The following is a 72089-nucleotide window of genomic DNA, read 5'->3' as shown; positions in this document are numbered from 1 at the left end:
TTATATATTCACAGTGAAATGTAAACGTCTACGTCCAGTGTTAATATTCACACTTGTAAACACTCTTGACGAAGGATAATACCATGCGCAAATATACGGCCGTAAATGAATGGGTAAGTGAAATTTGCCGTGTTCCTTTATTAAATTCACAGATGCTTCGTTTTGGCGCGAGCAAATTGAAATACGACATCAACTACTGAAACCCGTCGCCTGTTCTACTATATAAAGCTCCTGACGGCATTTACAAAATCAAACAGCAATCACAAAAGGTTCCACTAGATGCGTTTCACGCTCCACTTGGAACGCTCGTGAAGAAGGGCAACGTGTTTCTATAAACGTCGGAGTAGGATGCCTCGATACACGTCCGTCTCCGGGGTACGGAAGCGCTCGCTTCGAGGCACTCGACATGGAGCAGTAAAATGGGTTAAATTTAAATTGACTTGAGCTAACCTCTAGCTTGTTATCTTGGAGGAACAAGACGTGGGACGAAGAACATAAGAGGTGACTGGGAAAGAGAAGGGAGGCTTAGGGCGCCAGTTGACTATTGTCTTTATCGACATTTGCAACAAAAGTAGCAGATACGCCGCCATTTTTATTTTTGTGTTCAATTTTACTGTATGTAAAAACTCCCCTCTCCAATGGCTTATGCGCCTGAGGGTACATAAATAAAAAAATACGCCATATAAAAAAGTGATAAAAAGACAGAGACAAAAAGACACCTACCGAAACATTTTAAAAAAACTGCGACCTAATTTGTTTGCGGGTTGTCAGAATAATGTCAATTTCTAAAAGGCCCCTAACCTCAAGTGAAATATGCGTTGTCTTTTTTTACGTTTACGAACGAAGGTAATGTGTGCATGTTCAAGATGTGTCCCTTGGGGCTGTTCCTCTTGGCAGGGGCTTTGTATTCTTCACTTCTAAATACTAAGTCCCCGCAATTTTTGTAGACTGCGATGCAAGCAGCCAAAACATAGTCGTCAGAAGTCCTGAGAGTTACTGGACATTACGGGCTTTCTTGTCTTGGTAGCCGTTCGGGTTCTCTTTGAATATTCCGGCATCGACGAAGGCATCGAGGGTGCCACGGCTACAAATGGAGGTGCATCTGGGTTCCGAGAAGCTGCGGGTCATACCATGTCTGTATCCTGAGGGCCCTTAAGTGTACTTGAGGCTGGCGCAATGTAAATAGAAGGTGCGGCATCCATTCTCACAGTGTTCGTGACTGCAGAACCACTGCAGTCTCTGCATAGATGCGGAGCGTGGTTAAGCTGCAGAGAGGAACCAATTAGGGGCATGGGTAGGACAAAGCTCGTCTCGCAGACCTCCTGTCGCGGACGATACCACATGTCGCCCGCCCTTTCCTGGCTTCTCGCTAGAGACGTATTTGTTACTTTTTGGCTTATGCTGGGTTTTTCAATTTTGAATCTATGCTTCTGAGTTCCAGCTGTTTTGGTTAATTGGTTAAGGTGCCTAAATGTGTAGGACCGTATGCGTTTTTCAAGTTGTAACCTATCACAGGCACGAGAATAGACTAGAAGGGGCCTCCAAAATTGAGGTGCATTGTTTTAGTGACTCTTTGAAGTGCTATGGGGGTCATTGGCAGAACACTTGTAAATGTCAGTTTCCATTAAATATTGTAGTACCGTGCCCACACCGCTAACACGTGAGCCACTGTCACAAATCAGAGACGTACGATGGGACTTCACAACAGATAAAGGCGGCATTTGGAGTTGCATAATATTCCAAAAATAGAAAGTCAGCATGAGGTGCTGTTCTTTTCTTTGATGGTTGCCTGCGCGGATGGTGATTCGTGTATTTGCTGTAGGTCTTTTGCTTTTAGGCCCTTGAGCCATTCAAATTGAGTTTCATTGTTGAGGCCACCAAACTCAAATACGATGCTTTCAAGAGGCTTCAGAATTGTACAAAGTGTTACTTTGGTTCTAAAATAACTGAGTATGCTCTATTTAAAAAGCATCATTGATTGTGTGTGGTCAAGGACTTCACGAAGACAATGGCGCAGATTGTTTTTTTAGTTATTACTATCATTGTTTGTTTATTAGTGCAAAGCAAGAAACAAAGAGCACCAAAACAATGCTATTTATTAACAGTAGTGGGATGAATCGAACAGTCATTCAAATCAGCAGTAAAAGGGAAATCGACAGTTGAAGTGGAATAAACGAAAGTTAGATGGCTAGTGTACAGGGCCGACTAAGAAAATGGACCGTAGAGGACCAGTTGTAGAAACTTTGTCTCTGACAGATACATTAAAACCCGTTTGACCAAAATCTTAAGATCGTCCGGTCAAAAAAAAATAAAACATAGAGTGAAATTTGTCGTCTGTAGATTTCTGGGAAGTGTCTGTGCTGTGTCTTGTCGAGTGCCCTACATATATTAGTATGTGAGTAACAGACAGGCCCTCTCCGCACCTGCTAAAAGGCGTCTTGACAACGCAGTGAGTAGATGTGAGAGCGTCACATACGTGTGGCCTATCCGCAGCCTAGCTAAGACTACTTCATCGTGTCTGTCTTGTCTGTCGGTTACGTAGTTGCCTAAAGGTGGTTTTACAGTGTGCATAGTTTGTTTCCTGTTTGCGTAGCCCATGTTTTTTGCCAAAATTTACGCAGGCCCCTTTGTAAAAATGGTTTCAGGTCGAGGTAGGGAACATAGAGTACATCCAGGGTGCTGCAGAGAGCGGCCACAGCCGCATTATGGTCAGCGATTTTGTTTCCCAGAATGCCGCTCTGGCCCGGATCTACCAAACAGTTACTTTTAGTTGTAGTTATAGATGGACAATATATACCTAATTACGCAATTCAGAACAGAGTTTCTTGTTGTTTTTCAGGACTGGGAGGCTCTAACTACAACTTAGAAATCTGTAACGATTATGGAGTTTTGTGTTGTGGTTTGTATGAAGTGCTCTACTGCAATGAAAATGTCATACGCTTCTACTGTGAATGTAATACTGTGTATGTTTTATGTCCTTGGAATGAAAAATGGGACAATGTGCAGCACATAAAAAAGCAGAAGGCTTGGATGCATCACTTTAAAAGGCGGTGGGCGGGTATTTGTCTTAGAAGTTTAAAAATGTTGCGTCAATATCTCTCTGGTCACGTTTCGCTTGTAAATTGACTTAAATGACCTGTCACAAGAGATTGCTGACCTGTCCAACGGCAGGACTATGTCAGCAATAGCGGACTTCATGCTCTCCGCAAATGAAATTCGTAGTTCCTCCCGACGGGCTCTCATTGTCATGGAGAATGTGGCAGGTGACGTCGGACCTGCTGCGTACAAATTAGCATATGAAATGTCGTTAAGAATAAAATTACAACGTGGATTTTTATGGAGGTCACCTTATTGGCATAGAGCAGCCATATGAAAGTGCGCTGTTGTTTACGGCTCCAGTTAATGCACTATGCATATAGACCTTCGATAGGGCTCGCCGGGAAAGCTCCGGATGAGAGCTGTGGCCCGAAATGCAACACTGGGTTCTACATTTTTAATGCGTTTTACCGATGGATCCATAGATGACATTCCCGGTTTCCAACCGTGAACCAACAAGACGTGCAAACACGGGGGAGAATTTGTTTATCTGCCCCGTTGGTGCAATGCGAGAGTACCTTCCGGATATTCGCTGTTTAAAGACATTTGTGCTTGAGTTGCTTGTTGTGATAGATGAATGTGTCTGTTGTCAAACATAGCCCCTTAAAACGTGGTCTCCTTGCTCGCAGCTATCTGAATGCCATTAATTGTAATGTCTGGGTCCGGATGGATCCCGCGCTTCCTTGAGAACACCGCGCAAGACATCTTTCCTGGGTTAAGTTTAAAACCAACCTGATCGGCCCAGCCTGCAAGTTTCTTAACCTCAAGCTAGACTTGACGTTCGCAGATGGTCGTATTGCGTGATGTAAAAGTTGTCTGGACGTCATCTACACACATGGAATAAGATATTGAAGGCGGCAACGCCTTCCCAAGGGAGTTCATCTTGACTACGAAAAGAGAGGAGCTTAACACTCCACCTACTGGCACGCCGTTCCCTTGCACGCGAACCTGTGAGAGGGCACTACCGACTCTAACGCGAAATGTCCTCTTCGACAAGTAACTATACAGGGTGTTTAGCATGTTCCGCGAGACAAGAAATTACTTCAGGTCTCTGAGGATCCCGTAACCCCAAGTGGTGCCGCGCGCTTTCTCGACGTCGAAAACACCATAAAAAACTGTTTATGAATGGAAGCATCCTTTATGTAAGACTCAAGGACGACGAGTGTGTCTTTTGTGGATTGCCCCTCCCCGAAGCCAGCCTGCCAGCTCTCGAGAAGACCGTTGTACTCAAGAAAGTTTAGGAGTCTCCTAGTTATCATCTTCTCGAGAAGCTTGTGCAGCAGCTCGTCAGGGCAATGGGACAGTAACTTGACGGTGACGACGGTTTCTTCCCTCCTTCAAGGGACCGAATACAATGTCGTCCCGCTATGACCTTGGAATGTGTCCAGAAAGCTATATCTCGTTGTATAGGTGGAAGAGTCTTAAAAGAGGTTCTGCATGTATTTGTATCATTGCATATGTGATGTTGACAGGGGCTGGAGCTGAGGGCTTACATGTGCTCAGAGCAGCCCTCAGCCCATGTACTCACAACAGGGAGTTAAAAAGTCTGTGATTTGTTGTTGTCGCTTAGGGCCTCCATTTCAGAAGAGGTTTCATGTTTCAGGGGTGTCTTTGTGTAATATGCAGGTGTCATGTGCAGAACTGGATACATGTTGGAAGTGTCGTGAAAATGTGTTAGCCTGGTTCTTCAGCGCACCCCCTGTTGTGATAACCTGCGCACGCGGTGTGCCTGTTGTCATTTTCGTTTACGTATTCTTGTCCATACCTTACGCGTGTCTGTGTATGATTTATTGGATGTAAGCAAACCACGCCAACGCTCCTTTTTTGCCTCTCGATGCACACGCTTTCGAAAAGCTTTTCCAAGTTTAAACGAGATAAGGTTTTTTGACGAGGGGTACCCACGAGGAATACCCCACGCCTTGTTCTGGGCCTGTCGCGCCCGCTTACAGCTCTCATTCCAACAGGGCCTCCTCGGGTTGCCCCGGGAGGCGGCGCACTGTTGAATGGACCTTTTGGCGTCTTTGAGAATGTGCGCCGTGAGGCTTTGGGCGGCTTCTTTAACGTGTAGGTGTGTTATGGATGTGCGGTGCATTTTGGATGTTTCTGTAAATGTACTCCAGTTCACTCTAGCTTCGCTAAACCTTTCATTGGAAGGTGAACTGTTTTGGCCTTTACCTATGTATGTCAGTGTAGTTGGGAAGTGGCCACCCCCATTTGGGTTAGTGATAACATGCCACTCACATGATGGAAAGAGTACTGCAGAACAAATGTCCAAGTTGAGGAGTGAATAAGTGTTGTGTCCTCTAATATTGTATACAGGCTTGGTTTTATTGAATAGCCATGCTCCCGAAGATGTTAGATATCTTTCGATAAGGCGACCCCCGGTATCCATGCAAAAAGAGGCCTGGAGTAAATTATGTGCACTGAGGCCATCTGAAAGAATGAATGGTATGGGTAACTGATCTATAAGACCCTCGAAATCTGAGCTCGAGAGATAGAAGTGAGGGAGGATGTACCGAGAACATGGTGTTGTTGGACTAGTGAATATTACGGTATGATTGGCAACAGCCTCAAGGACGCTATGTACGTAAAGGGATAGTGTGACATGCCAAGGACTTTCCAGCAATGAAGGCCACACCACCAGAAGATGTACGATGACCATCCCTGTCCTCCCTGAATGCAATGTAACTATTCTAGAAATTTGAATGTTTGATATTTAAATGCGTTTCTTATGAATGCATGACGCTTGCCTGCTTGACGTGCCGTACATCGTACAGTTTAGGAGGCATCTACAGTTACATAGGGTTTAGTTTTCTCTTTCCAGTATTTAGTGTGAGAGCTTCTTGACAGTGCATGTTTATGTATTGTCTTTTGTGGCTGTGACTATTGTTTTTTGACTTCTCGGGAGGCTTTGGCGTCGCCACGCGTTGTTTTTGCTGTGCCGCAGACAAGAACGGTGAGTCTTCCGTTTCGTCATGGAGTGTCCTTGGACTGCCTGACTGAGAAGTCTCCTTGGACCGAACAAATTCATGGGTGTTTTTTGCCAGGCTCGCAAACGCCCAGGCCGTCATGAGCGTCTCGGATGGCAGAGGTGGAGTAATGGGGGTGGGCGCTGCCACTATTTCCTCAGTCTCCATCTTCTTTCTGACCTCACGACCGATTTGGGACAGTAGAGGAGAATTGGTGGACGCAGCATCACTATCATCAGACATGGTTATCTCCACTACCACTGCTGGCTCAGCACGCTGGGTGGGGATAGCACGGGCTGCCAGAGGCAGCTCATTGGGAGGGGGTGCGATAGCGGGGCAAAGTCTGACTCGCAGTACTGTGTCGCTGCCATTGCCAGACGCCACACCGCCTTCCGGCGAGCTGCGTTGGCATATTTCCGCGCCTCTGGGAGGGTGATATTCTCCGTGACCTTAACACTGTTTAATTTTTTTCTAGTTTAAATCTTTCGGACTTTCGAGAGTATGCAGCATGTTGCAACTGGTAGTTTGCACATGTGAAGTTTTCGAAAGACAGTTGTCTGAGGAATGATCGTGTTTTCTGCATTTCACCTATGTTAGCCGACAATGGAGAGTTATTGCCATGCCCTAACCACTGGCATTTAAAACAGCGCCGCGGGTCGGGGATGTATGGTCTGACGGGACACTGAATGAAGTTTGCATTTACTAATTCAAGAATTGTCGAATGGTGGGAAGGGAATATTACATGTTTTCTTGGAATTTTCTTATCATGTCGACGAAACATGCTCTGCCTCACTGCTGTGACTACTTGGTCTCTAAGGAATTCCACCAGATCGGTTGCTGTTCCATACATAGGATCTGGCTCAGACATCCCGCCCTGGGAGCTGTTAAGGCAGCGGTGGGGTGTGGCCCGGAAGTCCAGGCCTGCGATGCGAGTTTGAGGCAACAGATTTTTAGCATGTTTCTTGTTGTTTTGGCTTTGTAGGAGTGACCTATATAGCCCCCAAGATATTTACAGGTGAGAAAGACAGACTTCATGGCAAGGGGGTTAGACGTGTCGACAGATTTTATTATGAAATCACTAGGATAGTTTTCCAGCTTTCGGGAACTGGTCGTTGGCAGTGGAGGAAAGGGTACTTCGGTGCGGCCCCTTTTAGGGGCCCGATCTTTGTATTTATGAAATTTACATTTCTTATGGCATGTAAATGAACCAGGGGAAGGGGGTACTTTTTTCTCAAACCTTACCCTGTTGGCATGAGTGGTCCCGGAGTTTCCTTCCTGCTAAACAGGCAGGGAGCCCATCCGAAGGAGCTTGACCAGGACTCCGACGACCACCGTTCATGCTTTCTCACCCTCCACCTATACATACACATCGCCGCGGTTGACTACAGCTTATGTTTGGGGGCTCGGAGCCCACGGTGTCGCCGATATCATCACCAAGATTACTGAAGGTGTCTTATGCGGGGAATGGTTTTTTGTGTCTCGTTTTTCCAAACCTAACCCAAGATAAAATTAGCAACAAGAAAACATACATTGTGGTAACTGGTATGGACGTGTTCAGTGATGAGATGCCGGAGAACGTTATAAGCTTCGAAAATTCTAGCTAAGGTACTGGCTGAAAGTTCACTTTCTTGCGGCACCGGTCATGGGGCCGATGATTGGATTGTAATTTTTTAAAATTTCAAGCCATGCCACATGGAAAGTGCGCTGAACATAGATGCTTTGTTCAATAATTTTACCCTGATTGTGAGGTGCGGGAACTCCCTGCCTAACTGACAGATGAGAAGCCCATTGGTCCTTGAGTACGGTTCTCACTGGCATCGCTCGACACTTCTACCTTGCGCATGAAAACTGTGCCTGAAAATCTGAAAGCATTTTCGCTTCTGAAGAACCAACACGCCGATACCTTTTCCCTTCCCACCTGAAATCTGCTTGCGTCGGTTGGTCACAACGTCTGTGGAGTTTTCCGTGTCCATGGAGCTTCCAGTGCCGTCATTCTGAATACAATAGGTACCCCGTAACTTTCTAAATAACAGAGTGTGCTTGTTTATAATATTGCAGAAATATTTATCCTACGTGGGGACTCCAGCGAAGTGGTCCTAACAACTGTACACGGGATGTACATTACTATGAACAGTGTCAGATACTCTTCACACTGGGTAACTTTGTATATTGTCACTTCATTTACACTTCACACGTGAATTCGGAACAAATTAACTAGTTTTAATTACGTCGCTCTCGCCCTCCACATAGACACGTGAATTCGGAACAAATTAACTAGTTTTAATTACGTCGCTCTCGCCCTCCACATAGACGAATCATCAGGTTTTTAGGGGCTCCAGTCAAACATGTTCTGAGGCTACTATTGAACATAATGGCGATTCCCGCCTTAGCCAAGAAACCACTGTACTGGGACTGGACTTTTCTTAACACATTTTTTCGCTCCTCAAAAATATTATTGATTAGCGGCAAAAGACCCGGGACATTTTCGAAACACACCTGAAACCCTCCTTTTCATCAATGAAAGCTCAAATCGGATTGGACAATGCAGTAATTTATAAAGATGCTACACTGACAAAATATTTTGCGGTTACTTTTCGGCCTTCTATCTAAACGGCTTTTCTGCAAAATAAGAAATTGCATTTAAAATTGTGAATAAGACATGCTGCTAATGTATAGATGAACGTATTTTATCTCAGAATAGGTCTATATACGTACCTTTCCTTGAGGTGGCCATGAGGAACCCAATGGCCAGAAGAATGATCAAAGCAGCTACAACACAGGCAGCTATAGCATACTTTAGGGCGTCGGCTCCTTCGTCTTCCCTGCAAGGTGTAACAAAAACACTTCGCTCAAGCTCTAGTGCCATTACCTTGTTTTGCGCACCAGAAAGTGTGCGACTTCTTTTGAAACCGCCGTGGTGGCTCAGTGGCTAAGGCGTTGCGCTGCTGAGTACGATGTCGCGGGTTCGATTCCCGGCTGCGGCGGCCGCTTTTCTGATGGAGGCGAATAGCAAAAACGCCCGTGTGTACGAGATTTCGGCGCACGATAAAGATCCCCAGGTGGCCAAATTAATCCGGAGCCCTCCGCTACGGCACGCCTCATCGCCTGCGTTGCGTCGGCGCGTTAAACCGCACAATCAATCAATCAATCGACTTCTTTTGACATTTTTAAACAAATGCCCCGTATTATAACACCTCAAAAACGAAGGTATTACAAAAACGCGCTATCAAAGCTTAGGTGAATGTCAGGCGTGTGTTTTAAAAGCTGATTGGACTACTTTTATTTTGTATCTGTGTAACCCTCCAAACTCCACTGTGACAGTTGAATCTCTAAAACTTTGGTTGATCCCAATGGGAACAGAATTAGAAAGAAAAATATTGTTTTTCTTTTATTACACCTCTAACTCTCTAATGACACCCATGTACACTTGTGCTTGTGTCGGAAGTCTTGTCAATTTGTCTACGCGTTTTTATAACTCCAAATTCACAATTCACCTTAGCCTGAGCTCGCGAAGTTTCTAGGTCGCATCGTGGTTTCAAGTTGCACCAAGTATCCACTTTTATTGCGAGGAGTAGCCAAACGCGATATGTTCATATTTTTGGCAGGCTCAGTAACATCCTTTTTAAAGTAACCATGAAGAGAAAACACAAGTTTGGTTCATTAAAAAGATTGCCTCGTTAGAATCACACTGACACAACTTTTAAGGTAAAATTGGGTCAAATAAGCTGTGTAATTAGGGAAAAAAGGCATGGTCATGCGACCCACCAGCTCATTTCCCGCAACCGAACACATGATGCCATTCGAGCCAGCTCTGTGATTGGCGGAGGCCGGCGAAAGCAAACGAAAATATGGGAGAGCTTATAATCATAGCGAACCAGCTATTTGTGCTTAAATGTAGGGCATAATATTTTTAAATCAGCTAAAATCATAGGACAGTCCAAGAAGACACTAAATCACAGGTAAACATAGAAGTACCGATTGCTACTGCTGTTGATACTGCGAGCACTATGCTTGGATTAGCTGCACAGGACTGCCGGGCTTTGGGTTTGTCTCAGAATACACGGGCCGATTGACGAAAGCAAGGGTGTCTTACGTGACCGTATTTATCGAGCGGGCACTATGTTTCACGAAGCGAGTATTTTCTCCCTGAACAAAAACAAACCAAAGACAGAAAACGGCGTCTTATGGTATGATGGCGACATCAGGTTGACAAACAGAAAACGAGGGGCCGCGCTGGAGGAGGAGAGTCGAATCTGGCTGTGCCGCAATCAGCTGCAGAGCGGTCGGTTCCTGTGTAATCATTGCAGACCAGAAAAATTCACGATTAAGTGGGAAAAATCAAAATTTTACCTTAAACTGAAATATTTCTCAGTGAATAAAGCATCGTTTGCATCCGGGCAAAAGTTGGGAGCGCTATAAAACACAAAATCTTTCGAATAAAAAAAAATTGTATTTTGTATTTATGGCTCCTTTAATATTTTCTCGTAGATTGTTCTGTCCAGTGTAAGTTGCGTGCATGAGTGACCATCATCGCCTACTGCTCTTGTGGGACACTGAGCATGTCGCAATCGCTATTTTGTCATATCTTCTGTATTTCATTCGGTTGTTTTATACACCTCACCTGCCAAGTTCGCACTTATGCCATTACTCTTTTTGGTGACCTCCACATAGCATTAAATTTTAAGCTTTTGGTGTAAAAGAGAACAAATGTAATAGCTGCATGTGCCATTCTCTCTTCGGTTTCTTGCAACGGAAAACATTGTCCCAAACGTTTTTTCACCCATTTAACTGGTTTTATCGCATGTACGTGCGAGGTGATGTAGTAAGTACTCAGCACAGTGAAACGGCACACTCTTCTCAGTTAAAAAGGCAAATAAAGGCCAAAATGCGCCTAACGACTAGAGTTGACAAGAGCAATTGTCTTGCCCTCTTTGCTCGCTGTTATGAGGAACTTTTCAAGCACGGGTGTTGGTAGATATATCCCTTGCGTAGCTTGAACACCAGCACAATTATGTTATTATATATTATTATTCTTACGCCGTGACAGGACGACATGCACGAACCATGGCAGACGACGCGAAGATTTAATGAGGGGTCATGATGGCACGGGCGAAAGCAGGCTATGCTACATTCAGTACGACGTCGCCTTCCCTCAGGCTTCCGTTGCACTGTGCGGCACTGCATACTTCGTCGTTGTATTGTAACATATCCCGCCGGTCAAAGGCGACCTTCCCGGTCGAGGCCACAGACCCTGGACGTGAGTACAACGATGGGAGAGAACCGGATAATATTAGTCAGAAAGTACTTGCCGCCGCGGATGGCGACGAACACCTGGTGGAATACCGGCTTCAAAACAGCTGTGCCTGCCATGGTCAAGAATCGTTGACGCTTGGAGCCGCACAAAACGAAAGGGGGGGACTCATGCTAAACTGGAGTTCTCGTCGTCGTCTCGGACGGCCTTGTCTTGTCTCAAGGCCCGCACGGGCTGGGTACATTTTGCGGGGGATATCGTCAATCTGGTGGTGCTTGTGGTGGAGCGGGGGTGACCTGGCATGGCTCAGGTAGCCACCTAGGTCAGTTCAAGGCCAACAGGGTCAGCGCTGAACTCCAGGATGGTGATGAAGACATCGCAGCCTCCACGAAAATGTTACGGGGCGGCAGGCCGACATGACCAAAACGTGGTAGATAAGGCAAGGATTCATTAGGCAACAATGAAGGCACCAGCGAACCAAGGGTCTTCTACGTGCACTATGTCGTAGTTTTCACTCAGGCTCATATTGCGCCGTGCACTAGTGCCTACGTGGTTTGTTGTATTGTAACATCTCCCGCCTGTCGACGGCGACCGTCCCGGTTGAGGCCACAGACCATGGACGTAAGCACAACGATGGGAGACGAGACGATACTAATGAGTCAAAAAGTTCTCGCCTCCGCGGATGACGACGAAGGGTTGGGTGGATACTGGCCTCAGAGCAGCGATGCCTGCCGTGTTCAAGAAGAACCATTGAAGCACTTGGACCGGCACGAGACGAAAGGGTGGGGGGCTAATGGTAAACTGGTCTCGGCTGCTGCCGTCGTCATCTCGGCTGGCCTTCAATTGTCTCCTCGAGCTCCGGGAAATCTCTGAATATTAAAGTAAGGTAACAGGAGAAAGAACCCCCGTTATCTGCTTTTTGAATAACGCATGGTATTGTCTAAATCTCTCCCCTCCAATGATCGGCCTCCCGTAAGGTGCCACACCAAAATATTTGCTAAAGAGAAGGCAGAACATTTCCATAAATATCTTGTAGGTCATTCCACAGAGAACACCCGGTTGGAAAGACGTCAGTCATTGTTTTGGCCAAATGAATTGCCTGTTTTGTCGGTTCAGACTATGATGCTAAAAAGCTTTCATCCGGTGGCCTAATTCAGGAATAAAAAGACCAAAGTGAGAACCTCCTCAGACGGATTGCGTTCGTTGACCTGTCTGGTACTGTGACTCCACACAAATACCTCAACTCCTCTCAAGGCTTAATCTCAGAAAAACGCTTAGTCTGAGGCAGACGTAGAACTTCTTTTGCCACTTCAATCTGGAGGTTTAACTTTTCTGCAATTAATTATATTCGAAAGGGCAAATGAAAAAAATTCAGACAAAGCTTCTGGTCTGAACATTTGATTTCACAACCCCACCCGAAAAGGCCAGAATGGGCTTCATAAGCAGTAATGTGCGGTCATATGTCCCTAATCTCATGCGATGCTTCAAGCGCTAAAGATATGGCCATGGAACTTTATCGTGGTGAGCAAAGCTGACTTGTCCCAAATGTACAGAGACTGATCATTCATCAGATGAATGGTGGACGACACCGTCGAATGGCGCTGCTTATTCAAGTACCTGCCTGAAATGTAAAGCCGAACGAGAAATACTACAAATGAAATAGACAGAAAACTAACCTTTTTTAAGTCGCGCCAAAGAGCCGGCTGCTTTCCGCCACATCTTATGCAAACGCTGCTCGTCGGTGGTTGGAGCGCCGTTTTGTCAGCACAGCGACAAAGTGCTGCCTCCTGGTTCGCGTGTAGCTGTCTCCAGCCCCATATGAGCGGCCACCGCATGCTTGTTTGACAGCTTTTGAAGCTGAGGTGGTCCCCCGCAGCGGCGTTTGGTAGTCCGGAAACGTGGCTCTCTACTTATTGTGGAAACTTGAGCGAATTTGGTGACAAATGGCTCTGTCAGGAGTGGTCTCGCGCGTTTCAGTCCGCCTTAACTGCCCCTAATTATCTATGAAAATAGTGAAGACATGGCCACAGGCAGCCCTAGAACCACACACACCTTCACCCCACCAAGGACTCCACTCCGGAAGGCCCTGACCACTTCAGGTAGACTTCGAGGTGGGCATAACATAGACGCGACTTCCTGCAATCCTGAAGCTCGTGATTAGGACATGGACGCTGCACCCTTTCTGCGTGCTTTGAAAACAGCGAGAGAGTGGCTCAGAAACCGTCAATGCCCAAAAAACGCCCTTGACGAGTAACTGGCTGACCGCGGATGGACCGAGACGAATCAAAACACATACTTTTTATCCTTACGCTTTCATAAACACACACACATACACACTGCAGTCGCTAATAGCACTAAATATTGGGAAAAGAAAATACAATACAGTGGAACTGTGCTGGCCATATTAAAAACCTGCACGATTACTCCAGTCGCTAATAAAACGATATAATGGCAAAAGAAAGTATAATACAGTTGAACTGTTGTGGCATTATTAAAAACCTAGACGGTGTGTATGAGGTTCTGCATTCCGCTACCAAGTGTAATGTTCTTACACAAACTCTATTGCAGCAGCAAACATACAAATTTCCTAAACAAATACTTGGTATCCCGAAGACAGGGACGGTTGCGTGTAGTCTCCTGGTGGTGTGGCTATCGTTGCACGGAAATCGCTGACGTGTGACACCATTCCCTTAAAGAGCATCCTGGAGACTGTTCCTTCAAGAACCTTACTTTTTAATAGATAAATGACAATATCCTCTCCGCACATCACACCGGCAAACACACTACATGAGCAGAGCATGAAGCTCTGATAAACGTGATACCTCAGCCTTTCCTCCTGGTAAGTGACCTTAATGCCCATAATTCAGTTTGGGAATCTTCCCGAACTCATGCGCGAGGTCTCCTCATCGAGAGGTTTTAACCTCATCAGGAGCGTGTCCATTTATAGAAAACAGCCCATATGCCATAATATAGCACACGAACACCTATTCACGCCTCGATATAGCGATCGGGTCTCCAGTTCTCTACCGATCTCTTAGTGAGATGTGGACACCAATCCCTACGGTAGTGACCACTTCCCTACCACACTAACATACACAGGTAATGCTCCAAATACTTCACCTTCCCACAACATTTCAACGGAGCAAGAGTGAACTGGTTTAAATTTACACACACACACAAACACACACACTCAACGAAGCAAGAGTGAACTGGTTTAAATTCACACACACACACACACATTTCAAATATACTACATACTCATAACACACTTCGATTTAGAAGAGGCAACCCAACTCCTCCAACGCATATCTTCGAAGCAACTGAAAAACCCATTCCGCAACCAAAGAGGCCCTGGTGGAAGGAGGACTGTCGGGGAGCACGGGAGGGCGAGAAGAAGGGGTGGGGTATCCTTAGCCGGTACACGACTTCACAGAATCTCTTAACTTTTAAACGCTCCCACACGGGGCACTTTGAGTAATACTGGTGACGGTGTTGGTGACACCGCGGACCCCGAGCCCCCATACGCACGCTGTAGCCGACCGTGGCAATGCGTTTTAAGGTGAAAAGTAGAAACCTCAAACGGTGGCCGTCGTAGTCATGGTCAAACTCCGGTGGATGCGCTCCCTGTCTGTTTACCAGGCAGGGAGCTCCGGAATCTCTTTGACCATCAGGTTAAAGTCAAAAAAGAAAGTACCCCCGTCCCCTGCTTTATACTCTGGCGCATGGTATTAACTAAACCCCTTCTTCCAAATAATCGGACTCCGAAAAGCGCCCGCACCGAAGCAATCTTTAAACCCCTACCGAACCTCGTCTTCATTAACCATGACAACTTCCCTCGCTTCCTGTTCATGCAGACCGTTGACAAAGTTACCCCAATAACTTCAAAATTTGTGTTCCTCACCGCCACGTTCATTGAAAGTATAGTTGGGAAAAATAGTTGGGAAAAACTATGACGCAAAGAAACTTGCATCTGCTGACATGCTTATTGAGGTCAGAACTAAAGAACAATCTGCTAACCTTCTAAAACAAACAAACATAGGTGACTTACAGATCACTGTAACACCTCACCGAACCCTTAACCGCTGCCAAGGTGTGTTCAATGCAGAAATTTGGGCCAGTTGGTGACACGACTTCGACATGGTAAAAAGCGCACTAGACGGGGACACAAGAAAACGAAAGTGACACGGGACGAGCGCTAAACATCAACTGAGGCTTTATTGACAAGAAAGGCTATATACATGCACACAAATCCGCAGAAACACTAAAAAGATACATACAATAGGTCCCATTACAGTTTAAAACTCTGGGACCCCTTTCTGTATATGTATTTTTCCTCACTGTATCTTAAATATTAGAATAAACTGAAAGTGAAACTGAAACTGAAGGCGCAGCTTTCACAGAACATGCAATTGACGTTGTAGACAGGCTTTTTCTTTTGTGGACAAAGCCAGCGACGGAGTGCTCACGCATTCGTTTTCCTTGATAATGCAGAACGCCTTGAAGACTTCTCGTGGTAGTTGCGTCCTAAAGCTGCACAGGACGCGTGTTTTCTGAAAGTCAGGTGTGCAATTGCACTGCCGGCAATGATCTGCCAAATGTCCTCCCCCCGCCAATGAGTTTACGGCTGCTCGGTGCTCTCTGTCTTTCATTAATGCAGCGTCCAGTCTGTCCGATGTTGCATTTTTCACAATCTAGTGGAATCCTGTACACCACACTTACTTTACATTGCACGAAGCGTGTGGTGTGCTTAGTTGTGCAGCCAGCCTTCCCAGCTTCGTTGTCCATGGCTTTGCACATACGTGCAAGCCTGCATGGCGCCGAAAATGCAACCTGGGTGTCGCACCTTCCCGCCACTTTTTTGATCCGGTGGGACAGGTTGTGCACGTAAGGCACTACAGGTCGCGCCTTCTGGCGTTCCGGTTGTTTCACTCTAGCCTGGTTTCCTGAATTTGCTTGTTTGATCAAGCTTCCAGCTATGGAAGCCAGCAATTCTGCAGGAAAACCGGCATTGCGCAGGCGTCAACTTTGGTGCTGAAGGCTGTATGCCACTTGGTGGCAACAGGACTTTTTGAGCGCAGCGCGCATGCAGTTCTTGGCGGTACCCCTTTTTACAATATTGGAATGGGGCGAATCGTTGTAAAGGACTGGTTTTTTGGGCCGTGGATGGTATCTCCAGCACACCTGACCGTCATGAAAATGGATGCTTAAATCGAGGAACCGAAGGCATCCTTCTTCAGGTAAATCAAAAGTGAATTTAAGCCCGTTGCCACATGAAATCTATCCCGCTAGGGGACACGAGGGTGTTTGTTAGAGACGGCGTATTGTTTGCTTGCGTATCAAGTGAAGAAGTACTATAAAGTACCAAACAATGATCTATCCTACGGCCCACAAATATCTCCCCAAGGGCCAAGAGCAGTGCGTCCAGGTCGTCCAAACGAATACGTCTCACCAGACGAAACTCCACATACTTCATCCAACGCAGTACTTCACGTGTGAAAATATTGCGCTTGCGCGGGCACCCTGTACCACGTGGCATGGGAGTGTTCCGCAAACCATTAGATACAAAAAAACGCGCACCCTTTCCGTGAGCAGTGGAAGAATGAGATCTCCCGCTCCGGTGTCGATTCCCAAATTAGGCTGATGGAAAGAGCCATGGCAGCAGGGAGCTCCTTGGAGTCCTGGACTGAAGTCCCCACATTACATAACGATGCTCGCGATAAAGTTCATTCTACCTCTGTGTCAGGAAGTAGCGGTAAATGCGTTTTTGAAGACCACTTCGTCAAAGAAGACGTCCAATCTCTATGGTGGGGCTATGTCCCACGAGGAGGAAGAAGAGGAGTGCCGGAGAATTCGGGTGAACATGACGGTGAGTTCCTGATTGCCCGGCGTTGGTCGTGAGCTAGAGGGCAGCCTGCGGACCAGACGCCGCTGTTCTACTACCAGGTGCGCGACCATGGTTTCTCTGCGACGGCCTAGAAGGCAACGGCCATTGAACAACAGCACGTATCAGCGCCCCACGACCTGCCCACGTTCCAGGAAGTTCCGCCCGCGCGCCGACGAAGCTCCAGCCAACCTGCACCCTCCCTAGCAGCTCATCCAACCCGTGAGACTGTTGAAGTTGCTAACTTGACTTCTGTTAGAACGGACTTGTGTTTTTTTTAGTTGGCAGCTCTAGTTAGTTTTTTCCCAACGCCTTTTCGCTCCGCGTGTTTCTTCCATATCACAACCCCATAAAGTGTGCCGTTTCCAGTTCTTCCCCATGTTCAGGTGCCCTGTCTCATTATTCTCCCGTCCTTAACGCTGGGGATTGTTAGGAGCCTGTATTTCATCACATCTGGCGTCCGTGACAGGACTCTTCATAACGTAACCCGAAGAGCAAACGTCACCAGCAGGAGGACTGCAGAGTGAGAGGCGTGACATGGATCTGGAAAAACTAGTCAAGCTTGGTACCCAACTGGGCCTGAGGGACTGTGAGCTCCGGGAGTGGGTGAGGTCAGAGCGAGATCGCATGAGAGCAGAGAGGGTAGCAGAACGCGAGGCTAACATGGCAGCTGCAGTGTAGGAGCATGCGAACCTTCAGTTAGAGTTACGACTGCAAGAAAGTACCAGGAAAAATCCGCAGAGTGAAGAAGCGAGCGCATCAACGCTAGCACCAGCGCCCATCTCTATGAGCCCACACAATTGTATTCCCCGTTTGACAACCGTCGGGATAATCTAGACGCTTACCTCATGATGTTAGAGAGGAGCGCTCGCGCAACAGTGGTCGGAAGATAAATGGGCAGTTGGCCTTACCATGTAATTGACTAAAGACGCTCACACAGTCATCGGGACAATGACGCCGGAGAACTCTCTGAGTTACCATAAGTTCAAGTTGGCTCTTCTCCAGCAATTTCGATTCACTGCTCAGGGCTACAATGACAAGTTCTGCCATGCCAAGGCCGTAGTCGGAGAAATCGAAGTACAGTTCGCGTCCCGCCTGTCAGAATGTTTTGATTGGTGGATCGAGACGTCGGGCGCACAAAAGACATTTGAGAGCATATGCGACAAAATTATGGCCGAGCAGCTCCTGAAGTGCTGCAGTCAAAAACTTGTCTTCATTAAAGAAAGAGACTGCCACACCATTAACCAAATATCCGATTCTTCAGATCGTTTCCTGGAAGCGCAGTCTCTAAAGAACTTGGGGAAGTTCAACGCAGGCACTCAGATACACGCAGGCTGGAGTCTACTGATGGGGCAGCAAAGAAAGGACCAACTTGATTTATTTGTGGCAGAGCTGGACATCGCGCTCCTGATTGCCGTATGACGGGACAGGCTCTAATCTACTAGAAGTGTCACAAACCAGGCCACAAGAGCGAGAACTGTAGATCCAGAGAACCTTATCCCAAGCAAGTTTATGCGTGTACAGTAGCAAAATTCCGAAACAAGAGACGAGCGACTCATCCGTACACGCATATTTCTGTCCCAAAACCGCGAAAGAAGTTTATGGGAGGTGCAACTCAACCAGGAGGCTCTGTTGACAACTTACATGTCGTTACTGGTCAGATGTACGGGAAATCCGTAACTGTGCTACAGGATTGCGGAAGTAACACAGTAATTGTACGCAGAGAGCTCGTGCCGGATACGTGCTTGACAGGCCAAGCGAACGCCGTGTTGTTCCATGACAAGACAATACAGCACCTTCAAGAGGCGTACATAAAGGTTCATACTCTCTACTTTTCGGGCGACGTCCTGGCAAAGTGCCCTTGAAAAAAACACCTAATATTGGCACCCCTTTCCAGAGAGTTGTGGTGGATCTTAATGACCCTAAAAACCACCCTAAAAAACGGGAACAAATTTATTTTGACCATGATTGACGTCCCTACTCGTTACCCTGACGCTGTGGGCTTACCTGGCATGGACAGCGTTCATGTTGCTGAATGTCTGCTTGAAATGTTTTCTAGAGTCGGTATTCCTCATGACATCCTCACAGACAAGGGAACGGGCTTCACGTCTTCGCTAATGCAAGAGGTGAATCCGATTCTGTGTATGAAGTCATTGAAAACCACCCCATATCAGGCTATGAGAAACCGATTGGTGGAAAAGTATAACAGCACAATGAAAACGATACTCAAGAGAGTGCGCCAAGAAAAGCCGAGGTTGTGGGACCGATACTTGGCGCGATTACTTTTTGCCTAACGAGAGGTTCCACAGGCACGTTTGGGATTTTCGCATTCGAGTTAATTAATAGCAGACATGCCCGCGGACCCATGGCAGTCCTACGAGAGCTTTGGACCGAGGACAAGCTTGAAGAGAAAGTACGAACCACATACACGCACTTATTCGAGCTTCGAAATCGTCTGGAGATAATGTGCAAGACTGCTCCCGAAGAACTGCGGAAGACGAACATTAAGCAAAAGGCATACTACGACCGCAAAGCAGTTGCGCGACAGCTTAAGCCTGGACATTTTGCGCTAGTATTGCTACCAAGCAACCCTAACAAGTTGATCATGCAATGAAAAGGGCCATTTGTTGTACTCCAAAAGAGGAACGACGTCGACTATGAAGTTCATGCGAACACCAAGACCAAGATCTTCCACATCAACATGCTTAAGAAGTACAAAGAGCGCGAGACAGCCATGGCTGAAGAAGAAGATGATGCCGAAGAAGAACAGCTACCCCTCTTACCCCTGAAAGAAGAGCAGAACTTTCAAGACATCTCCATATCACCTAGCCTGTCTAAGGCACAGAGTCAGGCGGGTCGCCTACTCTGCGAAGATTACCAAGACTTATGATTTGACGGGCAAGACGAATCTGGTGGAATGTCAAACTGACCAGCCACACTCCTTTCCAGGTGCGCCAGTACCCTATTCCTTTTGCCCTCCAGCAATCAATCGAAGAAGAGGTGAAAAACATGCTTACGTTGAATGTTATCGAGCGATCAACATCCCCATACAATGCTTCACTGGCTCCGGTCCGTAAGCCAGATAACACTATCCGGCTATGGGTTGATAACAGGGAGTAAAACAAACTTCTTGTTGCTGACAGTGAACCGATTCCTCGGATCGACGTCATTCTGGCACAAGTCGGACCTAAGAAGTACTACTCAAAGTTTGATTTCACCAAAGGGTACTGGCAGATACTTATGGCCCCAGATTGCCGAGCAAAGACAACATTTTCATGCCAGTCTTGGTTATGCCAATTCAAGTTGATGTCCTTTGGGATAAAAACCGCTCTGATGTCTATGCTAGACCTATTCGGAAGGTCTTCGAAGGCATACAAATGTGTATCACTATTTTGACGATGCCCTCATTGCCACTGAATCCTGCAGTGAGTATTTGGACACCTTACGAGAGGTTTACCGACGAATTCGAGAAGGGAAGCTCACCATGAAACGGAAAATATTTCAAATCAGTCAACCGAGTGTCTTCTTTTAGGGCCACAATGTAGGTGATGGTCCAGTGCAGCCCATGGACAAGACGCTGGAAAAGATCATGGGTTCCAAACGACCTCAGACAAAGAAGCAAATCAGGTCATTCCTGGGACTCACAGGGTACTACCGTCAGTTTATTCCCCATTACGCTGAACTAGCCAAGCCCCTTAAATCTAATTCCTAAGAGCGCAGGAAACCAGATTCCATGCAATGAAAACTATGAGCAAGCTTTCTCCGTCCTGAAGGAAAAACTTTCGTCCGCTCCTATCCTGCGAACACCCAATATCCAAGGAAGCTTCGTCTTGCGGTCCTCCGCATCCGACCAGAGTCTGGTCGCCGTACTTCTACAAAAGGGGGAAGGGACGCTTCATCCGGTATTGTATGCTAGCCGAGCTCTCTCCCCTCGAGAAAGCAAGTATTCAACTATAGAACGCGAATGCTTAGCGCTGATCTGGGCTGTGAGGAAGTACCACTTGTACATATGTGGCAAGGACATTGTATTGCAAACCGATCACCAACCTTTAGAGTATTTGCAAAGCGCAAAACATTTGAACGACCGTGTCCTTCGCTAGAGCTTATTCCTCCGAGAATACTCCTTCATTGTGCAGTACATTAAGGGCAGTGACAATGTTGCTGCCGATTTCCTAAGTAGAGTGTGAACATCCGCGGGTGTTATTCCCTCCCTCCTCTCCCCACCAATGCGTTTTTCTTCTTGGTGGAGTAGTGAGGATGTGAAAGTGTGTGTCTTCGCAAACAACTTTCTAAAGTGGGCAGACTTGTTAGAAAGTAGCGGTAACTTTGCGTTTTTGATGACCACTTCGTCAAAGAAGACGGCCAATCTCTATGGTGAGGCTATGTGGCACAAAGAGAAAGTAGAGGAGCGCTGGAGGATTATGGCGAAGAGGGCGGTGTGTTCCGGATTGCCCGGCGGTGGTCGTGAGCAAGAGGGCAGCCTGTGGACCAGACGCCGCTGTTCTACTACCGGATGCGAGACCATGGTTTACCTGCGACAGCCTAGAAGGCAACGGCCAGGGAACAACAGCACGTATCAGCGCCCCACGACCTGCCCACGTTCCAGGAAGTTCCGCCGGCGCGCCGACAAACCTCCATCCAGCCTGCACTTTCCTGACCTCATCCAATCCGTGACACTTTTGAAGTTTCCAACTTGACTTGCGTTAGAACGGACTCGTGTTTTTTTTTAATTACAGCCCTACTTAGTTTCTTGTTCCCGTCGCCTTTCCGCTCCGCGTGTTTCTGCAACATCCCAACCCTATAAAGTGTGCCATTTCCAGTTCTTCCCCCTGTTCCGCTGCCCTGTCTCGTTATTCTCCCGTCCCTAACGCTGGGGTTTTTTAGGAGTCGGTTCTCCATCACACTCTGTCTGATAACTTTCACAACTCACTAATTCTATACTATGAATGACGTTTATGTCTTTTTATAATACCTTTCACAATTAAGTAGTTGTACACTATTGAAGTGATAAGGCGCATTAATTTTTAGCCAGGTATCCCGTTTGCATGGGGCGACACGGATAGAAGCAACAAGGACGTTGGGGTTCATTGCAACACGCCGTATCTGTCATGCCTGCAAAAGGAAGGTACCGTCAGTTCTCACGAAAGAATAGTTTGTTGAAGACCGCAACTTTTTGTCAGTGCTTACTCCTAATGCCATTACTGCTTTAAAGGGCATAGCTAATTTGGTACGAATGATAGCACTTGGTTTTAAACATATAACACTTTGGTTTTACTTTTTAAAATAGCCATCATTTTGCAGCACAAGGTGCAACAAATGGAGATATGTTCAGGGAAAGTGGAAGTTTGCACCAATCACTTGTTAGTTTGTGCGTTTATGCGAAAACCTTCCAAGTTTTGACAACATTGTATTTGGTAGTGCTTCCCCCGCTATGCTCCTTCTGTTCACACAGGCTGGCATTCAATACTACCACCAGCTGTTAACCATTGGCATACCTAGTGGCTGCTTCATAAACATTGGACAATGACTACTAACATTCGTAAACTCGCCTTTCAAACATTCATCCTGACACAATTAGAATTTGCCTTGCCAATTTGGTCACCTCACCAGAATTAGGTAATTATTAAGATAGAAATGATACAGAATAGAGCAGCCCGGTTCATATCACGTAACTACACTATCAATTCCAGCGTAACACAAATAAAACTAGACCTGCAACTTCCACCATTAGACAGCCGCCGTAATATTGCTGCTTTGTGCCTTTTCCACAAATGTATTTTCCCCCATACAAGAACCCGGCTATCACTTCAAATACCTCATTGTTTTTCACGCAGATTGCATAATCAGTCCATTTTCATGCGCATATACGTCAAAACCAATGCATTTAATTCATCCGCACTGCCTCGTGTCATCCGCCTTTGGAATGATCTGCCTGATAACATTGCCACCATATCTAACCCCGAAACATTTCGCCATCAGCTACTCCTGCATTACCAAATTTAATGCTGTTAAAATATTTTTGTTTAACGCCCATTACCAGGATTTTCGTGTATGTTGTGTGTGTGTGTATTTTTTCTCTCGCAAATTGTAGGCCACAAGTGTTCATGTATGGAGAAAAAGTAATCGCCTTGTTTATTCAAGATATGTATAATGCATTTACATTTTGTTGTTACGATGTTTCTGTCTTCAATTTATGCTTTGTATGGTTATTACGTTTTCACACGCCCCCCTTACTCTATGCTCTCCAATAGGGCTGTAAGGTTCCTATGAATCAATAAATAAATAACCAGTGCTTTTTCTGTGATTAGGTATATTTAAATATGTACTCCGTTTGAACAAGCATAATAAAGTGGAGAACAGTCGAAGTGACTGTTTTATCAGCAGCAGCTTCTTGGCGTCTCAGTTGTGACGACCCCGCAAAGTAATATCTTAGGCCTATCTATCTATCTTAGTAAAAAGGAACCAAGCACGTAGTGGGTGCCACTGAGGAAATCTGGAGTAAAAGTATAAAACAGTATGTTGCAAGGCGTTCTGGAAATAACTTATAAAGGTTTTGATACTGATTTTAACGACGTTTTCACACGTCAACAAGAAGTTGCCTATAAGTCACTCAATGTGTTGAGTAGTAACCTTGCAAATAGTTATGCAATTTATCCCTGAATTCTAGCAAAAATAATTTTTTCTGGGCATTCCGTAATAGTTGAACTCTTTCACCTTATAAAACAAAATAAGATTGTTGGGCAAGAAATAAAAATATAAAAAGTACATGTAATCATGTAGTTAAAATTTTTATTGCACGTGATAAAATTTTGTTTTCATAAATTCTGGAAAGCACCAAGCCCACATTCAAAAATTGTAGTTGGTAATACAACCATTTTAGATATACAGCTATGTCATCAAACTAGGACTTCGGTCCTTGGGCCGTCTCCGGCGTCAGCCATGTCTTCGGGCTACACCTTTTCATTGTTACCTAAAGCTGTGTCAGCAAACAAATAATAGTGACTGTTACGGGGAGCATAAGTGGACACTGGACACATTGCTCCATGGGACCCACGCCGAATACGATGAAGCACAGGGTGGCACGGACTCAGCCTGAGTTAAAATTTTTACTCCACCCGCATGCAACAACTTTGGTGGATGGTGCGGTATTTATCCTCACACGGCTTCCCCAGGTTCACCACCTCTCGGCTCCTCAAGAGATCGCCTCGAAGACCTTGGTTCGCGTCGGCCGCCCCAGCCCTAGTTAGCCAATGCCCAAGCCCAGTGTCCCCAGCCAGTGAACCGCCGAGACAAGATGAGTCGTGGTCACCCACGACCTGATAAGCTGAGTTTGCCCTTCCCTTACCTCGTTTTCTGGCGTGTATACTCCTATCTCATCTCAACATCGTTGCACCTGTTCACCTACTGTGACCTCAATCAGGACTGTCCCCTTAGACGAGAGGGAAATGTTATTGTGCGCATAAGTGGACACTGCCACATACTTCTACAGGACCCACGCCGAAGACAATGAACCACTTGGTGGCTTAGACTCAGCTCGAGCTGTCATAGCCACCTTGGCAATTTATTCTGTGTTTTTGTAAATAGATATCTTCACCACTCGCCTGTGCTCATCTGTTTATTCCTGCCACCACGGAAAAACATCAAAGTAAACATTCATTTGCGACGAAATATCTCCCCTAAAGCCAGTTGTTTTTATTTCGTTCTAAAATCACTGCAAGAATTTTGCCTAACGTCCTAAATATATGAACTCAGGGCTGAAAGCGTTCATTAGATGGCTATAAGAGTAGCGTTAGCACACCTACAAGACAGATACAGGACGGTTTGCATAAATAACTTCTCGGCTGAGGCGCTTATGGGAAGTTTCACCCGCTATGTGTAGACCACTTTCAAATTTCCCATAGGCCTTTTTGCGTTTCATGTGTAAGGCCGTAACGAACCCGAACAGGCCGTTTCAGGTACGTATACGCCCGTATAGTCGTTTATGACATTTTGCATTTCGCTTAATGTAGTCGCAGTTAGCCTGTGTATTTTTGGGGGGAATCAAGGTTTAATGTTTAGGAAACATACTGAACAAACAACAATGTGGAACTCGTTCTTTCCTTTTATTTATCAAGCGCACAATCCTTAAACATCGGGACGGATGCTTCTTTTAGAGGAAAACAATGTGGCTACCTCACCAATGTCACCTTCAGCAAAGGTGGTTCCAAAACAGCACGCTACATTGCCGTCTCTTAAGGAGCTCGGCTCTACACCCGGCTACCCCTATAAAGAATGTCGAGTTGACCCGTGTAGACACGTATAAAAACGAGGTCTTCGAACAACGTTTGAGAGCTTGGGCTACTGACAGATGCCGTGCAGAGGGCAGCCGTTATTTTGCTTTCACTACCGACCAACTTGCACCCAAACGAACCACTTTTGTTTACGCGTATTCTTTTCGTCCACGTAACAAAATTCTGAAAATACGTCACAACAATTTGATAATCTCAGCAAGTAATAAAAAGTTTTTTTTTCTATAGCACATATATAAAAAGTTTGCAAGAAGACACATGGCTTGCGGAAAGGTTTGTTCTGAGGTAGCCAAATAGTTTTTGAAAAATAATTTGCATACCTAATGCTCTGGTTGCAAAACCCATCTTTCGTTGATGATTAGGTATATCTACGTAATGTTCTCGCTTACGAGTTCATATTGATGTTTTTGCAAGTGTTATTTTTTACTTTTTTACTATGCCGCTCTCTGGCTTCGGTTATTATTTTCTGTCTTCCAGATTCCTTCTTTTCATGTGCGATGTATTGTTACTCTGCTTCTCAATGGCCTTCTTAAAACGTAGTCGATGTTTCTTAACTCCTCAAATATCTGATAATATAAGATATGGCGAATGGGATGCCGCTAATTTTTTTTACTTTCCTCTCAAGGCTTTTCCGTAAAGCTTCGTAATTGCCTCTGAAAAATATTCTCTTTTTATTGGAATATTGCAGTGGGTAAAATAAACCACTCAATAGGTTCGCTTTTTTTTGGTTACCTTATCAGAAGCTTGCTAATGCACATTCTTTTTCTTCCTTCTTCTTTTCGCTTTACATTGTCATTGGCTATCACGTTCTTAGCTTTTTTATCTGTTGCTAGCTATACTCGCGTTCAGAAATTATGGTCATGCCGTTGCCGAAACTATGTTTCTCAATACCATCCTGTTGTTCTTCTCAGTTACCTTGTATTTGGTCGCGTCTGATACTGTGGTCGAACTGTTTTGCGTTAGGCTTTTATAAATCATAAAACGCAGCTTACGCTTTTCGGTTCCGGCTTTCATAGATATCACCCATTATTTGCCTATTCTAAAATCTATCCCGGTGAATATCTTTCTCACATCGGGTATTATTCCATTGAACAGTAAATGCTACAAAATCTACTGGTAGTACAGCTCAGTTGCCCTTTCTTGACAGGCGTAACATTACCTTCAATTTTAAACTTCAGCGGCGGCCTGTCTTCCCCCAGACATTCTTAGCACCCCATCTGCTGTAATGCTGTCGTTGAGATCACGACGTCTACAAGGCGGCGGCTTGCCAACGAGGTATGATTGTGTACAAAAATGAGTCCCAAAAAAAGAAAATCAGACGCTAATGAAAAGAAACACCATCAATAGTTTGCTGATTCGAGGGACAGACCTACGAAAGTTGAAGCAAACCATGTTTCTCCTTAAAATTACGGAGAAAAGCCCATCGCATATATGATTCTCCCTGCCAAAGGTGTATAAGCAAAAAAGCATGTTTTCTCCTTATGTTGAAGCTAATTACATTTGACAAGATATATCCGCAAACGATAAATTATGCTAAAGAAACGGCGGTTTTATACTTACTCCTTCGTCGACTCTGCGAACATACAGACAATTACTGTTGTAGGACTGCTTTTCAGTATAACTATGCCTTTGCAAAAAACTCATTTGCCTGCTGTTTTCACAAATACACTCAAAATCATGTTTAATAGTCAACCTGACTCAACAGCACCAATCCCACTGACCATGACTGCCTGTCGCATTTTACGTCAACCAATATGTTCTTCCCCAGGGACACTCTGACAATGCAGCAAAAATACGGTCGTCCTTCAGAGTATGTGTTTTACAGACAGGCTTATGTGTCCTCAAGCGAAGACAATTGAGCCATATGTTGATTAGCTTGACAAGTAGTTTCGCCTCAATTGCCCGCACTCACTACAAATTTTCAAGTTTGTACTAGGTTAGCCTAACATAAATGCTGTTTTCATGTCAAACCAGAACCCGTAACAGTGACTCCCTGCCACAGTATGCCTAAACATGGAAGCAAGAAAAGTAGGAGTCCCATGGGAGCTCTAAGCTTTGTGGCAGTTTCAATAAAAATACCAAGAGAACAAGAAAAATGTCCGTTTTATATTGTCATGTGTGCGTAGTTCAGCATAAAACGACTCTTGTCACTGTCGTGATTGTTGTTGCAAACTTCCTCATACGACACTGTAGAGCACTGCATGGGCCGAGGCTGGCCCGAAAGCCCGGGCCGGGCCGCCCGAAGTCGATTATCGGCAATCCCTGGCCGGGCCCGGGCTCAGTGCCGCGGGCCCGTGCCGGGCTCGGGCTTGAATTCGTAGGCCCAGCCATTAATAGTTCAGACGTGAAGTGTAGAAAAGAGCATAAAATTGAATATTCAAAGTATACTTTCACGCACTTCTTGATATTAGTTGTACACATTGTTTTAAAACGTGTTTTGCTAGGGCTGATAATCACTATGCTGTAACTTTAATGACATTTCATGTACTGCATGAAGACTTTATATTTTGGTGTATAACATATCAAATATACGGTTACAAGGAATGCCCTAGTGGGGAAGAAATTAATTAACCACCCTGGAGATGTGCACCTATGTTTATGTACATGTGTTTTAGATGTCGATCCAATCTAAATGCGGCTGCCGTGGGTGGAAATCAAAGTCGCGTGCTAGAGAAGCGCCACCGCTTAACAACCACTCAAGGGAAAATATTTCAACGCATGCACATACTCGTGGATTTAAATGGAGAGCAAGAAATTTCATTCATACCAACTTGTGACCGAAATAACCACATGAAGTTGCCAAGTGTGTGGTCATCAAAGGTGATGGTGTCTCTCGTGCAAGAATACGAGCTAATATTACGCATAGCTGGCGTGAACTGCAGACAGTGGGAGCTAAACTACGTATACTTTTAAACCCTTATTTTTTGCGTTACAATTCAGGGCGTGCTTGTACAGACTAGATGCTCCGTCTGATTTCCCGCTACGAAGACTTTCGACCAAATATAATAAATAAATTTTCCTCAACGTCAAAGACCAGGCCTGGTCACACACATGCGAGCCGTCCCGAGGCTAAAAAAAGACCTGCAGTATAATACCTGCTGTATTTAGTCACATTAGTCCTGCTTAGCCTTCTAAGATACCCGCAAACATACTCTTTACCAGAAACACATGATGGTTGGGGCGTCCCATTGTTCACAAGTGCTTACAGTACAGCAGTTTTGGTTTGTTTTCTTTTGCTTCCTCTAAAACTAATGAAGCTCTATGCTGTATACCTGATTAGTCCGACGCATAGGCTCGGCATCTTAGGCCTCGGCGCCTTGCCCTTTTTCCCGCGCAGATCGTTTTTGCCCATGGTGATGAAACAGCTGGGGGTAGAGGTATTACGATTTGCTCTAAAATCACGTCAGGGATAAAAGACTACCATCAGCCTAGAATATGTTACTTGCGAAAATGTGAATCGCCTGCACATAACAGTCTGTATTTAGGAACGGCAGCTAATTAGTTCTCAAAATTATATGTCGGGAAAAAAATCAAAATATATTTGAGGGAAATACAGGTTTATCTTGAATAAATATTGGTGGTTGTAGAGGTATCGAATATCTATAAATCTCGCGAATGTTTTGCCCTCTGACGTACTCAAAGGTGTAGACTCAATTTAGATATTGAGACCTGAGAGCTGTCATCAGCATCTGTTGCAAACTTGTGGTTGTGTGCTTCTTAATATATAAGTGTGGCCAATTTTCTGTTTGCACAAGGATACTTCACTAAAATTTTGTTTATATGTCATATGCACCAAACTGTTTCTAATGTGTGTAATTTTTTTCAGGCGCTGCTCCTATTTTGTTGCCAAAGTTCCCAGAGGTTACTTCATAGAAGTGTCTTCACCGTCACCACTCGTCATTTACACAACTGCTGCTGAATGAAGTTTCTCTTTCTCTCTCTCTCGCCTGGGACAAAGCGTGATAGTACAACCCCTGCTCCAGTTGCTCAGAGAAAGACCCACCGCTAGCTGATAACCTTCACGTTAGTCAACTGGAACAACATGGCGCATCCACACCGCGGAAAAAACTGAGAATTAGTACCTCCGTCCCTGGAACATTCCCAGAAGGGAATATAACAGATGGGTCCCGCTTTATTTGTTCTGGCTCTTTTAATAGGCTGATACCTTTTAGTGCTTTGTGTTGTGGATACTTGAAATGAACAACCGCCAGTTTACTGATATCAGCAGCTAGCCACGTATCTTACGTTACTCAGAGGTTTCACATCTTTCACAAGTGCCCAGATTAACAAAAAAGGGTCGATGTTTTTCCTTGTTTTTTTTGCGGTCGAGAAAATTGCAACCACAATAAAGCGGAAATAACAAAATAATATGTTTGATTCAAGGGCATAATAAGCCGAACCAGCACCATAATTTTATTTTGAACTACCGATTGCGCTTCCGACACACTATTTCAAGTTGGAATAAACGTTCTAGTTCTCGTAGACGAAGCGCAGGAACAGACACGTGATGAGACAAGATTTGGAAGGAAGACGAGCATTACTTTCAACACTACTACTTCCTCGGAGGCACTCGAAGTCTGGTGAACGCACGCACAATTCCGACTTCATTACGAAAGCTCTGGTGATAAGATTCACATCTGAGAGCAGGCTATTCCACAAGAGTCGTCATTACCAGCGCCTTAGCTCACCAAGACACGCATATCTATAACGTATTGCACGACTTAAAAAATGTCGGAGCACGTGGAGCACGTGACAAAAATAGTGTTTTCTGCCTCCGAAAAACTTGCAACCTTACACAACATCAGAGTTTCAGACACAACCTCAAACCGAGGATATTCCAACGAGCACAAAATTCCTTTGCTACGTGTGTAGAGAACGTGGAATATCAGATTCCTCTTCCTTGTGGTGAGCAGCATGTCGACACACTGCTCGGTGTATGAATGATAGGCTCCGCGAACCCGCTTGTAACGTCATGAATGCTCGCGCCGGTTTCCCGGCATGGGCCGCGGTAAGCCGGATTTTCAAAAACATTTCCTTAAACGAGGGAGAGAGAGAGAGAGAGAGAGAGAGAGAGAGAGAGAGAGAGAGAGAGAGAGAGAGAGAGAGAGAGAGAGAGAGAGAGAGAGAGAGAGAGAGAGAGAGAGAGAGATAACTTTTAATGCCGCAAGGGCTGATTCGGGGTAGGGGTGGTGACCGAGGGAGGAAGGTCCCCAGTGACTTTGGCTGCCCGGGCGAGGATAGCATCTTGCACCGCCGAATCCGAGCTGCCCAACGCCCTCGCCCAGTGATCCATGGTTTGGACCACCCCACAACCGGGGCAGTGGAGGGAAGAGTACAGACCGGGTTAAGGCGGTGCAGGCGGGAGAGGCAAGAAAGGGTATACGTTTGCACTGAGCGCCATAGGCTTTCTTTGGCGTAGGAGAACGCCGCGTATGATGGGGGTCATAGAGGGCGGAAAAGGCGGTAATGAGACGAAATCTCACGAAAGTAGAAGAGGCGATCTCGAGTGTACAGGGCTCCATTCAAGGGTTCAAGGCTAAGGCCTGCTTGGAAGGTGAGCTCTCTAGCGGATCTGTGTGCTGCCGCGTTCCTTCCCACACCCGTGTGGGCTGGGCTCCATACAAGATCGGTGGGGGAGTCAGGTGGATTTTGAGTTCCAGGGGAAAAATGCGGCCCGGGCACACATTGAAACCACAGTCCAGACGGGCACAGATTGGATTGCTGCCTAAGTTGGTGATATCGGTTTGACTTGTTCGCCCGATCAGGCCGGGCTGCTGCCTCTCGTGCCCCATAGTATCAAACGCGCCCACGCAGCTCCGAACATTCGTAACAGAAAAAAAAAACAAAAATATACTTACCGACGATTTCACCCCGGAAGAGAAGGTTTTTAGATTAGCGGTGTAATGTGCCAGCACCCGCTCTCATAAGCTTTTTAATATTTTTGAGGTGATAAAGTTTCCGTACATGAAAAATGTGTGATTTTTGCATGGTTTTAAGGCTCAATGTTGGCTCGTTGCTGCTTGGGGGTGTATATTCGTTTGCTTTAGGAAATCAGCTTCGTTTGACGTTAGCTTCCGTCCTTGTCTCATCTCTTTCCTCCAATGTCTACTTTTGGGCATCGGCAACGAAAATTCATTGCAAGAAAGCCCAAATTCGTACTCTGTTTTTTTGTCATTTCTTGCACATACACAATTTGTGGATTGGGCAGGAATCGGGAGCTTTCAGGCGTTTATGTTCCCGCTTCCCGAAATATACAAAACCATAAAACTGAAAAGTAAAAGTTGCACGGTAGTGCATGACGCGTGACACCTTCACGTTATCGCACGTGAGCAGAACACCTACACACAAGCCGCACAGACATACTATTTTAGGTAAGTTGTAGCATGTGCCAGTCCCTTTGTCGTCGTAATTCGCGTCGTGAAACAAATAAACACAACCAAACAGCGTTCCCTGTTCAGCAGGAAAAAAGCGGTATAATTATTTTGCTTTAAAAGATGAACCGACAAAATCGAAAGGAAGCAATGTAAACGCAGTGCAGTCGAAAGCAAGTTTTTAAGTTTCGCCAGGGTTTTACATTCGAAGTGTCTAAGCAGGCGTTAGTGCCCCGCATGTTGTTTACATTTTAAAATCGCGTAAAAACAGTGATCATTATTTCAGTCGGTGCAATACCTTCACGGCATTTTGTTTCCTAAAATTATGTCTATTCATGTGTTTTCTTGTGTATTTATATGACCTCTATTTCCCTTGCTTCCGAATAAATACGTACCGGGGATTTCATAGTGGTCCTCTAGATTGGCTGTTATTTGCCTGTTGGTACCGGGGCTCCGCATAAATTTTTTGCTCTGTATTAGTACGCAATATATTTTTGCTGGGCAATAATACTGAAAAAATGACAACGTATTTGAACACTCGCCACACCACCCAGAAGAAGGAGTTTCTTTTCTCGCAGCTTCCTTAGTATTTTCATTTGCGTTAACCCTTGTACCTCACATAATTTTTCGTGTTTTGAGTCCTCATACAGATGTTGACCAGCACTACAGTGCTGATTTTTTTTTGCCGCCAAGAAGATGGCTGTGGCGTTGTATATTCCCTAACAGTTCCTCACCAGCCTAAGCTCAACTTTGTATTTATTGGTTTTGGACACAACTCGGTTTTCATTGTCGTTGAATTTTACCGCTAGCGAAAAAGTGCCCTCTTCGCTTAACAATGTTAGACTCGACATGCTTTAGCCTCGGCTTTACGAATTTGGGTCCATGTTTTCTTACGAACAGCAATTTCACGAAGGGCATTTTTCGCGACTGCTAAACTGCTGCCTTTCCGTTGAAAGTAGCTATCACTGCTCAAGGAGTGTCGTCGTTCACATCACACCGCTTCGCGGTGTTCATTTAGCGTGGTTCCCTTTTTTTAGTTTGACCAGGGGAGGAACACATGTTTTGACATTTCTAGGCATATTTAAACAGCTTGCTGCTCATGGGATAATCAACCGTCATCGCTTCCCTGTTTTTTTGTGTCCCTTTCAGCCGAATTCAATAAAAAAGTACTCCGCTATTGCATTGGCAGCCCTTTCTGTTAAACCTGACAACTTATTTTCAATACATTTAAACCTAGTTATTCATGTAAATATGTCGCTATTTTTTACTCATTACATTGTCAACTGTGTTCACAACTTTACGGCGTTTACAAGCGCGGGGAACGCTTACCTTCACTGTGAATTGTGCATTATGGGAATGAAATGAATATAAACGCACATGTTGACAATTCTCACAGCCATTGAAGGTTCAATGCACCTGTGATTGTGTTTCCCTTCCCCTTACATTTAAAAACTACCGATGACCTTAGGTGCAATTCCAGTCCTGGCGCTCAATACGCAATATCATCAGCCGCTTATGGATGGGGCTGTTTTTCTTTGTACTATCAGGTGCTCCCAAGTTCGGACGCGCTTCTACAATAATTGCTTGTGCACACAGCTACTTTTACATTAAGAGAATTGTCCCAAGCTTTCACTCTTCGCAGCACGTCCGGGAAACTATTAGTTCATGCCAAACAGTTCACTATTTTGCGGCCAAGTATGTCCGCCCTCTCTTTCGTCCGCGCTCTTTGCACCATTGCGTACAAATAATCAACAAAGAACGTGTCCAGTAGCCGAACAATCTACAATATCCGCAGTTGCAGTACTGCGGCTGCACCCCTCGAAAGCATCACTTGACGGGAATTAGCAGGCGAGTTGGCATGGAGTAGAATGTACGTCGCTCTGCACTCTTAGTTCTTATATGCCTAATTTGCAGTGTGAAGATTTTTTTTACGTTAGATGTGCTTACCAGTAGTCAGTTCATCTTCGTCCTCCTCTGGCTCTCCTGCTCCTGTAATAAAGGATAATGGTGTTGCCAGATAACGAAAAAAACTGCAAAGACAACACATATTCCCCATCAGCATAGCCCACCCCTCACAATATTTTAAACGTACGCGTTCTAACTAAATTTTCATGAGAACTCATTACGGAAAACGTCGAAAATATGACGTGTCTGGATTGAAAAGTTTTATTTAGTGAGCGTGCGTTTTTGTCGCAGGAGAAAACCTGTCATTTTATTATTTCCATCCTTGCAAATATCCTCGAACGGCTGCACGGAAATGACTTTATCAGGAAATCCTATCTTGCTGATCACAGCATGCAAAACCATGTGATAAAAGGTGCTCAAATGAGAACTCTATCGCGTCGCACACTGATTTCTTAAGTAAAGGAAGATATGCTTTGTTCGCCTCCTTCCAACACCACTAGGAAAATCTAAGAGAGTGTGCACTGTGGTTCACCAGAAGCGCCGCGAACATAGTTATGTAGCATCGGCATCGTATAGATGATAAGGAGATAGTAGTTTTGCTGCCGATTTTCTTCCTTCCCAGCACTGAAAAATCACCATGGCAGGGGCCGCCAGGTTTGCGGATCCGTTTTCGTGTCCCTCATTACAAGCACCGGGGTACATCGTATGTTCCCGCCGTGGCGCAAACATATGGTTATAGTCCCAGTGACATTGTGTGGAGATGCACTATTTGCTGTTACGAATTTCGCATCAAAAGCGGAGAGAAGCGCCGCGTTTGCAAGAGGAATACGACTACGACTTAGCAACGGAGACGCGCAGACATGGCATAACGCCGCACATACTTGGTTGCTGGCATGCGCCCACTCCAGTAGTTAGCACCTATACAGGGTGTCCCAGCTATCATGCACCAAGATTTAAAAAAAGAGTAAAGGCGTAACTCGAAGAAAACCTAGTGCATAATGTTTGCAGTACTGTGAAGAAGCGGAGAGTAATTTTTTCGTTAATGAGACTTAATTAACTAATTGTAATTAATTATCTAACTCGGGAAATACTGTCCTAATCACTAAAGTGTCAATGAGGCACTTGTAGGTAACCACGAGGGGCATCTAACTGCGCTATTTTCAGCGATGAACTAATTGCGTACACATTTATTCTGACTGATAAAGGAAACCCGCGAAATATGAAAAATACCACGTGACGGCGCCTCCGCGCGCACCGTAAAGTAACGCCCTCAAACAGGCTGCCTCTGAGTTAGCCAGAATGAAATAGACAAAAGAAAGAAAGAAGAAATCGCGACCGAGTTTGTTCCTTATCTGCACACGCGTCCCGCGAATCTTGCTGCTGCTGCTCCTTCCATGCATGCTATTATCAAGGTGATGCGCTGTCTCTTCGGGCGGGTAACACGCGAAGCAGTTGCTTTCAATCAGCTTTGTTTGGGGACGCTGCTTTACAATGCGCGCGTAAGCGTCGTCACGTGGTATTTTTCATATTTCGCGGGTTTCCTTTATCAGTCAGAATTAATGAGTACGCAATTAGTTCGTCGCTGAAAATAGCGCAGTTAGATGCCCCTCGTGGTTACCTACAAGTGCCTCATTGACACTTTAGTGATTAGGGCAGTATTTCTCGAGTTAGATAATTGATTACAATTAGTTAATTAAGTCTCATTAACGAAAAAATTACTCTCCGCTTCTTCACAGTACTGCAAACATTATGCACTAGGTTTTCTTCGAGTTACGCCTTTACTCTTTTTTTAAATCTTGGTGCATGATAGCTGGGACACCCTGTATACAGCACGTGGTGCACAGTAGTTGCACCGAATTCATTCAGCCAGCTTGCACGCTCAATTTTGCTGTGCTAGCCTGTTCCCATCGACTTCGGTAGCAGCGAAGTAAAGGCGCCATATTATAAGTATTTGCGCGCGACCCGTCAAACAGAATTTTAGGTGATTTCGAAGTAACCCCACGCCTACGTACCGGAGCCAAATTGCCGCATTGCCCAGGGTAATGAACTGGGGAAGCTGGGCGCTAGACCATTGTACATTGATCGTGGTATCGACCCAAATACCTGTGCCGTATGAAGGAGTCTACTTCTTCGGTTGAGCGGTACGGCACACAAAAATAAATACAAAGAACATAAAAGAAAAAGTGAGAAGAAAAGAAAAAAAAAGACAACCTAATCTTCACAAGAATACATTTTAAAATAAAACTCTTGTTCTTCACGATGCTTAGCGATGTAATGTTTTACTAATTTTAGGGTCATGTTTTTAATTTTTCCGAGGACAGCAGAACCGCTTATCGCCTTTGCAACCACGAAAGGTTGAACTGTATATCCTTCTTGAGTAGCTGGTGATCTAAAAAATATTTGCTTTAGTGGTGTTTGACAACAGGCATGGCAAGAAACGTTGCGCAAAGTGGTTCCACATCAGGTGAGGTAGAAGCAATCAGAATAAAGAACAGAGCTCCCGGTCGTGCTGTTTCACGCGGGAATACAACCAAACGATGACTAAAATGCACGCTATCCCGAAAACTCTTGTGCGCGCACTTATTATGCGGCCAAATTACGTTTAATCGAACAGACCTCCTTTAGTTCATACTGACAGTAGCAAAATAGGCCGGCAGAGGTCGAGGCGTTGGAGACCCGAGCGAAAGAGTTACATGGCAGCATTGTTAAACCCTATTTTATTTCGGCAGTTGATTCGTGGCAAGGTGCACGGCCAAATTTTTATATTTGCTTGTTTTTTTCAGCACTGCTTTCATGCCATTTTCATAAGAACCAATTCAACTCTAATTTTTACACAAAAACGCGGGAACGCTCGGTTATGCCCTGGTGTTTTGCTTTCGGTGTGTCTAATGGTACCTAAGCCATAGCCAATGTTGGCATGAACGTTGATATGTGGGATAGGATAGTGTGAAGCGCCCCTTCTTCTATTTGTTCGGATATGGTTTCTCAGTAAACACTGTTATCTCAGCGCTTGCGTATTTTGAAGGAAGAGAAATGGCTCCGAATATTCTCGCAATAGAAGGAATACCGCCCAAAATTATGTGTGGAACCTCTGAAACAAGCTATTAGCCTATGCATGGCGCGCATAAAAAACTGCAGAAATGAAAGAAAATGCACATTGAAACTCCAGAAACAGCAATATATTCAGAATGAACCTTTTCAAGTGGACTAAATACCATTGGTTATCGCCTCACAAGTGGTTGCAAAAAAATTGCTTTGTTGATTAGAAAGTGTAAACCATCAAAATATCGAGCCACACACTCCCGGAGACAATAACCCGTGATGGCGTTGCTGCCAACAATAAAGTAGATTAGTAAATTTAAGCCCACCAGTTTGGCAAACATATTTCTGATCATCATGAAATTTAAATTGGTTTTAGCCTCTTATACTTGACATGCCAATGTGGAGCCCTGTAGAAGAACCGACAGAGACGCGCTGCCCTAGAGCGCTCCTACGAGTGGATAAAGCATATCATGCTTTATCATAAGCGTCTATAGGCGTGTTGTAACTACGTTATCGATACTGTGCTTGCTAAACATAAACAGCGTGGGTTGTTTCAAGTGCTCTACCTCTACCCCCAGAAGACCCAAGAACCAGAGATCGGAAATAAATATTTGCTGTCTTTCTCTACCCTTCTAAAGCTTGTCTTAGACGCGGTAGCGGGAATTCAACGCTTCAGCATCAGCCCTGTCTTAGCTTGCTACAGAGCAACGCGAAGATAAAGACCGCGAACAGTACCACAGCAAATGAAAACCAGCAAATATAGCTTATTCGCAGAAATAGAAAGAAATGAGTGCTCACCCATTTTTCTCAGAGCGATCAGCGAACGCCGGGCACACAAGGAAGCTTCGTCTTTCACGAGTCGCGTGAGATTGCGCGGCGAAAATATCCCACAAAGGGTAGTGACCAGTGGGGACATAAATAAATCAACGTAGTACAAAGAATTTGTACTGCAAGAAATTCATCATTGGGAAAACACGTCTCATAGCCTTCAATAGGGACACAGAATGGCGGTATTCCTCGTCTCATTCGCACGCTAAGTTAAAAGCCCAGTAGGCTTTGTAACCCAAATTGCATTTATTAGATATGATCATAAACCTCGTTTTCTCAAGTATTGATCTACTGGAATGACGCTTGAGTTTCTTTTAGAGACGTGGACTGTATTTATGAGAAATGTACAGGGCGACGAGAGCGTTTTTTTAACACAAAAGGCGACAGGTAACCTAGCAAAGAGTCTCTTTCAAGAAGAACCTATCCTAAATAACATACTGCAAATAAACAGAAATAGCTAGAATAACAAACCAATGTTATGTAAATGCCGTATTTTGTTCCGTAGCCGCAATTTGGTTGAGACGTTTTAACATTTCATCAACTACGTCAAGCAACTATGCTTGTATCTTAACGCTACACTCATAGGTTCTCATATTCACAGCTTTAAACTAGCGAAAAAAAAAGCAATAAATGTGCTCCACAGCCCTGTAATTCTTTTCTATCGCGGACGCGCCCGCATGGAATGTTTTATAGGCTGAAGCGACATTCTTGTGTATGTTCGTATCAGCATGTCAATCCCTCACACTGCTAATATACACAATTGGGTATCTGGCAGCAAACTCTCAGCAAACTCTCATTCCGCAAACTCTCAGCAAATTTATTCAGCAAACTCTCGTTTTCCGAACACTACACCACATGGACGTGGTAGGGCAGTACATAAAGTTTTAATAGTACGATACAATAGTGCGTAGGTTTTGAAGAAGTCAGGATAGTTTATCAGGCGCAGAAGTGTATTTCCAAGGCTCTAAAGATTGTGGACCCAACGCTCGCCCTCCCTGCAAAGATGAGATGCTGACATTAACACAGCAAATAAGCGGGTTAATTGCGAGACGCAAGTGGTAGGAGTCTCCAGTTTGACATCTTGAGCTCTTTCAGGTTTAAAGACCCAAAAAACAGTATGCACTTATCATTGTATGCACTCATCATTGCACTCACCAAAGCTCTTATTAAGAAGAGAAGAATAAACTGATGAGGGTTGCGTCCAAACTAGCAGTACTTCCTTGAAACATTTATCGTTCTTTATGGGTTATCATTCTTCAGTAGTCTATCATGTATCCTTCCACCGCTGGAAACATACCCCCGTTGCAACAGCCTTGCCGTCTTTTGAATCACTGTCAGAATGGAAAGCCTTTTGACATCAGTGATAAAACTTACAGGAAATTCTTAACTTTCTGCGTTGATCTTTACTCCAAGTTGGTCGCAGGGCTTAAAGTCGTAAAGTTCCTCAATACGCGCTCTGTGTATGCCACAAGGCTAGGTATTTAGGGATATGACAGCAAGAAAGTCTCGACAGCAGGTTAGCGCTGTTTAAAACCGCAAATTAGATATCCCCGGTCCCCAATCTCTTGGATCACCCGATGGAATATCAACGTCATTATCAACGTCACACCATAATATCACCCGCGTCATTAAAGCGTCATTCCCCTTTGGGAAGCCTATATTGGTGGCAAAATCAAGCAGTATGACCGTTTCCCAGAAAGGAGATCACCGACATTACCCCGGCTTGATGAACGAGGAACTGTATTTCTCTGACCGCAATTTTTCTCCTCAGACTACCCCCAGGTAGACGTCGCAATGGCTGGCTCTAACCGTTAGGACGACCGACAGTAGGTGTGTAATGGATTGATTGATAGATTGATTGATTGATTGATTGATTGATTGATTGATTGATTGATTGATTGATTGATTGACTGACTGACTTGCTGAATGACTTACTGACTGACCGACTGACTGACTGACTGACTGACTGACTGACTGACTAAGTGACTGACCGACTGCCTATGGTGTTTACCACGCTGACGCTACCCAGGCAATGAGGCGCGCCGTAGTGGAGGGCTGTGTATTAATTTTGACCAGCCGTGGAAGTTTATTGTGCGCCGAAATAATCTGCGCCTGCAGCAACCCCTTCTCCGCACTGCTGTTACGAGACTGCTTAAGACAGTGAATGAGATAATGCAGGGCCCTACACCATCTCCGAATTACTTCCAAGAGAACATAGACCACCTCGAAAGCAAATGCACCGCGATTTATAAAGTACAAAGGTAATCATCGAGTTTCTTGGCCTTGATAAATTTGAGCGAGACGATTTCGAAGCTTTGACATACCAAGGCAATATAGGTCCTGCCTTCATCCAGCTTCACTCTTTTTTAAAGTGTCCGAAGACGGTGGCATAACACGTCATACCATTGGCAAATTAGGAAGCCAAACTGCCCTCGGCCATTCCCAACGCGGCTGACGGCGTTCCCCCGGAATCCGTTCCAGATGCTCCCTCTCGCTGCAGCTGCGGCTCACGCACATTATGTTTCAACCTTGAGCGTGAGATAGATGGTTGCAAGTAGTTTCGGTTCAGTGTAGGGATGACGGCCCACAGGACCCTCATACCGATATTGACTAGGTGCAATGTCCAACTACCTCCATGTTCTGTTCAATGGCACTGAGGAGACGAAGCGATTGCAAATGCTACCGTTTTATCCATATCAATCCACCTTAACATCAAATACTGATAGCGTCAAGCTAGCGTGTACATTTGAACACAACTTCTTCATGACGGATGTGCAAGAACACGCTTCGTCCAACGCCAGCACCGACGCAAGACAATACCTTGGCCAGATACAGAAAACAGAGAATATGATCAACACTAATTTTCCCAGTAGCGTCTCGCAAGTCTCTGTGCAGAGAGACGCCGTGGTGACCACGCAGGATTCTGCATTCTAAACTGACGAAGCGGAGCCTGCCCGCAAAGATTAGCAGGTTGGAGCCGACAACGAGTAGCCTTGACCGCGAGCCCGCCTCCTTTGCCGTCTGTTACAATCAAGGAGAATCCGGCGGCACCAATTCAGGAAGACACGGGGGAACGTGAAGGGAAGGTCGTCAATATATAGGTACAGTCTCCATTGTACAGGTTTCAGTATATCTCTGTTGGCGGCATCATGAAGTATGAGTCGTTAGAGGAGATTCCTGAACGCCGTCTAGCACCAATCATAGAAATCTGGCAGGACACGTCGAAGCGCCACTATGAGTACTGCTATCGTTTTGAATACAGAAAAACCGAACCACTAATCGTTTTGAATACGAAACATCAAGACCACCCTTGCTAAACTATTAACCACATAGCGAGGAGAGACAAGAACTGCTAAAAAGTAAGGCGAACCATACTGTGCGCTGATATCCATAGAGAAAACGCGTTTTTCATTATTGGAAACTATCGAAAAAGATACCCAAACAAGGCGAATCCCTGATGCAGGAACACCGCTCGACTCTGTTAAGATTCAAGGGCTCAGTGGGAGACTCTAGGCGTTAATTGCAATTGTAGCCGAACATAATACCATGCCTTTAAATACTACAGTAATTTTTGGAACCTTCATTTCTACGCGGGTATGAGACCACTACTTTTGAACAGAAGGGGTAACGTGTTTAAAGTTGTATTAGACATCAATGCTTGGTTGGGGGAGGAGAAGGTAAGTGTTCGTTAATATTCATAGGTTCGTTTCAGCTTAAGTTTTACTTTTGTGAGTATGACGCAATAAGATTACAATGAGTAAGAACAACTTTGGTTGAAACCAGCGGGGTCACGTTGCAATCACGCTTCGCTTTTCACGGCAGGTTGGTGTAATACACAAAAAATATATACGATGAAGACTAAAACAATTAAAGGACCGTATTGTTTCTCTGAATATTTCTAATCATTGGTTGGATACTCACCAATGTCGAAGTAATGCTGCTGTAAGAAGCCAGGTTCTGGGCTAATTTTGTGCAATATTGTGATTTGTGCTAAGAAATAAATGGATTTTACGTAGGGTTATTTGAGTGATTACCCCTATTAATTCGTTTATTTTTATGGAATTTAAACTTGACAGATTCTAGAGGGGGGCACCGTCCCGGTTTTTTATATGATCTATTTTTTCTGAAGAACAAAACGTGAAGGAAAACCTCGGCTACCTCACCACCAGGGACTAATAATTATGAAAAAAACCCTTGATTTGAAAGCAAAACATGCTTAATCCTGTGTTTCTCAGGTAATTCGGGAGGAAACTGTCTGCACTGAACAAAACGGTTGAAAGTGTAAAAGAATCAAAGCCAGAGAACAGGGGTGGATTAAATATTCTTCTATTCGGTTCATCAGAAAAGAAAAAAAAATAATGCACCCCTTTGTCTAACCACGGTGACAGTTTATACCGAAGCTTTCTCTTGAGGGATTCTTCTGTAGGTCACTCCCACACTACATGTGCTTCAATAAATGTATGCACCACTTTTCTAGAATACTCAGAACCACTCTTCCGCGTGCGCTCCGCAGTCATGAAGTTTTGCTTTGTGGTGTACGGCAGCTTGGCGATCGCGTCCACCATGTCTTAATAGAGCAATTCGATAGACGCAGTAAATTTAACGCGAAGTACCCAGGATCGACACGACCTACGGGAAAGGTTTCGTTCTTTCACTTCACCCATGATTATCCATCATCATCGTCAGAAAACGCAGATTCCCTGCAGTGCGTATTGGTGTACAACGACATCAGTGTGAACAGTAAAGCTTTGCTTTAAAAAAACCGCCCATTCACTCACAAAAGAAGATGTTGACGACATGTTCCAGGTAAAATTGCACGTAAAAATGACAGCCTTGAACGGATGCATAGACAAAGACGAAAAAAAATTGATAAAACCGCAAAATATTCAGAAGTTGATGGACCACAGGAGAGAATGTTCTTATTCAAGAACTGCTTCAACTTTAAGGTTTCGCACATTTCAACACCGGAAGAGTTTGCCCGACATGCTATAAAAACCAGAAGCACCTTTGAAAGAGTGCATTTCACGCTAGAAAACCAGGCGCGAAAATTCAACTGTTTACGGTGTGACGAAGAGTATTCGTAGAGCGATCTAGCATCCATTCGAGACTCAGACGCAAAGCTAGATCCACTGAACTCTGCCAGGGATTTCCAATTGGCGTAGCGGTAGCGAACAGCAACGAAAATACTAGACACAACAAAATTGCACCTTCAAAGACCCTTGAGGAGGGCGAGTCATTTATCCTGTTACTACCATCTGGCCAGAGCAGAAGGGCGCATGGGTGCAGAGAAGGGAGTGCAAACCGGTGCTCTGGTACATACATCTCCTGTGTCTGCACAGCTAGATCGCGGCTGGAGGACATGTACTTGGTGCATCCTATCAGGGGGCTAGTTAACAAAGCGACGACGAGGGTTTTTGCTCGGCACACATTCGGCGGCATCTCTGGCAACGTGGGAGCGGGGCGTGATCAGCTGAGCGTGGGATACGCCCCGTCGCACAGGTAACTCCCGGTGCTAGCGGCGAGTTGCTATTTTTGCGTAAAACGCAGGGCTTCGGTTTTGCCCGGGTGGCGGCTGGCCAGGCTGGCCTGGCGGCTGGTTTGGTGGCGGCAGGGCTGGTGGCGGCTGGCCTGGTGGCAGCTGGCCTGGCGAGTGGTGGTGATCCTTCTGGGGACGCTAGGCCCACCCGGTTAGCGGCCTCAACGGCTGCGGGTGCACTAGCGGTGCGTCAGGAAACTTTCCTCCTCGCCTCCATCAAACTTGTGGTCCCGCGTTGTGGTCCCGGTTGGTTGTGGTCCCGGTTGGAGTGTCGGCCGTATCTTCCATCTAAGGTACTGCTTCAGCTCACCCATGTGATTGTGGCCGCTGACCCCACCCGATCTCGGATCTACCAGCTTTCAGTTTAACCGCGGGATTCTATCGACAACCATGAATGGTACTAAAAATCAGCGTGTGATACCGTCTGCGAACAACTCGGTAGCGTCGCTCAGGGCGTGGTTACGTTGCAAGACCATGTCGCCCACCTAATACGCCACGTCTCAATGAGCTCGGTCGTAGGTCGCCATCTGATAGTCCCTGGTTTTACTGCGGCCGTATTTCTCCTCCTTGATGGCTTTCGCTAAACGCTCCAGCAAGGATTTACCTGTGACCACCCGCCTCCCGGGATTCAGCACGCACATGAACCCGAACGTCCAAGAAGCCAGGTACTTTTGGTGCGACAGTACTCGTAGGCAAAAGAAACGATAGGTTCAACCGTGTGTAATTCCTTCATAAAAGCAATTTAGTGTTGCTCACTGGCGGTCCTGATCATGAAAATGTCGTCAAGGAATCACTTATACAGTGCAGCTGAGCTGGCTTAAGGAGAGAGAAATTTATTTTCAATATTGTGCATAAATGGTGTGGCATATTTGGGTGCCATTTTTACCCCAGCTAAGTTGCACTTGTTTGGGGAAATATTTTATCAGATGAAAAGTTTTTCCATTTCAATACAAGAAGCGTTGGTAGCGCGATAACCATGTGGCTGGTAGAGTCGTTCTAACGGTGTTTGTTTTACAACCTAATGAGGGCACTGATACCGTCGCTGTGCGCATTGTTATAAAGGAAGTTCACATCCAATGTTACGACAAAGGCAACCTCCAGCGGAGCCATGCCCTCGATTTCCCCGGGAAAACGGTTTGCGTCTCATAAGTAAGCTTGAAATGGGGAAGGTATGTCGCGAATTAGGTAATTTATATGACTTGAAATTGCGGCTGTGATGGTGCACTTTAAGGTATAATTGGTCGGCTGGGATTACCAATTTAGTGTAATTTCGGGGCAGCACGTAAAAGCGGCCGACCATTGAGTGGGCCGATGTTAGTGCCCTGGCAAGTTTTCTAGAGATTTCTCAGGCCTCCACAAGTTGTGTTGTTTACTAGGGTCTAATGGAGGAGCTCACAGTTTTTGATCACACAGTTGCCGATCGCCTTCTTTGACAGAATCATCCCGGTCGAGAATCTGGCTTGATCCCAATGTCTCTCTGTCTCTCTCTCTCTCTCTATATATATATATATATATATATATATATATATATATATATATATATCTGTGTGCGCGTGTGCTTGCGTGTGTGCCTCCGCAAAAGTGTTTGTGCATTGCATGTGTGCTGAATGGACTGGGTTGGTGAGCAGAGTTTAGCACCCTGTAGCTTCGAGTGTACACTGAATTCACCATTGTACAGATTTAGATGTAGTTAGAGTGAGAAAATTTGTGCTAAAAGAAAAATGTAGTTTTTTTATAGTCAGTGCTCTCGTAGGGGTACCAATGAAACTAGAACTTAGAGTTAAAGCCATTTTGTCTTGTTGGACTGAACAATTGCTCTAGCGCACGTCGCAGCACTTTTTACTTGTTTTTTCTCTTTTTTCTTCTTCCTTTTTTTTCTTCGTTTATGAATGCGAACGAGTATGATCTTCTACGAATGCTCTTCGAGAGCCACACTTGGCACGTTTTACTGTTTTTTCATGCTTCTCAGCTCTGTATTACCAATAGGGGCTTGTCCCTCTTCTCTGATAGCCCAGCGGACACGTGTTACTTGTCCATCCTATAACGTCTCGGTCGTATCACTTAATACGAAACAAATTGTCGTTTGTGACTCTCCTCAAATTTGTTTCATCTCCGCTTTCCGTCGGTATGTTACTCGCTCTCCTCCCCATTTATTTTGTTTTCCTCTTGTATTCTTACGAGTGGCCTCCGCGAATTTCTTTGAACCCACCCCCTTCTATTTCCCTTAAACGCTCATTTTCGTCTTCGTTGTATACGTTCGCTTTTTTGGAATTTCCGATGCCTGAACATCTGCGTCTGCCGGAAATGGTTTCCTAAAACAGCAGCAGGTTGTCGTACCTGGCGGCCACCACGAGAAGCAGGTCATTGCACGCGCACGTGCAATCAACAACTAACTAATGTGACTCGGAGTCTTCCACTTACCGTGGTGCACGTGACAATTTCCTGTTATCCTCACGCCACATCTTTCTGATGTACGGCAGCTTTCCCCTCGGTTTCTCTATATTACTACAACCTCCTTCACTTTCCTTTATCCTCTCCCGCGCGTGTTTGTGGTTTATTATGCTTCTGTGGGTCTGATTGCTTACGGCGCAATTTTTCTTTTCTGCATTTTGTTGCCCCGCGAACGAATGAAATGAATATAAACCCAATTTATCTGCACTAAGTGAATCCTTGAGAAACACTGGTCCCTGGTCCAAGCGTTAGATTAAATCATGTTACAATTTAACTGTGACTATTTAACCATGTAGGTACTCTATATAGCCAGGTACTTTCTTTCAGACATAAATTTATTTATATCATAACATTTGCAATCCTGGTTGTGCCCACATCAAGAAGAAAGCCTCTCGCAAAGATCCCCAACCACGCTTATGGAGTGCTAGTTGAGTCCAGGCTTTCCCTACAAATTTTAGCAGCTCATCTCTCCAGCGTGTCCTCGGCCGACCCTACTGTGTTTACGGTCCATGGAGAGCCACTCCCTTAAACGGATGGTCAACTTGTTCTCACCTATGCGCATGACTGGACCCGCCCATGCCCATTTCCTTTATTTATATTAACTAGGATGTCTTCCACCCTAGTCTGTTCAATAATACACGCGACTGGGTTTTTGCCCCTCACCCAGGCCGCACAGCACTGTTCGGCCGATCTCAAGCCGATGTACTTTGCTCAGTGATTTTTTGTCCGGCCTTATTCCGGTGGACGTATTCCGTTAATGTCGAAATATGAGCCTTATGGCGGCATACGACCGTAGCCCCAAGGCTATCCAACGGCCAGTCTTTGTCGGTCAGCCGACCGGCTTACGTTCATACGGCCAGATTGCAGCCGTAGGGATCCGGCCGTTACAAAGCACCCTGTGGGTGGCCGAAGTGCGGCCACCAAAGGTCAACCAAAATGCGGTCGTCGGACTCAGCCGGACTAAACCGCCGGAAGTTCGGCCATGCTACAGGCATTGTAGTTCAGCCGCAGTACGTTAACTGTGCTGAGGCCGTAGTACTACCGCTGCACGCAGCTCAAGGACATGATTCAGCCGCACTGTGCAGCAGCACAAGCCCACCATATTGGGTACTATAAACACCTACATGGAAGTTAGCCCCCATGACACCACCAGCAGTCCAGGCTTCAGCGCAGCCTTGCTTACTGATCAACGTCAGTTGAGAACGAAATCCATTTTATAAAAACTGCTCACAACTTGGCGTTCCTATTACTTCTGAGGCTGTTTTACTGCTGAATGCAGAAAATATTCATTTCTTTCCTATAGGTGGAATATTTGTATTGTCCAGGTCCTGATATCTTCCCTGCAGCGGTTTAACTTTGATAACAAACAGAGACGGGGAGGAGGCGAGAAGGAGGGGTTCGGGGGGTGTATACTTTAGTGGGTTGAATTTCAAAAAGATGAAAGTGCCGCTTTTAACCGATTTCTCCAAGGACAATCTTCGTGATCAGTTACACGGTCTCACTCAATCAACTTTGTTTACAATTGACAAAATAATGACATTTTTTTCCTATGGTCAATTACTTCGGATTAACTAGCTGCCGTTGAAAGAAGGTTTTCGTTCTATTCTGTGTATCCATTCAACAGAAGACTTTTCTACGTTCAATTTTGCCAGGAAACATGTTCACAACATCTTCTTTTGTGAGGGAATCAGCGGTTTTTAAAGCAAACCTTTAGGGTTCACACTGATGCCGTTGTACACCAAAACGCCCTCCAGAGAATCTACGTTCTCTGACGATGATGATAAATGATCGTAGGTGAAGTGAAAGAACAAAACATTTCCTGTGGCTCGTGTCAATCCTTGGTCTCTCGCGTTATATTCACTCCGTCTATCGGAGTGCTCCATTAAGGCATGGTGGAAGTGAACGCCAAGCTGCCGTACAACCCAAAGGTAAACTTCTGGACTACGGAGTGCACACGCAAAAGTGGTTGCTAGCATTCTACCAAGGGTTTCGTACTTTTAATGAAGCACATGTAGTGTGGGTTTGACCAACAAAAGAACTCCTCACAAGAAAGCTTCAGTGTCAACTGTCGTCGTCGTTAGACAAAGGGGTGCAAGATTTTTCTGCCTTTTTTGATGCACCGAATAGAAGAATATGTCGTCCAGCACTGTTCTCTGGCTCTGATTCTTTTACTTTCAACCGTTTTGCACAGTGCATAGTGTTTACTCCCGATTAACCTGGGAAACACAGGTTTAGGTATTTCTTTCTTTTAAATAAACCGTTATTTTTATAATATTGGTCCCTGGTGGTGAGGTAGCCATCGTTTTTCTTCTGGCTTTCTTCTCCATAAAAATCGATTAATATAAAAAAGTAATACGGTGCCTGCCGTCTAAAAGCTGTCATGTTTATATTTCATAAAAATGAACTAATAAAGAGGGGTAATCACTCAATTAAAAACCTCACGTAAAATCCATTTATTCGTAGCACAATATGCAGGAAGTTAGCTCATAATCTCGTTCCTTATTGCAACATTACTTGGTAATTTGTCAGCATCCAACCCATGATGAGAGATAATCAGAGAAATAATACGGTCATTTAATTGTTTTAATCTTCATCGTATATATTTTTGTGTTTTATACAACCTGCCCTAGAGAGCTAAGGGTCACTGCAATGTAACCTCGCCGGTTTAAACAAAAGTTGTTGTTACTCTTTGTAATGTTATTGCGTCATACTCACCACAGTGAAACGTAAGCTTAAAGGAACCTATGAATATTACTGAACTCTTGCCCTCTCTCCCCCCAACATATTGTTGTCGTTTACAAATTTAAACACGTTACCCCTTCAGTTCAAATGAGTGATCTCATAACCGCGTACAAATACACGCTCCAAAAAACTGTAACATTTAAAGCCAAGGTATCAGGTTCGGCTGCAATCGTAATTAAGGCCTCCAGTCTTCCACTGAACACTTGAATCTGAACAGAGTCGAGCGGTGCTCCCAAATCAGGGATTCACCTTGCTTGTATTTGTTTTTCGGTAGTTTCCAATCTTCAAAAGGGCGTTTTCTGTATGGGTGTGAGCGCACAATACGGTTTGCCTTATTTTGTAGCAGTTCTTGCCTCTCCTCGCAATATGGTTAATAGTTCAGCAAGGGTGGTCCGGATTTTTCATATTCAAAGCGATAAGTGGTTCGGTTTTTCTGAATTCAAAACGATACCAGTACTCACAGTGGCGATTCGACGTGTCCTTCGGGATTCCTTATTGGTGCTAGACGGGATTCAGGAATCTCCTCCAACGACTACCACTTCATGAAGCCGCCAAAAGAGATATACTCGAACCCGTACAATGGAGACTCTACCTCTATTTTGACGACCTTGCCTTCACGTTCTCTCTTGTCTTCCTGAATTGGTGCTGCTGAATTCTCCTTGATTGTAACAGGCAGCCAAGGAGGCGAGCTCGCGGTCAAATCTACTCGTTGTTGGCTCCCACCTGCAATTCTTTCCGGGCAGACTCCTCTTCGTCATTTTTGAATGCACCATCCGGCGGGGTGACTACGGCTTCTTCCTGCACTGAGACTTGGGATACGCTACTGGGAAAATTGCTGTTGATAATTTTTTCTGTTTTCTGTATCTGGGCAAGGTCTGTTCTTGCGCCGCAGCTACCGTTGGACGAAGCGTGTTTTTGCACATCCGTCCTGGAGCAGTTATTTTCAAATGTACTTGCGAGCTTAACAATTTCAGTACATGACGTTAATGTGGATTCATATGGGCAAAGCAGTAGCATTTGTAGTCGCTTCGTCTCCGCAGCGTAATCGAACGGAACATTGAGGTATTTGGCTACGGCACCTAGTCAATATCGGCATGTTAGCGGCACGTGGGCCGTCGTCTCGCCACTGCACCGAAACAACTTGCAGCCACGTATCTCACGCTCAAAGCTGAAACATGCAGCTTCGGCAAGACACCTGCAGAGATTAATGTGCGTAAGCCGCAGCTGCAGCGGGAGCGAGGATCTCTAAGGATTCCGGAAGAACGCCGTAATTGCGTTCCTAAATCCCTAATTGCGTAGCCATGTGGCCTTCACAAACCGGGTATTGAGGAACTTTACGACTCTAAGGCCAGCAATTACCTTCCAGTAAAAATCAACACAGAAAGTTAACAATGCCCTGTAATTTTTTTTCAGGGATATCACAGGCTTTTTGTTCAGCCAGTGATTCAACAGAAGGCAATGAAGTTGCAACGGTTATATGTTTGGAGCGGTGAAAGGATGCATACTAGAGGAGTGTTGAACGATAACACATAAAAAACGCTAGGTGCTTCGAGGAAGTACTGGAGTTCAGACACAGCCCTCGTCAGTTCATTTTTCTCTTTTTCTTAAGAGCTTTGGGATTGACCGCTGCCGAGCTTTACCTACAATGATGAGTGCATACCATTTTTGGGGTCTTTAAAGCTGAAAGAGCTCAAGGTGTCGAACGGAAGACTACTTCCAGTTGTGTTTTGCAATAAACCCGCTCATTTGTTGCGCTTACGTCATCATCTCATCCTGCAGGTACGGCGAGCGTAGGGTCCACATTCTTTTGAGTCTTGGAACTACACTTCTGCGCCTGATAAACGATCCCTATCTCCTCCAAACCTGTGCAATATTGTATCGTAATAATAAAACTTTATCTACTGCCAGCCCATGTCCCTGAGCTGTAGCATTCGGGAAATGAGAGTTTGCTGATTAAATATAAGCCACATGCCCACTTGTGCATGATAGCAGTATGGGGGATTGACATGCTGATGCGCGAACATACACAAGGAAGTAGCTTCATCCCAGAAAACATGCCATGGAGGCGCGTCCGCGATAGGGAAAAAATTACAGGGCCGTGGAGTACATTTATGGTTTTTTTTCGCTAGTTAAAAGCGGTGAATGTGAGAATCTTTGAGTTTAGCGGAGAGACACAAACATATTTGCTTGACATAGCCGATGAAATTTTAAAACATCTTTCCCGAATTGCGGCTTCGGAACAAACTGCCGCATTCACGTAACATTGGTTTGTTACGTTGATTATGTATGTTAATTTTTGGTATGTTGTTTAACCAAGGTTCTTGTTAAAAGAGACTCCTCGCTAGGATAGGTTTTGCGTGTTTTGGTTACAAAATACGGTCTCGCCGCCCTTTATATTTCTCATATTTACAGTCGTCGTCTCAGTCGTCTCTAAAAAGAACTCAAACGTGATTCCAGGATAACAAAACTTGGGAAAACAAGGTTTATGGTCAGATACCATAAATGCAATTTGGGCTACGAATTCCTTCTGGGCTTTTAACCTAACGTGCTAATGGGACGAGGAATCCCGCAGTTCAGTGTCCCTATTTGAAAGTTGCGAGATGCGTTTTCCCAATGGTGAATTATTGCAGTACAAAATGTTTGTACTACGATGATATATTTACATCTCGCCACGGGTCACTACCCTTCGTGGGATATCTTCGCCACGCAAACTCACGCTACTCGGAAAAGACGAAGCTTCCTTGTGAGCCTGACGTTCGCTGATCGCTCTGAGAACAATGGGTGAGCAATATGTTTTTGTTTTTTTCTGCTAACAAGCTATATTTGCTGGTTTTCTGCTGTTGTCGTTTTGTTAGCGGTTTCAATCTCCGCGTTGCTCTGCGGCAAGCTAAGGCAAGCCGGTGCTGACGCGTTGAATTCCTGCTGCCACGTCTAAAACAAGCTTTAGAGGGAGAGAAAAAGACAGCAAACATTTATTTCCGAGCACTGATTCTTGGGTCTTCGGAGGGTAGAGGTAGAGCCCTTGAAACGACGCATGCTGTTTTCTTTAGAAAGTATGGTCTTGATAACTTAGTTACAAACACGTGTATGGACAATCCACTCGTAGGAGCGCTCCAGTTCAGCGCATCACTGTCGCTTCGTCTGCAGGGCTCCACATTGGCAGATCAATTGGAATCTCCTTCCTTCCAATTGGAATTGGAAGAGTCCATCACCCACCACAGTTACAATATTAATGCTGTTACCATATGCTCTGTAACATCGTATAAATACTTAGGTAAATAAATACTTAGATAAATACTTAGCACATGACTGTGTTGTACGTTACAAACGCTATCTCATCGGACGCAAAGTATGGCCTAGAGTGCATTGAGAGTGCAAATAATAACATCTGCGTAGACACCACCGTTGAGAATCTGGTTGAAATGGAGCAGACGACACACGTCGGTGCTTTGTTTTTCTTCGGCACGCGGGGGGCAGTGGCCCAGGCTGTGCCATATCCATGGCGCCTCGGCCATGTATGTGGCCGTTCTCAGTATTGTCAAGCCAAGAAAGTGGCAGCTGAACGTTCCAACTAATACCAGCTTTACACTACTCGCACCACAAGATGCGGCGTCGCTGGTGCGCGTTGAAAATACTGCAATATTTTTGGTCCGCTTGCATAAAATCTCGGGATCTGATTCAGAGCTCACGTCTTGTTCATGTGTTGGCTCCTCCAAGTTGTTAGAATCAGAATCGAATGACTCAGCCTGTGGTATTTGCCCCTCACAGACCCTACATTGGCAGCAAAATAGCCTTGACTGTTGTCAAACGCCACTACAGCAAATACTTTTTACATCACCAGTTACTCAAGAAAGATATGCGGTTTAACTTTTCGCGGTTGCAACGGCGATAAGTAGCTCTGCTGTTCTCGGAAACATTAAAAACAAGACCCCAAAACAGCAAAACATTACCCCGCTAGACATTGTGAAGAACATGAGTTGTAGTTTAACATGTTTTCTTGTCATGATTAGGTTTACTCTATTTTGTTGCTTTTGTTCTCACTTTCTTCTTTTGTATTCTTTGTATTTATTTTTGTGGACCGCACTGTTCAATTATAAAAGTAGACTTCTTCATGCGGCACAGAAATCTTGGTCGATACCACGATCATCGTACGATGGTCTGGCGCCCGGCATACCCAGTTCGTTAACGTGTGCCATGCGGTGATTTTGCTCGGGTACGTAGCCTGGGGGTGAGTTCGAAATCACGAAAAGTTTTATTTTACCGCAACCGAAGCCGATGTGAGCAGTCTAGCACAGCAACCAAATTGAGCGTACAAGCTGGCTGAATGAATTCGGTGCAACCTCTGTGCACCGTGTGCTCTATATAGGTGTTAAGTACTGGAGTGACGCGCACGCAGAAACCTTGTGCGCGTGGTGCCATGCCAGTGTCTGCGCGTTTCCGTTGCTAAGGCGTAGTCATATGCACGGACCGACCGCATGCAGCACAGGTGGCTGCGAATCATCCATGACTGCCGCCTTGCCAGCGACATTGTTTTTCTCGTACAAGGCGTGTTAGAGTGATTCTACAACACATGCTGTGCCACGTTAAGGGCAGAATACATGGAGCGCATATGCGATGAACAACACCCGGCGGCGGGACAAATGTAGTCCGCCGCCGATCTAGTAGAGTCAGGAAAGCGGGGCCGAGCGGCATACCGAAGGAACCAATCATGTCTGCCGATTTCTCCTCTTTGATGTATGACGTGTACTTCACCACTGGAGATGGCCGATTTGGAAGAGTTTGATAGGCGTACGCTTGGCCCGTGGCTACTCGAGCTAAAAAAATAATTATAAATCTGAGATCGATTGAGGAAAGTGGTGTCGCAAGAAGGGAAGTACGCGCTTCCTGGTAGCTCAACCAGCAAGCGCAACATGGTCCCGACCAAACTACCGTGGCTTGTGTCGCAGAGATGGCAGGTACTGTATCCTTCATTAGGTTAAATAAAGTCGATCCGGCTGCATAAGTTGTATTAACAGCAACATGGGGCCCGTCTACAAATCGGCGGGTGGAGAACAGGCGGTATCAGTGTGATGGACTCTCAATTAAGTAAAAAACTAGAAGCTGCCAGTGGTGTGTATGCTAAATTTTCACCAAGGCGCCATCTGTGTAGATTGAGTGGTGGTATAATTCCGGTCTCATGTCCTTGGAGTACCTGGTTCGATTGTCCACAGGGACGTTCGTTTTTTTCTGTTGCCTTTACCACTTATGATAACTGAAACCCGATATTGCAGCAAAAGAAACACCCCCGAGTAACGCAGCATCGCCAACTTCGTACAGCGCCAGCGGGAAGCTCCTTCACGGGTCTGTGTACTGAATGCTGCCATTGATTTCGGGCATGGAAGTTCTGTTAGCCACACTGAGAGCAACTGAGAGGCGGCGCGGCAACGGATGTGGGCCTTAGCTACTTGTAGTAGTTCAGCCCGACGAACTTACGGCTTCCTGACACGGCAGACTTCCCGTACGCATGAGTTTCATCAGGAAAAATCGGTCCATGTATTCCGGACTCAACGTTTATTACGCAAACAGAGTGGCTGCTCCGTTCATCGGCGTGACAGTCTCGAGTTGAAATTCCACCCAAATTTCCAACACTACCGTGCACAAGTTGGGCTCGGCTCAAAGGCTGCAGCGGGGGCGCCTTTGGGTGGAACAGTTTCTGCGGGCAGCGGCAGCAGCAGTATTGGACTCCAGAAAACTGAAAAAACATTTTTTACGTCAAGTACTGCCCAGCGGAGTGATTATTACGGTACCTGCCACAAGACCCTTGTGAATCGATCGGCACCGGTCTCCTCATTGCCGACCGGGTTTTTTTATTGGACAGATTGCTCATCTCTCTGCGAACGCCCTCCAGTAGGCCACTCGGACTCTTGCTAATAGATGTCGCTAGTCTCTCAGAAAAGAATGCACTCACTCCATGCCACCATCGTATCTCAATCAGCGGGCGCCTGAATACTCTCAATTTCTTCGGAAGCAATATTTCGCTTTCGCTTGACTGTACCGTGGGTGGGCGGCGGACGCACTTGCTTAGTTATCCGTATTCGCTTTCAACTGCACCCGGAGCGTAGGCTTTTCATCCGTTCTGCCACTTCCTCTGGCAACCGCGGCGATTCTTTTCGTTTTTGATGCGGAATTCGTTAGAGCAAATATTGCGCCACTACACATTGTCACTGCGACTATCCATATCTATTTGCGCCACGGGGAGAACAAACGATAGACCCCGGTGCTTGTAATGAGGGACAGCGACAAACGATGCGCAGAACTGGCGGCCCCTATCATGGCAGTTTTGTAGTGCTGCGAAGGAAGAAAATCACTTGCAAAACTACTATGTCCATGCCATCATACGATGCCGATGCTCCATAACTATGTTCGATGCGTTTCTGGTGAGCCTCAGTGCACACGCTCTTAGATTTTTCTAGTGGTGTTGGAAGGAGGCGAACAAAGCATATCTTCCTTTACTGAACTAAGACAATGAACGACGTGACAGAATGCTCATTTTAACACATTTTATTACATAGGTATGCATGCTGTGAACACCAAGAGGTGATTTCCTGACAAAGTCTTCATTTCCGTGCAGCCGTTCGGGGCTATTCGCAAGGGTTAAAATATTTAAATGACGGTCTTTTCTCCTGGAAAAAAAAGGCACGCTAACTAACAATTTTTGCGATCCATACAAAAGATATTTTGGACATTTTCAGTAATGCCTTGTCGTGAAAACTTCAATCGAATCCATACGTTTAAAATATTGCGACTGGTGTGCCTATGCCTATGGGGAATATAGTTTGTAATTGCAGTTTTTTTTTTGGAATCTGACAACAACATTATCCTTTATTACAGGAGCAGCAGGACCAGATGATGACGAAGATGAATCGACTTCCGGTAAGCACCTCTAACATAGAGAAAATTTCACATTGCAGATTAGGCATATAACAACTAACAGTGCAGAGCGACGTACATTCTACTCCGTGTGGACTCGCCTGCTGATTCCGGTCAAGTGACGCTTTCGAGTGGTGCGGCCACAGTCCTGCAACTGCGGATATTGTAGATTGCTCGGCTAGTGGACACGTTGTTTGTTGATTACTTCTACGCAATGGTGCAAACAGCACGGACGAAAGAGTGGGCGGACATACTTAGCGGCAAATTGTGAAATGTTTGGCATGGACAAATAGTTTCCCGCACGGGCTGCGAAGACTGAAAGCTTGAAACAATGCTTCAAATGCAAAAATAGCTCTGTGCACAAGAAATCATTGTAGAAGCGCGTCCGACCTTGTCAGCACCGGATAGTGCAAAGAAGAACAGCACCAACCATAAGCGGCTGATGATATTGCGTATTGAGTGCCAGGTCTGGAATTGGACTTGAGGTCATCGGTAGTTTTTAAATGGGAAGATAAGGGAAAACACAATCACAGGTGCATTGAAGCTTCAATGGCCGTGAGAATTGCCAACATGTGCATCTCTATTTATTTCGCTCCCATGAAGCGCAATTCCCAGTTCCCCGCGCATGTAAACACCATGAAATGCTGAACACAGTGGACGATGTACTGAGTAAAAAATAACGACAGATTTAGATAATTAGCTAGATTTACATGTATTGAAAATATGTTGTCAGATTTAACAGGAAGGTTGGCCAACGCAATAGCGGAGTACTTTTTATGAAAGTCGGCTTAGAGGGCTCACAGGGAACCAGGGAAGCTATAACGGTTCATTATTCAACGAGGCTTCATACTGTTGTTTAAAAATGTCTAGAAATACCAAAATTTGTGTTCCTCTTCTCCTCAAACTAGAAAACGGAACCAGGCTAAATGAACACTGCGAAGAGGTGTGATTTGAAGTAGGACACTCCTTGAGACGTGATAATTACTCTCAACGTAGAGGCAGCAATTGAGCAGAGTCCCGAAAAATGCGTATTGGCGTACGGCTGTTCGTAAGGAAACAAGGACCCGAATTCGTAAAACGGAGGCTGAGGCGTGTCAAGTCAAGCATTCTTAGCCGAATAGGGCACTTTGTCACTAGCGGTCAAAGTCAGCGACAATGAAAACCCAGTGGTGTCCAAAACCAATAAATACAAAGGTGAGCTTAGGCTGGTGAGGTACTGTTATGAGAGTCAGCAATAGACAACGCCACAGGCGTCTTCTTGTGGGCGACAAAACAGCGTAGTAGCATTTCTATGAGGAGTCAAAACACATATAATTATGTCAGGTACGCGGGTTAACAGAAATAAAAAATACTCAAGCACCTGCGAAAAAAGCAGCTCCTCATCTGGCTTGCTAGGCAAGTGTTCAAATACGTTCTCATTTTCTCAGCACTTATTCCCCACCAATTATAAATTGCGCACCAATAAAGAGCAAGAAATTTATGGACAGCCCCGCTACCAACAGCGAAAAACACCCAGTCTTGAGGACCCCTTTTGAAAGCCACGGTACCTACGTGTGCGGAAGCAAGTGCAATTGAGGGTATACTAAATAAACAAGAAAACAAATATGCATAGATATTTTTAGGAAATCAAATGCCGCGAAGGTATTGCACCGGCTGAGATCATTATCACTGTTTTTATGCGATTAAGAACCCCCCGGGGCACTAACGCCTACTTAAATGCTTCGAATGCAAAAGCCTGGCGAAAGTTGAAAACTTGCTTTCGACTGCGCTGCGTTTACATCCCTTCTTTCGCTTTGCCTGTTCGCCTTTTAAAGCAACGTACTTATGCCGTTTTTTTCTGCTGAACCAGCAACGCTGTTTTCTTGTGTTTATTCGTTTCACGATGTGAATTACGACGACAAAGAGGCTGCCACATGCTACAACATACCTAAAATACAATGTCTGTGCGGCATCTGTGTAGGCGTTCTGCTCACGTTCCACCGCGTGAAGATGGCACGCGTCAAACACTACCGTGCAAATTTTATGTTTCAGTTTTATGGTCATGTATATTTCGGTAAGCGTGAACATAGACGCCTGAAAGATCCCGATTCCGCGCCAATCCCCAAATGGTGTATGTGCAAGAACGACGTAAAAACAAGAACATGAAGTTGGCCTTTTTTGCGATTAATTTTTGTGGACGAAGCCCAAAAGTAGACATTCGACGAAACGATGGGACGAGGACGAGTGCTAACGTCAAACAAAGCGTTCTTCCTAAAGCAAACGAATATATTCCCCAAACAGCACTAAACCACATTCAACATTAAAACAATGCTAACATCACACACTTTCCATGCGTGTAAACTTTATCGCCTCAAAAATATAAGCTCTTTATCATTAAGCCTAAGAGTGGGGTTGCAGGCACAATACAGCACCAATCTAAAAACCTTGTCCTCGGGGATTAAATCTTCGGTCAGACTATTTTTTTTAATTTGGAATACTCGGAGCGGCACGGGTGGCTTTGGGACTGTTGGACAAGAGAAGCAGCAGCCCAACCTGATCGCGCGAACAAGTCAAATCGATATCTCCTGCATAGGCAGCAACACAATCTGCGCCCTGCTGGAGTGTGGTTTCAGTGTGTGCCCAGGGCCGCATTTCTCCCCTGGCACTCAAAATCATTCTTCCAACTCCCCCTGACTACCCCACCGACCTTTTGTGGACCCCAGCCCACACGAATGTGGGAGGGAACGAGGCAGCACACAGAGCCACTCGAAAGCTCACCTTCCGAGCAGGTCTTAGCCTTGATCCCTTCCATGGAGTCATGTAAGCTCGAGAACGGGTCCTTTCCTTTCGTGAGATTGCGTCTCCTTACCGGCTTTCCCGCCCTCTACTGTCCCCTGCACACACGGCGTTCTCTCACACCAAAGAACGCCTAAAGCGCTTAGTGCAAACATATACCCTTTATTGCCTCTCACGCCTGCACCACATGTACTCCGGTCTGTACAATTCAACCCACTGCACCGTTTGTGGGGTGATGCAAACCATGGATCACCTTCTCGGGAAATTACCCAAAACCCGATCCCCCATATCTAGACGGTGAGCACTGGCCGAGGGCGTTGGGCAGCTGGGATTCAACGGTGCAAGATGCCATCGTCGCCCAGGCTGCCAAAGTCACCGGGGACCTTCCTCCCTCGGTCACCACACCTCCCCCGAATTAGTCCTTGCGGCAATAAAAGTTTTGTCTCTCTCTCTCTCTCTCTCTCCCTCCCATTAGGAAATCTTTTTGATAAACCAGCTTACCCTGGCACGTGCTAGAATGCACTGCCGGGAAACCATCACGAAAATTCATGACGTTACAAGTGGGTTGGCAGAGTCTATCACTCATACACCGAGCACTGTGTCCTAAACGCTGATTACCACAAGGAAGATGAATGTGATATTCCATGTTCTCTACACACGCGGCGAAAGAATTTTGTGCTCGATCGAACATCCACGGTGTGAGCTTGTCTCTAAAACTCCTACGTTGTGTAAGGTTGCAAGTTTTTTGGTGGCAAAAAGCACTATTTTTTTACGTGCTCCGCTATTTTTATAAGTTGCGTGTTACGTTATGGACTTACGTATCATCGTGAGCTAAGGCGGGGGTAATGACAAAAATTGTGGAATAGCCTGCTCTGAGATGTGAATCTTATTCACCAGAGTTTCCGCTATGAAATCGGAAATGTGTGTACGTTCCCTAGAATTTTTACTAGAAAGTAATGCTCCCCCACATCCCACCCCTTGCATCATCGCGTGTCTGTTCCTGCGCTTCGTCTACGAGAACAACTACAACGTTTAATGCAGATCGGCGATAGTGTGTCGGAAGCACATTCGGTGAGCAAAAGAAAGTTACGGTGGAGGTGGAGGCTTAATGTGCTTTTGAATCACCGAGATAATTTTGTTATTTGCGCTTAATGGCGGTGGCAATCTTCTGGACCGGAGAAAAAAAAATCGACTCTTTTTTGTTGAATGGGGCGCCTATGACAGTTGTGAAACCCTTGAGTCACGTGAGACAAGTGGCGGGCTGCTGATATTAGTACACTGGCGGTTGTTCATTTCAAGTATCCACAACCTAATAGCACTTAAATGTACCAGCCTAGTAAAACAGCAAAAATAAATAAAGCGGATGCCCTCCGTTTTTGTCGCTTCAGGGAATGTTCCAGGAACTGAGATAACCTAATTCTTAGCTTCTTCGGCTGTGTGGTTGCGCTGTGGTTTTCCTGTTCACGAACGTTAAGGTCATCAACTAGCGACGGGTCTTTCGCCTCAGCAACTGTAACAGGGGTTGTACTATCACGTTTTTTCCCAGGCGAGAGAGAGAGAGGAAGCATGAGAAACGTCATTCAGCAGCAGTTGTGTCAACCACGACTGGTGACGGTGAAGACACTTCCCTGAAATAACCTCTGGGAACTTTGGCAACAGGAATAGGAGGTGTGCCTGAAAAACATTAGACACATTTAACGCAGTTAGGTCCATATACTATATAAATAAATTTTACTGAAGCATCTATATACACATTCAAAATGGGCCACACCTATCTAATCAACAGCACACAAGCTCAAGTTTTCACCAGATGCTGATGACCGCTCTCAGTTCTCCATATTTAAATTGAGTCTAAACCAATTTATAACGTCACAGGGCAAAACATTGGCTATATTTACAGATATTCGATAACTGTACACCCACCACTATTTAGAGAACATGAACCTGTATTTTCCTCAAATCATTTATTCACTTCTATTCCCGACATTTATTTTGAGAAATAATTAACCGCCGTGCTTAAATACAGACTGTTATGTGCAGGAGCTTCCCATTTTTGCAAAGACCCTGTTGTAGGCTGATTGTAGTCTTTCAACCCGGGCGGATATGTTACAGAAAGGCCGATTACCTCTACTCCCAACTGTTTCACCACAGTGGGTAAAAATGATCTCCGTGGGTAAAAACGGCAATGCGCCACGGCCTAAGATGCCGAGCGCATGCGTTAGACTAATCAGGTATACAGCATAGATCACCGAATTAGTTTTAGGGAAACCTATAAACAAAAACCGAAACCAACCGCAGTACGGATAAGACACCTGTGAACAATGGGACGCCCCAACCACCATGTGTTTCTGGGAAAGAATATGTTTGCGGGCTATCTTTAAAGGCTAGGCAGTTGTAAATTGACTACATGATGCAGGTATTATCCAAGACGCCGAGGGTATGCGTCAGGCTAGGCAGGACCGAGCGTTTTCCACATCTTTGGTCACACTCCTGCAGCCGAAATCCTTTACACTCGTTATCTCAGACTGGAATTTCCAACGACTCTAGTAACTCGCAGCTGCATAGAAGGGTGTAAAGCTAAGGCTACCAGAGTAGACCGAAGAAAACACATAAATAACTAAGTGGCGGCGCCAAGTAATGGTCGCACTGTACACAACTGGCATGTAATGTGAAGGGGCGAATTATCATGGTGGCGGCATGAAAAAATAGGACGAAATAACTGCACAACGAGTAACACTACCTCAGCGCACCCGACAATGCCGCGAAGATCACAAGAAACACTTCATGCCATCCTCCGTCACCATTTGTTGTGGTTTAGAACAGCTTTGCTGGACATCCACTTAAGCCAAGCGGGATGGCAATTCTTTTTTTTTTACCTTAACCAGCTTCTGGATTTTCATCAGGGGCTTTTTGTACGCGCATGACGATTATTAACTGGATTGCGTTATAAAGCTGATTTTTTTTGTTTCCCCGTGGATGCTAGCTGTTCGCTCTCACCCATGTTCATCAACATTAAGCGGAAATACGCCTTCGCTACCACCCGGAAGCTACGACTCAGGGAGCGAGATGCGAGTATTCATCTAAATCTGTAATAGTGAACAAAGGCAACTGAAGCATGGAAAGGATGACAGTGCTACTACGGCGGACCCGGAAGAGAGGACACGTATTTTCTGCACGCACCACGCCTGCGCTGTCAAGTTTGATTTACAACCTGTCAGTGGCAACATCCTTTCAGACCAGCCAGTCACCAGCCGTGCTTCCACTGACGCCACCGCACCAAAGCGCCCTTCCAAAGGAATTCAAAGAATGAACATTTTTGGTAATACGCATGTAGGACCCACGTCTGGGTTACCAGGCGCATGGTAGTCGAGAACCCATAGTAATTTGGATAACCTAGGGATCTTTACCATGCGCTGAAAACACGACACACTGGCGTGTTTGCTTTGTGCTCTATCAGCAAAACTGTCGCTTTAAACGGCAATGGAATTCGAGTACTTGGTGTAAGTAGCGCTATACCTTACCCACTTAACCTCCACGGTGTATTTCCCAACGGAACTGATGCCGGCCACACATATTATTGTCAGCTAGTTTGGTGAGTACTGGCCAGTCCCATTGATGGTCACTGGATAGTTTGGTGACCGGCCACCACCTGTTGGTGAAACTAAAACTGAGGGCAAAGGATTAATACCAACCTCTCGAAGCCAAAGAAACCATATAATACATAGCAGATACGAACTAAAATAAACTCGAATGTATAGCCTCTAACACATCAATTTCCGAACTACTTTTGGATAATCTAACGGTTCTGTTCCCACCGCGAGCTCTTTTGTAAGCGACGGAAGGAGGAATGCGGCAAAGTTAGAAATCGTTCTAGGCTAGATACAGATATACTCTCCGAAAGCAGGCAACTAAGAATGCTTGGCGTGGGCCTAATTCTAGCGGCAGACGCGATCGCCCCATCACAAAAACTAGAAAGATCATTCATTGGGTAGTTCCCCAAATCATGAACCGCTGAACCTAGAATAAAGCAGGAACGTGATAACAAAGCATAAGACTGCTGCAGCCACTGATGACAGGCCGGATATGAAAGACCCTACCGTACCACCAACCTACCCGCACGGGCGATCAGGTGAAGACCATCAATATAATGCACCCCTCCATCTCGAAATCTTTACCATTAGACCAACGTAGAACCGGTGGGCCAGCAGTGTAACAGAATCGACACCAAGAGTGGAGTGTAGATGGAGAAAGCCTTTACCTCTATGGGGCGACGAATTAAGAAAATTCCTAGGGGAAGAACAGACTCGGCCGGCGAAAACAGGGGCGGGTGAAAGTGAATTGGAGAGTGGACGTAAGTTGGTTGTAATGATGTTTCCAATGTTTATGAACTAAGTGTCTTAACATACATTTAAATAAATCAGAGAAAGTGCTGTCCTACCAGAAAGAGTGTGGCCCGGAAAACAAAAACAGGACAGGCAGTCGTGGGTGAGACAGGAACCCCCTCTCACCCAAACTTTATCGAGTGCACCATTGCGGCGATGTCACTGATCCAGTGACTCCACAAAAAACTGTCTACCAAAACATTTCATCTAAAACTACACAAGCACACGCTATTTGACAGGATCAACTTACGGAAGAAGGTAAATACCCTGAGAATTCAGTATACACCGAGTCTAGGGTGCTCAAAGGTAGGAGGGCGCTATTGTCGTACATGACTACTCTGAAAATTTTTGGGGCTGCATGAAGCTCCTGCATTCAGGGAAAAAAGCAGAAGTTCGAGCCGTGCACTTCCGCTCGGCTCAAACTTATCCAACAAAAACCAAAAAAGGGAAGCCACTAGAAGAACTTCCTATGCGCATTCCCATATGAAGCGACTTTGAGATATACGCCGTAGTCAGAAAATAGATGTGTGTGTTGATGAAATTGAGGGGGACGTGAAATAAACCACCCTGTTTTTTTTACACAAAAATATAACAAAAATGATTTCGCGCAGATCTACAAAAAATTGACATACTTCTTTTGGTGAAAGTCTTAGATGGATTGTAGTTGCTGACGACTGCACGAATGAAACCTAAGTATGTGCCCTTTAAAAAAAAGTAAAACTGGCATAGAGTCTTGTTTAGATTCAAATGGGATTTGAACCCGGGCCAGCCAGAGCCACAGCCAGGTGTTGTAGCTACAGCAGCAACCCTGTATATTGTTGGGATGCGACGAGATTTATCGGGATGCGTGCCGCTAGACAAGTTAACCTGAAGGCACTGCAAAAACGATGTACCAGTGAAGAACTCGTCAATAATCGCTGAATTTCACTTTCAAATGACTGAAGAGACTTCAGTGCACGACGATTTTTTTGTGTTCAGTGAAAGGATATACTTGTTTTGTGCTGGGCCACAAAACTCCCAGCAGAGCACCCGCTCTCAAAGTCTGCGGACGATTTCACAACAAATCATTGATTTCACAAAACATTTGCCCCACTGGAGATGGGTCGCATGAGAGCTAATTTTCCCGCATAAGCGCTGTTCGCTTTTTGGAATGTTGCCGTAGTCAGAAAAAATACGAAAAGAATCTGTTTTTTTGTAATAATTTTTTCTTTCCCCCACTTACATCTCTACATCAGGCAGGGCGTTTTGTCTCGGGGCGGGAGCACGGTACTCCTGCCATATTTCTCTGTTCTAAGAGCACTAGTGACAAATGTGGGGTCTGTTGTACGACTGCTTTCTTTTTTGTGCCTCTCAAAGCGATCCTGGAGTTCGCTGTAGACCACACCTACGCCCCCCGACTTGCAACTGGCGCCTCTTGGACCCTAGAAAAATCGGAACGCGTAATATTCGACAAGAGGCACGCGCAAAGTAAACAACTGTTTCAGAAATATATTTCAGTAAGTAGACCACACCAAATAAACCCAATACGTTTCCTACGTCGGTGCGGCGACAACCACAGCACTTAGATAAAAAAAAATTCGAAGGTACGAAAGGAGACACTAAATCAGTCTCTCTCCAGTTCAATTGGCAGAAACTGGAAGCAAACCTGTTTCGGCTAGTGTATTTCCCAAATCGATGTTCTAAGCATACTTTTTGCTGCCTGTAAGAGGTGAGTCGTTGTTTATGTAGCATGATATTTACAAAGTTGCAGAACAAATAGCCGAGGACAACTGAGTTACAAAAGAGGACGACTACTTAGGAAAAATTCGGGAGCCATAAAATGAACTCAAAACACTCTCCTCATACTTCGAAAAGAATGAGGCTTTCGGAGGAGGTGGTCCTGAAGCAGACACAAATAGCCAATTTGTAAGGCTTAGGACCAATCTTCTTTTATTAAGAGAATACAATTAGAGGACTCATCACTTACGGCATCTCAATATGGTAAAGATACTGTTCTCAATTCTCGAGCAGTCCACCAGCCCCTCCTCTAGCACCCCCCCCCCTGCGGACACCGTAGCACAATCTTACCGTTTTATTGTTATAAAGCCATACCGTGCCCGCAAAGTACTGCGATATTTCTTTCTTTTGTAGTACAGGGTTTTAAGGTAAATATTTATGCAACGTTAAGCAACTCATCAGCTTCCTTGCAGGCGTTTTCCGTCGGCAGCAAGACGCTGCCGGGTGAAAAGTATCAGGCCGCAGATATTAGATGCAGAGCATCAGATTCACTCGCCTTGTCCGTCCGGCGTCGTCGTCGTCGTCGGCGGCGTCGTCCACCCCTCCCCCATTCTCCTCGCCACGCCAGCTGCGCTCTCCGCCACTCACCCCCTCTCCTCTCCGATAGCGAACACTCTCTCGCGAGGCACATTGGATTGGATTCGATTGGATTGGCTTGGCTTGGCTTGACTTGGCTTGGCTTGGCTCGGATTGGATTGGATTTGGATTGGATTGGATTTAAGTGGATTGTGTTGGATTATGTTGCGTCATAGCCGCGCCACGTTGCGTCATAGCCGCGGCAGACACGCTGGGGCCGGCGCATGTGCAGTACTATCTCTCCCGCGGTTTCCTCTCCTTCGGGCGCGCTGCGCATATAACCGGTGTGCCGTTCTCCGGCGAAGCAATATCCACGCTTGGCTCAAACACCTACAGTCGACGCCACTTTACAAGTACGCCAACGTCGTCATCGACTATGACCGGCTTACGCAGTCCCCTCAATGTTATGCGCGCTGTAAAACGCGGTCCCTTTGCCGCTCCGCCTATGCGTTGCATCTACACAGGGGTTCCCGCGAGTTTTTTTTTCGCTAAGTACACTCTGCTGTACCACATAAGCCCACATGATGTTTTATTATTGTTTATTACAATCCTGATAATCAGGCTCTAACATGGCATTCTTTTCCTCCATGCAGATGAAGTGACTACCCAGATTCAAGGTAACTACTACAGGGTGTAGCGATGATGAAGAGAATAACTCAGGCGGCTGTGAAGTGGGGTGAATCTTCCAACGTGAAAACCTTGTATGCCTGAGTTCAAATTGCGCACGTCTGTTTCCCGTAGGTGTAGGAAGTTTATTCGACATGTGTATGTAGTTAATCCTGGTGTTCAGACCTGACTCTTCGAGGATGAATGCATCTTGTATAAAAATGTGAATTCCGCAACTGATAAACACGACCTCAATAATAGCTTAGAAACATTTAAAATGGTGTTACGAATGGGGCATGATTCCTAATTCTAACAAATGCATGTATCTTCATGTAACTCGTAAACACTCAGCACTCAAGCGTGTGTACAATTTAGGTTCATTGCCTCTGGAAGAGGTGAATAACTAAGTATTTAGGCGTGACACTAACATATAACTTGTCAAGGAACCTTCATTTCAACAAAGTTTGCTCCTCACGCTTTCCGAAAGCCTTGTTTTCTAAACACAAACGTAAAAGTGCCCCACCCAGCGTAAAATGTTTAGCTTACGTGGCATAAATAAGACCCAAGCTCGAGTACGCATGCACCGTTTTGGACCCGTACACAGAATTCAACATCGATAATCTTGAACTAATTGAAAAAAAAGCTATGTGGTTTAGACATAACAGACTTTTCTGAACTGGCTCACCCACTGAAATATTTAAATTTAACGACCTAGCGTTACTCAAAATTCGAAGAAAGCAATTGATACTTGATTTTTCTTACCTGCTCGCACGTAACAAATTAGCAATCGATCCTTCACTGTTTGTATCTCCCTTAACAACAAGTTACTCGGAAGCGCCAACTCCACGCGGTTACTCCTTTCTTTGCACAGAGTAACCTTTTCAGGGTTTCTTTTTTCCGCGCACCATCAGTGAGTGGATTGACCTAGAGTCTTCATAAATAAATGAATAAATAAATAAATAAATAACTAAATAAATAAATAAATAATAAATTGTGGTGACGTTTATTGACACCTGGGAACGGTCACGTCGTCAAGTCAGGCAGAGTTCGAGCGGACGTAGGAAACCGGGGCTGAGGTTCGAGCGGCGCAAGGACACACTTCGTCTCCTTCCAAAAGCGCTGCATGGCACATATCCTTATCCGAAGACTGTCCATCAAAAGGACATGACAGGACATAGCTACTGGAAAAGTGTCCATCTGCTAATGTTCACGTTCTTCGCTACAATCCCCCCCGGCGAGAAGAGGGAGCCATCCTGGCGATTCATGGTGACGACGGAACCAGCGGATCATAGTAGGGCTTCAGTCGCTGAACATGCACAGTCTCACGGCCGCGGCGCCGAAGATCCGATGAGGGCATAACTGGTTCGACGATATAATTCACTGGCGAAGTGCTTTTGATAACACGGTAAGGACCGTGGTATTTCGATGTAAGCTTCGGAGAGAGACCTGGAATGGAACATGGCACCCAAAGCCAAACAAGGGAGCGGGGAGAGAAATCGCGTGGTGCACTGGACGCGTCATGACGAGATTTCTGTAGCTGCTGGTGTTCAGAAGTGAATGAACGAGTGAGCTGGCGGCATTTCTCAGCAAACTGCAGAATCTGGGAAATCGGTGTACACTAGGAGGGATCAGGGCGGTATGGAAGTACCGTGTCCAGCGTGCAGGTCGGCTCCCGTCCGTAGAGGAGGAAAAACGGTGAAAATCCGGTAGTCGACTGCGTCGCGGTATTGTACGCGTACGTGATGATCGGAAGGACCTGATCCCAGTTTGAATGGTCTGATAAAATATACATAGACAGCATGTCTCCCAGAGTGCGGTTGAATCGTTCGGTTAGGCCGTTGGTTTGCGGATGGTACGCTGTCGTCGTGCGGTGAACGATGTTACACTCGGCCAAGAGCGCTTTGATGACGTCCGATAAAAATACGCGACCCCTGTCTCTCAGCAGCTCTCGGGGCGCTCCGTGTCGAAGGATGAAACGACGGAGGAGGAAGGACGCCACGTCCCGGGCTGTGGCTGCTGAAAGGGCGGCTGTCTCAGCGTATCGCGTGAGATGGTCTACCGGAACGATAATCCAGCGGTGCTCTCTGGAGGTGCACGGCAACGGCCCGTAGAGGTCGATACCCACTCTATCGAAGGGGCGGGCAGGGCACGGCAGAGGCTAGAGTTGGCTCGTTGTTGATCGCGGGGGAGACTTACGGCGCTGGCACTCTGTGCAGGAACGAACATATTTTGTGACGAAGGTGTACATGCCTACATGCCTCGCCAGTAAAAGCGAAGGCGAAGTCTTCGGTATGTCTTCAGGACACCTCCGTGAGCACACTGCGCGTCACCGTGGAAAGAAGAACAGATGTGCACGCGTAAATGACGAGGGATGACGAGGAGCCATTTGCGACCTTCGGACGAATAGTTTCGGCGGTAAAGGAGTTGGTCACGGACAGAGAAATGGGCAGCTTGGCGACGGAGAGAGCGAGGTGCGGCTGCTGACGATGGACGGGAAAAAAATTCCACAATGGAAGCGATCCACGGATCCTTTCGCAGTTCAGCAGCCATGTCGGTGATATCAAGGGGGGCCAGAGTGCACTCCACAGAAGATAAATCTTCAGCGTCGGATGGTAGAGGGGACCTAGAAAGGGCATCTGCGTCTGTGTGCTTGCGGCCGGACCGGTATACCACTCGTATGTCATGCTCTTGCAGCCGGAGAGCCCATCGACCGAGGCGGCCAGACGGATTCTTTAGCGACGAGAGCCAAGAAAGGGCGTAGTGGTCCGTTACCACGTTGAATGGGCGCCCGTAGAGGTACGGGCAAAATTTCGTAATAGCCCAAACGATCGCTAAGCATTCCTTTTCGGTAACGGAGTAGTTGACTTCGGCTTTTGTAAGGGTACGGCTGGCGTAAGCAACGACGTACTCCTCGAATCCGGTCTTGCGTTGTGCGAGTACTGCGCCCAGGCCCACACCGCTGGCATCGGTATGAATTTCCGTGGGAGCGCTGGGATCAAAATGTCGCAGTACCGGTGGGGAAACAAGAAGGCGGCGCAACATATTAAAGGCGTCTTCGCAGGCGGGTGACCAATCGCCGATCTCGTTGTTACCACCAAGGAGCTTCGTCAAAGGCGCAATGGTGGTGGCGAAATTGCGAACAAAGCGCCGGAAGTAAGAGCAAAGTCCTATAAAGCTGCAAAGTTGTTTCATTGTCGTCGGTTTGGGAAATTCCGCCACGGCACGACGTTTTGCTGGGTCAGGAAGGACACCATCTTTTGACACCACGTGGCCTAGAATAGTAAGTTTTCGAGCTGCAAAGCGGCATTTCTTCAAGTTCAACTGCAGGCCGGCTGCGGCAAGGCAGGTAAACACTTGTTCGAGGCGGGTAAGATGCGTCGCAAATCAGGAAAAAACACGACTATGTCATCTAAGTAACACAAGCATGTTTTCCACTTCAGGCCGCGCAATATGTTGTCCATCATCCTTTCAAAGGTTGCTGGCGCATTGCAAAGACCGAAGGGCATGACGTTGAATTCGTACAGCCCATCAGGTGTGACAAAGGCTGTTTTGAGACGATCCGCTTCTGCCATCGGAACTTGCCAATAGCCGGACCGTAAATCCAGAGAAGAGAAGAACTCGGCTCCTTGCAAGCAATCGAGGGCGTCATCTATGCGAGGAAGCGGATAGACGTCTTTCCGTGTGATCTTGTTTAGGCGCCGATAGTCCACGCAGAAGCGAATTGAGCCATCTTTTTTCGTCACAAGTACTACGGGAGAGGCCCAGGGGCTTGTCGAAGGGCGTACAACGTCGCGCTTGAGCATGTCCGCTACGTGCTCATCAATGACTTGGCGCTCAGTGGGCGACACACGGTATGGCCGCTGTCTGAGGGGTGCGTGGGAACCGGTGTCAATATGGTGCGAAACACTGGATGCCCGGCCCAATTCGACGCGTTGGGCATCGAAAGAGTCTCGGAAACGATGCAGAAGGGCCAAAAGCTCGTCTCATTGCACAGGAGCTAAAGCGTCGTCGAGGGAACGTAAAAAGACATCGGAGTCACAGTTCACACTAGGCCCAAGCGCGGCGAGGTGCAGTGATGCAGCGTTCTCGGATGCGTCAACGATGAGATGATCGTCAACTGGCTCGACGTGGCCAAGACATTTACTGCGAACCAATGTGGCGGGGCATGACGACGGGTTTGAAACGAGGATTGCACTGAGACCAGAGCGAATATCAAGGACCGCGAAAGGTAGCGGCAAACATTTCCGGGCGCTGAAGAGTGGCGACGGCGTAAAGAAAACGGTGGTGTCCGACAGGCAGTCACAAGACACGGAAACAAGCACTGAGGTGCCGGGAGGAATATCGGCATCATCGGCGGCAATGAATTTGGTGGGACGTTCGGGGATAGCGTCAAACGGGGGAAGTCGTCAAACGGGAAAAGTTCAACCTCAACGCGAGCACACCGAATGATCGCGTGATGTCGTGACAAAAAGTCCCAACCGAGGATGATATCGTGCGAACAGGAGGCCAAAACGATGAACTGGATTATATAGACATTTCGCTGGATTGTAACTCGGGCGGAGCACGTGGCCAATAGTTTCACGTCTTGAGCATTCGCGGTCCGGAGGGTGAGGCCAGAAAGCGGAGTGGTGACTTTCCTCAAGAAACGACTAAGCCTTTCACGTATTACAGACACAGCGGCACCAGTATCGATAAGAGCGCAAGCGAAAACACCTTCTACGGTAACGTCAATCACATTGTTAGGCGAAAACGGAGGACTTGAGTAGTTCGACGTGGGCGCAGTTGTTGCCTCCGGAACTGCGGCCGCTAGTTTCCCTCAGCTGCGGGGTTGGCACGTGGGCGCATCGGGGAAACGGAGCGGCGACGCGGAGAATAGGAACGGCGGCTTGAAGGCGTCGAGGTCGACTGGTCAGCTGAGTACGAAGGTGGGGTTGCGCTAGAAGTAGCGGGCGCGAAAAGTGGTGGAAATCCATAGGCTGGGAACTGGTAGGCGTCAACGGGAGATTGGGGTCGACGGCGACATAAACGTGCCACATGTCCCGGAAGTCGACAAGCGAAACAAATTGGGCGGTTGTCGGGGGTGCGCCATGGATTCGGGGTCCGAGGCGCCATTCGAGGATACGGCGCTGCTGACTGCTCCGCGGGACATACAAAGGAAGGGAATGGTGCCAGCGGCGGTCTTGTGGCGACGGAAGCGTAGGTGGGCGGGGCTTCGACGTATTGTTCAATAGGCGACACGACAGGAGGTGCGACCGACGCGGCCACTGGTGAAAGGGTGGATTCCGGCGCAACTGACGGCTGGCGTACGGAAGGGATCGTCTCGGCAACACGCTCTCGGATCACCCGTTGGACCGAGTGAGGCAACGTGGAAGGGGGCTGTGGAGCGCAGGGAAGCAGGGACAGCTGGCGCTAAACCTCTTCTCGCACGAACTGTTCGATATGAGGTAGAAGAGCCGAGAGGTCAGGAGAAGCGGCCAATGCCGACAGCGACCCACGTTGCGGTTCTTCCCGCGAAGGGCGTTGGCGGGTGAAAATGCGCTGCTTGCGGAGCTCGTCATAGCTCTGACACCAGTTCACGACGTCGCTAATAGTCTGCGGGTTTTTATTCAGCAGCATTTGAAACGCATCGTCTTCAATGCCCTTGAGAATGTGTTTGATCTTATCGCTTTCGGCCATAGCTGGATTTGCACGCCTGCAGAGGTCAACGACGTCCTCTGTGTAGCTCGTAAATGTTTCACCGGCCTGCTACGCTCGCTCACGCAGCTGCTGCTCGGCCTGGAGTTCGCGAAGTGCCGGTCGGCCGGAAACTTTCGTAAATTCAGCTTTGAAGTCTGGCCAAGTAGTGAAGGTAGATCCGTTGTTGTTAAACCAGCACCGTAAAATAGAATCCGACGTTATTGAGCTTCATCGTGTCATCCCATTTATTATAGGTGCTCACCCGTTCGAAGATCGAAAGCCAGTCTTCCGCATCACGGTCATCGGTGCCGTTAAAGAAAGGCGGGTCTCGTTGCCGGAGCGTACCGGAACAGACAATGGGCTGCTGGGGTGTAGGCGGCATGTCGTCGCTGACCGGGAGTCTTCTGCTTCGCAATTCCAGGCTGTCAGGCCTTGCTGGGATCGCGATGCGGCAACCTCCACCAAAAATGTGATGACGTTTATTGACACCTGGGAACGGTCACGTCGTCAAGTCAGCCAGAGTTCTAGCGGACGTAAGAAACCGGGGCTGAGGTGCGAGCTGTGCGAGGACACACTTCGTCTCCTTCCAAAAGCGCTGCATGGCACATATCCTTATCCGAAGATTGTCCATCAAAAGGACATGACAGGACATAGCCACTGGAAAAGTGTCCATCTGCTAATGTTCACGTTCTTGGCTACAAAATAAATAAATAAATAAATAAATAAATAAATAAATAAATAAATAATGTTTAAGGCGAAGAAAAAACAAGTGTCTGCAAAGACCGCCTGGCACTTGATGTGACAAAGTCATCAAACTTCGATTATAATACCCGGTTCTGCTATGCCAACATTTGAAAATAACTCATTACCACGTCGGATGTGGTACTACTGTCTGACGCTGGCTTCTTCTTGGAGATCGAGGTCTCAAGAGCTGTTTTTAGATAACCTCCCGAAACTTATGGGCAACCGCCTGTATCGCACATGACGTCTACGACAGAAGACGACATAATCCCTCCTGTGGCGCTTTTT

The sequence above is a fragment of the Haemaphysalis longicornis genome, unplaced genomic scaffold (assembly GCF_048455015.1).
Source record: "Haemaphysalis longicornis isolate Haplotype H1 unplaced genomic scaffold, Haemaphysalis longicornis Haplotype H1 scaffold_10, whole genome shotgun sequence".
Classification (NCBI taxonomy): domain Eukaryota; kingdom Metazoa; phylum Arthropoda; class Arachnida; order Ixodida; family Ixodidae; genus Haemaphysalis; species Haemaphysalis longicornis.
Note: the sequence above shows the minus strand (reverse complement) of the source record.